Here is a 72089-nt window from a genome sequence, read left to right as displayed (position 1 = left end):
GTCGCAAAAATGAGAATCTTTGCGGTGGATGTGTGGGCACACTAGAGAGATAGGATCGGGAATGAGGACATCAAGGACAAGGGGGGTGGCATCGGTGGAGGACAAGATGCGGGAAGCGAGGTTGAGATGGTTTGAGTATGTGAAGAGGAGAGGCATAGATGCCCGGTGGCGGAGGTGTGAGAGGTTGGCTTTGGACGGTTTTAGGAGAGGTAGGAAGGCCAAAGAAATATTGGGGAGAGGTGATTAGGCAGATTTGGCGGCGTTTCGGATTACCGAGGACATGACCTTAGATAGAAAGGTTGTGGAGGGCTCGATTAGGGTAGAAGGCTAGTGGTAGTCTCGCTTTTCGTCGCACTAGTAGGCGTAGCTTTGCCTTTCCACTTTTATTGCCCTATGTTTTCTGCTTTTATGTGTTGGGTCTTGTCTCTCCATGCTGTTTTATCATGACTTCTTTGCCCTTGTTTTTTTCTCATTTTCGCATTGCTTTGATTTGCTTGTCGGTATCTGACTTTTCTCCCCTTGTTTTCTTGTTTTCTTTTGAGCCGAGGGTCTTTCGGAAACACGCCTCCTACCAAGGTAAGGTCTGAAGGTAGACATTTAACCCCTCCCGGACCCCACACCGTGGGACTCAACCGGGTATGTTGTTGTTGTAGTCCTATTGCGCACTAAATTAGTGCGCAACAGAGTTTATCTTTTTTTTTCTTTCTATAATCTTAAAGTTCTCAAATTCACGTTTTTTGCATACTTTGACCAAAGATTAGTCGTGTTCAAAACTCCGAAATATCAATATTTTATATAGAACTTGATATCTTCTTTTGCAGACAATAATGTCGGCTCATTACATCAAGTATATCTAAACGTTTGGATCGTCGTTTTAGGGGTTGTAAAGTGCCCAGAAGTAAGTCTTATTTGTTTGAATCTTTTTATCTTTAGGTTTAAATGTTTTATTTTCTAAGGTGTTGATTTAAGTGTTTTATTATTTAGTCAACACATTACTTTATTTTGAATGTACAAAAATAAATATTATATTAAAAAATAATTCATCCAATACAAGAGGTTCAAAACAATTCACTGCAATAACCAAATAAGATATCATTATTTACAATAACAAAATATTTAAAAACAATACATCAAGTACAGACGCTCTTCCACTATGAGAGAGTACTTGCACCATCGGCCTCGTAGGCTACACAAACGCTTATCATGGCCAAACTCCGTACGTAGAGCAACTGAGAGTCCGTCCTATCATTGACATCCATTTGATTGTGAATCCGAGTTCTTGCGTTAACTCGGATTTTACGGATATACTCCTTGTTAGCAACCATTGAAAATGGTTCGTTTGGCCAATAAGCTTGATCACCAAGTGGGTAAAAGTGGCCGGCATACGCTTTAAGGTAACTTTTGACGCTATATTCTGATGCCACATAACTTGATACCGTTTTTCCCATTGACTCGAAACACTTGACGACATGAGAACACAACATGTGGTATGTTTGCCACTTACCACAACTACATGTTCTCGTGCCCTCATAAAGGGTATGTAAGTTTCCTCCCCGACCTTCGTAATAACACTCCGTCCCGACTTCATACACACGTTCGACCAAAGGTTATACTTAGTTATCTTGTGCACTCACAGCTTTTTCTCGTGTTGCTCCATCATCATTTTCGGTTTTGGCATCCATCTTCCTCCTCTTGCTAATATGGCTTTGGCATGCTTTGTTCTTGTCACAAACCGCTCCACAACTTGCATGAAAGTCATTCTCACCATTGCAGATATGAGCGGTCCCCCGCGATTTTAAGCACCATTGAATGACTTGGTGATTTGTTTATTAATAGCATCCCATCTTGCTCGCCTTCATCAGCATGTAGTGTCCGTTTATCAATTTCGATTTTCTTCCAAGTATATGCTTCCGGAGCTCCTTTGCCTTGATCGTCTCCATCATTGCAAGTCATTTTTTTTGTTGATGCTCCACCGTAGCCGCTAGAGGTGGTAATTTGAGCCCATATTTAGAAAATTAGCCCATTTTACCCCCATGTAAGTGAGTTGGGTCACTCATATTTCAGGTGGGTAAATATGAGCTTCAAGTCTCTCTTTAACCCATAAAAATATGGGCAAATATGGGTAAAATATGGGTATCCATATAAGAACACACTAGACCCAATAACAACTCATTTTGAAAATGAGAAATTTCTTCTCCTCACCCCAACCCTTACCCCACCACCACTCCGCCATGCCCCCCACCCCCACACACTTTTTTTATTTTATTTCATATACTTTATTTTTTTTTATAAAAAGCTTATAAAAAATGAATTTTTTTTTCTTACCTCTCACTCCGATCCCTACCCCCACCCCACCCCCACCATACCCCCCCAAAAAAAAAAAATTCAATTTCATATATTTCACCTCTAAAATTTTATAAAAAATGGAAAAAAAAATTCTTACTCCCACCCCACCCTCCACGACCCCCACCCACCCCTCTCGCCCCCCCCCCCCCCCCCCCCCCCAAAAAAATCAATTTTAAATATTTTACTTTTATAAAAGTTTTATAAAAAATGAAAAAAAAACCCCACCCCCCCCTCCCCACCCCCCCCCCCCCCCCCCAAAATATATATATATATATATATATATATATATATATATATATATATATATATAAAAAAATTTATAAAAAGGAAAAAAATTCCCCCCACCCCAACCCCTCCACGACCCCCCCCCCAAAAAAATCAATTTCTATATTTTACTTTTATAAAAAAATTATAAAAAAGAAATTTATATGAAAAAATTAATTTAACTTGGCAAAAGAAAAAAAATTATAAACATACACTTGAAATAATATTACACTTGTATAATATGGATTAACCATAACCAACTTAGACTATTTATCACCCAACCCATATTTACCCACATAAAATATGTGGTTTGAAACCCAACCCATTTTTGTTCAAACCATTTTCAACCAAACCAAATCCAACTAAACCCACCCATTTGCCACCCCTAGTAGCCGCCCACATCAATTTGTTGAGTATGTTGTTTCCAAACTTCGTTTGAAAATGTTATATCCCGTATTTTTGTACATTGGAATATTTTGAATTGAATTGAGATAAGTTCGAGGACAAGATTATTTCGGGATACAAGATAGAGACTTTTAATCTCCGATTTTCATTTATGCACAACTTGCTTATAAATTTTATTTGGTATGAAAATATTAGTGGAGATTAGGGATTAATTAACCATGATTAGATTATTAAGTGGGGATTAAGATTAAATATTCACTAATTAGGCATTAGTGGGCCGTGTGGACCCCACCCATGGCATGGCCAAATTTGATTGCTCGAGCCTTGAGTGGGGCACGTGTCCCTATCTAAATTTGCATATATAATGCAATTTGATGACTAAGGAGTTCATTTTATCATCTTCAACAACTTAGAAATATAGAGATAGAGAGAAAAGAGCTCTCGGCCATGGCTGACCATGGTGAGCTCCAAAGCTTGTGATCCAAAAATAATTTTCTCAAGGTAATTCAACCCTTTGGAAGGTCCATAACAACGTGAAATGATCCTTGAAGGCAGCAAGAGTGTTTAGTAATTGAAGTTGCCAAATTCAGCAAATTAAGGAGCTAAGTTGCTAAGGTAAGATTTGATCATTTTCTACACGTTTTAGTAGGGATTTGGACTTGTTGTAACTTGGTAAATGTGAATTGAATCCATGAAATTATGTGTGTTGATGTTGAAGCATTGTGGAAGCCGTAGGGGGCTGTTTGGTGTGGAAATAGTAAACTGATTGTAATTAATATTTTGGTTGTTGTTGTCATGGATTATGTGATGAGAATGAAGGAATTAAATGATTAAAGTTGAAGTTGTAATTGTTTGTGGGCTGTTGTAGAACTTAATGTGATGATAATGTAGTTTGCTTACATGTAAATGGATGATGTTGTTGTCGTGTGGTTGCTGGTGTAGTTCATGAATTTGGATAAAAGGGATGTATTAAGTAATGTATAATAAACGTAGATGGTTTGTTTGGCATGTTCGTAGACGTTCGCAAGATTATCGGGCATGTTTTTATGTTGTGATTAGGGGCTGTTTTGAGCATCTTGTTATTCTTGTTGAATTGGAAGATTAAGCCGAGTTAAGAGTATATATTGTGTTGTTGTATTAGTTGGGCTGTTATAAGGTCATTTCAATAAAGATGTTATGACTAAGGACCGTTAAGAATAGCTTGAATGTGTTGTAGTCGAATGTGGATTATTATCGAATGTTGTAAATGTGGGCTGTTTGGAATGTTGTGTGGGCTATTCGGAGTGTTCTCTAGTCTTGTCTTGAATAGCCTCGATACAGTACTTGAACGTGTGGTTATTGATGTTGGCTTAGTTGCTATGTAGTTGGTTTGAATATAAGGGAAACGTCGTCTAATTTTCTAGAAAGGAGTCACTAACGTTAGAATACGTTTTGAACCTTCCCGTAGCTTAACCATAATTCTTGACGTCTTAATATAGGTTGAGACGCTTCGGGAAGCGTATACGTGTTGTGTTGCGAATAAACGCTAAAGGTATGTACAGCTATCCTTTCTTTCTTTTGGCATGTCTTAGACGTAAGTGATGTACGATATGAGCTTTGGGGTAATTCCATTCCTACGTTCTGAATGCGATTCATGATTCTTATTCACTTCTTGATGTTAGAACTCTTAAAGTAATTGAGCTACTGCCTCTCGAGTCTTCTATATGTTGGATAGTAGTCGGATATGTAAGCTCCCATTCCTAAAGACGATATGATGACTAATGTCCCTGATTCTATAAGCTGTTTCGTATTACCTTGATACATGTCTATGATTCTTGAGGCTCTATTTGATATAGTTCATAATGATATTTAAAGAGTACTTAACATGACTATCGCTTTGATACTCGAACGTCAGCTAGTCTACTTATCTATCGAGTCTCAGATGATGATTTAGTTGCATATGGTTACTCACTACTCTGCTCGTACATACTGTTATTACATCTTTCACTGAGTCCCGGGCCGGGTATGTATTCGTGCACAGTTTCACTGCATTGCTCACCGAGTCCTCACTAAGGGCGAGGTACGGTATATATATATGATGATATGATGATATGATGATATGATGATGTGATGATGTGATGATGATACCGAGCCTTATGATGGGCCGGGTATGATATACATGTATATGAGAGATTCACCGAGTCCATAATGGGCCGGATATGGTATATGATATAGGCATGCATGATTTTATTTCATAAGACACAGGTACAGTGATTCTTTGATTATCATACTTGTCTCCTGGATTCTCTACTTCAGTTATGATCCTTATTATTGTATTTCATGCTTTATATACTTAGTACATATCTCGTACTGACCCCCTTTCTTCGGGGGGTCGTTTCATGCCCGCGAGGCGGACACTCGCTTTGGTGATCCGCCGACTTAGATTTCTATTCGGCTATCTTGGAGTGCTCCATTGTTCCGGAGCCTAGACTTTTGGTACTGATCCTTTTGATGTACATATATATGTTTATCCGGGGAGTACGGCGGGGCCACGTCCGTCATATATTCTTGTTGATACTCTTAAGGGTACTTGTAGACATATGTGTGGGTTGTATATAGATGTTGTCCAGCTGTGTTAGCATGACTTATGTTTTGGGACGTTCCCATTCGTAGTGGCAGCCTTGTCGGCTTGCGTATATATAGTTGGGGCGTTCCCACACGTTATGACAGCCTTGTCGGCTTGTGTTCCATGTTATCTGTTGATGGTTGTAACTCCTCAGGAGACAGGTTGTATTGATATATATACATATATGTGACAGTTCTGAGATGACGTTCTGTTTATAAGTTCCATATTATGTTTAGTTGTGGATTGATTATAGCTAACAGGTGTGTATACGAGTGTCCAGCTCGGGCACTAGTCACGGCCTACGGGGTTGGGTCGTGATAGAAAATTTGCCTTAATGGGCCTTAAACAATAGCGATGGTAAGCGAAGGAGGCTGTCACCCCTCCAAAGTAGACATACTGTGCATTATGCCTCGATGTCGATCAGATAGCATGCACATGCCCATACGATCCTTAATAATATAACTGACGCCTCAAATGTGTCAAAAACATCCCCCATGTCTCGTTGCTCTCGTTAGCGGCAATTGCGAAAGCAAGAGGGAATATCGTCCCATTGACATCCATTCCTACTGTAATCAATAGCTTGATGTCGTATACACCATATACATGTGTGCCATCTATGGATATGACTGGCCGGCAGTGAGCAAAACCATCAATACATGGTTTGAATGTCCAAAACACAAAGTTGAAAATATTTCCGGGCAGAAGCCTCCACTCTACAATAGTACCAACATTGAATTTTTGTAGAGCTGCCATATACCTCGACAACATCTAGAAAGAGCCCTCCCAATTTTCATAAATCATCTCAAACGCATGCCTACGCCCAAGATATCCCTCTCTCTTTCTTATCGTTTTATGATATATTGTCTTGACGTTTCTAATGCAATCTTTGATGGGGATCCTGTACAAAGCAATGATAATTTAATTGATGTAAGAATTATAATGAACTAGGTCTAATTGGTTACCTTGGGGTTTCGGCAACGTCTTTAAGTAGCACTTGAGCAATCTTGTTTATATCTAAATTAACATGATCTCGATTCTCTCCCATATCACAAGTGTGACGTTGGTGGAATTTTGTGATAACCCACATACCATCGGGCTTAACAATTCCCGATCCGTTGTGACTTAATAATTAGTCTCCATACTTTTCTAGTTGAATCATCAACCCTCCCTCATTCCACTTGTAACTATAAATTTTGGTAACCCTTTGCAATGATTTTTTGATTCGAAGATCATGCCTTTTTCAAGGTAGCAATCATCTTTTATAATATTGTCTTTCCATTTTTTGATGACTTTGATCATCTTCTAGTTGAATCATCAACCCTAAGATATGGAATATTGTCTCCCTTGGGCTTTCGGGATTTGGGTTTTCGACATTTTGCATCATTTCTATTAAATTTGCTTACTATAAATTTTGACCTTTTTGTCATCATCATCATCAATTACCTTTTTTCACTTGATGATGTCTCACAATAATTTGATCATCCCTTTTTTTTCTACGTAACATATTTTAAATACTAACATCAAATATAAATGGATTATTTAATATCAAGGTGATCAACCTACCGATATTGATCTATATTGTCATGGTTTGGGGAAAGATCACTCCATTTTTTGACCATTGGCAAGTTCTTTTTGGGATAAGGCATCATTCTCGCTAGTAGCGTTTTTGCTAGACAAAATGTTTGGTCCTATCACCCCCCAAACTATTTAAAGCCGATATTTTACCCCCAGATATGTGGAATAGTGTGTTTCACTCTCTTTGAGAAGTGAGAAACATAAAAAAGCTGAAAAACTTAATTTTTTCTTAAAAATTTGTATTTTCTTAAAATATGAATATAAATATAGTTTTTCACATTTTAAAAAATAATTAATTTTTTCAAAATTTTATAAAAAATCAGTTTTTTTTTCAAATTTTGACAAGAAAAAAACACTTTTTCCGGATTTTTTTTGAAAAATAAAAGTGTCCTAAGAAAATGAAATCATGAAAATCAAGATCTTTTAAGACATTTTAAAAAAAATAATCAAGCTTTCCATATTATTAACAAATCCATTTTTCCATATTTTAAAGAAAAATCGTTTTTTAATTCACTATTTTCAGTGTCTTTTTTTTTTTAAACGGGTTTTAAAAATGAATTTTTTAAAAGAAAAATCCCGACTTTTCAGTTTTTTATTTATTTTTAAAACTAAATTTTTTAAAAGAAAATTCAGTTTTTTAATTCGCGTTTTCGGTTTTTTTTTTTTTTTTTTAAAACGAAAAATAAATTTTTAAAAGAAAAATCATTTTTTAAATTCTCGTTTTCAGTTTTTTTTTTTTTTTTAAAAATTTTTAAAAATAAATTTTTAAATAAATCAAATGGATTATTTTTTAAAAACGGGTTTTAAAAATAAATTTTGTAAAAAAAAAAATCAATTTTTTATTTTTTTATTCTTAAAAATTGACATGTAATTGAATATTAAAAAAATAAAAATAAATGCACATGTGGCAAGGAGAGAGTGTATGTCACTCTCCCATATGAGAAGTGGGCATCGAGTTTAAGGGTAAAATATTACGATTTTAAATAGTTTAAGGGGGTGATAGGACCAAACATTACCATTACTAGGTGAGGGGGGTAATGATGCCTTATCCCAATAATTTTCACTATAAGTTTGATTAAATTGTTGGTTTAGAGAAAGATTAACTCTACCGAACTGAGAGTTTTGCCCAATATTATTCATATCAAGTGTATAACCCCTACAAAGATACCAAAAATGGATATTTACCAAAAACTAAAATAAACACGTGCTACTACACAAAATAATAATTTTAAAATGGATATTTACCAATTTTCAGTGTAAGTTTGATTAAATTGCTGGCTTAGAGTTTCCAGCGGCACTTGACCACGTAAGATGTCTCCATAAGAACTAAATTCCCCATAAGTGTTATCATGAGTGGGCTGGACTTGAGGGACTTCTTGAGGTATCTTCTCAATGTACATTTCAAGAACATAAATGGCGACTAAATCCCTATATTCTTCAGGCGCCCTCAAATACTCCCTCAAAGAGTCATCATCATTGATATTTCGCACACCATAAAGCACTAAACCTTGTAAAACGGTGTGTGGATATCTACCTATTACAGATAATCCATACTGAGTGGGATTAGTTTTTTTGTTTTTGTGTAAGTAACTGACTAATGTTTCGAAGTTCAAGGTTGTTGGAAACTTTACATGGGCTTGTGGTTTGATACTATAATGAACGGTATTATTGTCATCAAGTATATCTCTATCCCAGAATACCGAAACCTTAACAGTTGAAGATGGAGAAGACATTTTTCTCTGAAGTTTGATTTTTTTCAAGAACTTAAAAGACTTAAACTTATGAAATGGATCAGTTATTATCTCATCCAACATTCATATTAAATGGGCAAAATTTAGCGCAAAAGTGAACATTTAAAAAAGTGGGATTAACCCCTATTGTGCATGAAAACACTGCGCAATATTTTTATGCATGAAAATGTTGCGCAATAGGATAATATTCCTGAAATAATGCAGCATTGTGTTGTCAAATCAAGCATAGTATGTTATAAAAAGCGGACAAATAATGGAACATTGTGTTGTCAAATCAAGCATAGTGTGTCATCTATGGCTTATTTATTGCGCGTTTAGATGTTGCGCAATATAAGTTAGTGTCATAAAAAGCTATCAAATAATGCAGCATTGTGTTGTCAAATCAAGCATAGTGTTTTATAAAAAGCGGACAAAAATAATGGAGCATTGTGTTGTCAAATCAAGCATAGTGTGTCATCTATGGCTCGTGTAGTGCGCATTTAAATGTTGCGCAATATAAGTTAGTGTCATAAAAAACGGTCAAATAATGTAGCATGGTGTTGTCCAATCAAGCATGTCCTTCTAAAAACTCATATTTTGCGCATTTAAATGTTGCACAATATAAGTTGATGTTGTCAAATCAAGGAGTAGTATATAACATGATTGACGAGCAACTAGCATTCATATTAAAACCAGTTATTATGTCATTCTATACCCAATTTGCTTATATTGGTTCTATTATATATTTTACCCCAGCAGATATATTCGAAGCAATGGGTAGGACATGGGAACTAAATGATGATTTTAAATACTCAAATACCTCGAACAACAGATTCAATCGATAATACAATACTACAATGAGAGAGGAGTGGGATTGACGTGTCAGGGAGGCTACAGCACTGGAACAAAACATGAGGTCATTAGGGCTTAAACGCCCAAAAAAACGTGCTATGTCAATGCCTCGTGACACTCCACAAGAGTTGAATTTTGCTCTGAACCGTTTTCGCGAAGAGAACAATCGGATGAAAAATACATTGCCTAAGGGTAGAATATGGTCAACATGGTTACGTAAGATTCAGATCCAAGTGGGATCCGGACTGTGAGACATCCGATGAAGATTAATATTTTTTTAGAATAAATTAAGTAGGTAGGGTCATTAATGACCACCCCCCGAGGGTACTTGGGGGTTCGCAACTATATAAGTAGCCTTTCATTTGTTATTAGACTACAACATATTCAATGTCGAGTAGTAGAAATGTAGATTGGTCTTTATTCCTTCCAAATGATTCAAATAGCAGTGGTGATAATAGTTCAAATCATAGCAGCTATTCCAGTGAAACAAGATTTCTTGATAACAATGATTTCAAACTAGACGATTTGAAACCCCACCTTCTTATTGAGCATAATGATGATTTTTGCAGCGTGAAATATTCAGATTCACGAGAATTATTTTGCGGGTTATGCCGAGATTGGGCATATCGGCATGCTGAATTAGAACGTCTTGTTAGTGACTTGAAAAATCTCAACGCTTAAATACCAACAAGGTATTCAATGACCATGCCTCGAGTAGGTCCAAAAACTTGTGAGCTTGCGGTACAAAGGATTAGAAAAGAAAACAACAGAATGCTAGCAAGACATTGTAGATTTTACATGCTAAAGTTGGCCGAAGAACAAGCATCATCAACAAGTAGAGAATTAACATCTACAGAAAAAAGATATGGCTTAAGAAACCCAAAATATTGTTCTGAGGATGGTATTGAGGACTTCTAGTCTGATGATGATTAGGGGTTATTTTGGTTCACTCTCTTAGATCTTGGGTTATTTAAGTTTCAGACTAATGCGGTTAATTAGTATTTTTAGTTTATGATGAAGTCATCAATTTGAATATTTTTAGTAGGTTTTTAATTTTCTTTGATTCTTATTGTCTATTATTAATTTATATAATCTTCTTAGGGGTCGTTTGGTACGAAAGATAAACATAAATAGTCCTGAGATAGGAATTCAAAGAATTTCTTATCCCTTGTTTGGTTAGTAATCATGGGATAAGTTATCCTAGGAGTAAAAATAGTGCTGGGATAACTTATACCTGTCACAGGATGGAATAGGTTATCCCAAGATAAGTTATCTCGGGATAAGGAAGAAACCTCTTCTTTTTTGAAATTATCCAGTGTCTAATACTTTTAGTCCAACATACCAAACAGTCAATAAAAAATAACTCCAGAATAACTAATCCCGGCATAACTTATCCCAACATAATTAATCTCAGCATAACTTATCCCAGCGTAATTTGTTTTTGAATCAAATGACCCCTTAGAGTTAATAATACATAAAAATTTCAACGATTCACAATTTAAAAAAAAAAAACACAAATAAATTGGTACATAAATGGTGCAGATTACATAATAAATGAAAACGTACAACTAGTAAAAACAAAGTACATAAAAATAACTAAATAGAAAAAACAAAATACATAGAAATATTAAACTTAATAAACAAAATACATAGAAATAATAAACAACAGTAACATAGCAGAAATAATCTTCCAAAATTTCATTTTCTTTCAAAACATTTTTCTCGTGTTGAGTGTCTCTAAGATTAGCCTTTGAAAAAACTTTATTTTAGCAAGACCTCCAAAGGTTAATTTTTTCTTGAGCTTCCATAAGCTTAAACTGCAAGTCAAACTTCAAATTTCACGATATCTCTAGTGATACGTGAAGTCGGGGTATCTCTATCAACAAGAGAATTTTTAATCTTCGCCGCCGCCATTTTATTCACGGGAAAATGTTTGCAACCGCCCATATCCTATGAACATTACAAGAAAATCAGTTTTTAAAGTAAAATATGTACATAATATAAAAAAATTTTAAACCCTAAAATCATTGTAAAGACACTTACTTCGGGCACTTTACAACCCCAAAAACGACACGCCAAATTATCTAGGGTCCTTGATGTTCTTAGCTTACAATAATGACCACATTCACAAACATCGGGTTTCATAGCAAAGTTTGATGTTTCAGAGCTTTGAGACATGATTTTTGTTTTTTTTTTTTTTTTTTGGGGGGGGGGGGCGCTAAAATATGTTGAAAGAGTAAAAATGGAGGAGGTGAAGAAGAGTAACTTGGAAAAATGAAGCTGGAAAGGTTTTTATTAAACACCTATTTCACAGTAATTTAGTGCGCAATAGGACTAAACTATAAAACTGTAGTTTAGTCTTATTGCGCACTAATTTAGTGAGCAAAGGGTAGATTGGTTACTTTTTTTTTTTTCAAGTTATTTCGGTACCTGAACTCACTTTTTGGGTCATTTATGTTGCGGACTCCAAGTAGTAGAAGCACTACATGAACTATCTGCCCGCATCAACCAGAAATCATATTGATCATTTCCAACGTAACTTCATATGGGGACTACATTTGATAAGAAAAAAGTTCACCTAATAAATTGAAACTTTGTGTCCCAACCAAAAAACAAAGGAGACTAGGTATTAGTAAAGCTCGGGGGGGGAAAACATTTCCCTACTTACGAGCTTAATCTGGAGATGCATAATAACAAGTCCATCCCCTGGGTCCAAATCCTCCAAAAATATACTCTATAAAAGAAATACCAATTCAAACTCTCTCATTAGCAAAAATTCAGACTCTTATATTTGAAAAAGCATCACCAAAGCCAACCCCACTTTTATATAGGGAACAATCTGATCCTTGGATAGAGGAAAGACAATTAATCTTTGGGAAGACAGATGGATCAGTTGTCCTCAACAAATTCCTTCCGGAATCAATCCATGGACTCCTCAACTATAACGAGCAATCTTTTGAAGTCAACACGATAATCAATGACAACACTTAGAACACTAAAAGCCTCTCTTTTGAACTCACCCCTGACATCCTTAAGAACATTCATAACACTTAAATTCCTTTCACTGATAGACCTCAGGACACTCCATTCTAGAAATACTCGCCAGATGGGCCTTTCCATACTAGAGATGCATATACCATCTACCAAAACCTAATAACGAAAAATATACATCCACTAGATTTTGCACATAGCTGGATTTGAAAAAACCGATGCCCAATAAACTAAAACACTTTTTCTGACTACTAGTACAAGACAAGCTGCCTACGGCATCCCTGTTACACCATTGAAATATCATCCCATTAGATCTCTTTAGATACTGTTGATGAAGTCCATCCCATTTGGTTGTAATTCCCATGTGCCAATTTTAATTGGTTGTAATTTTTACTTAGAGCCAAAGATAAAAGTTGTGGACATAAATTTTAGTTAACCTTTTTCTTTTCTTATTTTTGTGCTTGGAGGCCAAGTTTGGTCTCCTATAAATGGGGAGTCATTCTTCCATTTGTAAACACACCAAGCAAAGAGAGAAAGAAGAGTGAGGCATTCACATATGGAGAAATAGTTTGTGAGAAAAAATAGAGAGTGTGAGCGATATTGTAGTGAAGTGAAAAACCTTAAAAGAGGGTTATTTCTTTTGAGTGTGTAGTGGTCTTATGATGATATTAGTTGCTCCTCTCAGCCCATGGTTTTTTCCCTTTTGGGTTTCCACGTAAAAATCTTGGTGTCATTATCGCTCTTTTTTATTCTTGTTGATTACCGTATCTCGGTGCTACATTATTATTCCGCTGTTAATACCATGAATATTATTTTTGTGGCGGGTTTATTCAAAACAACTGGTATCAGAGTACAAGTTCTGCTCATTCATAGAAATATTCTTGCGGTCGGTCGTACTATACTCAGTGAAAAAACATGTCTGGAATAAAGTATGAGGTAGCAAAATTCAATGGTGATAGCGATTTCTTAACATGACAGAGAAGGATGAGAGATCTGCTCATCCAACAAGGTTTGCACAAGGCACTAGGTGGCAAATCCAAAAAGCCTGAATCCATAAAACTTGAGGATTGGGAGGAAATGAATGAAAAGGCAGCTAGTTCAGTCAGGTTACACTTAACAGATGATGTGGTCAATAACATCATGGATGAAGAAAGTGCATGTGGTATCTGGACAAGGTTGGAAAACCTATACATGTCCAAGACGTTGACCAACAAATGATACCTAAAGAAGCAATTATACGGCCTGCATATCGATGATGGAACAAATTTTTTATCACATTTAAATGTACTTAATGGATTAATCACGCAGCTGGCCAACCTCGGTGTAAAGATCGAGGAGCAAGATAAAGCCATTGTTCTCTTGAACTCGTTGCCATCTTCTTACGATAATTTGGAAACAACCATCTTGCATAGTAAGGACTCAATTGAGCTGAAGGACGTCACATCAGCTCTTCTACTCAATGAGAAGATGAGAAAGAAACCTAAAAATTATAGACATGCTCAGAGGTAGGAGTTATCAAAGGGGTTCGAGCAACTATTATAGCTCTGGTGCTCGTGGGAAGTCTAAGATCCAATCCAAGTCAAAAGCTAGAAATTGCTACAATTGCGATCAATCAGGTCACTACAAAAGAGATTGTCCAAATCTAAAAAGGGGCAAAGGTGAAAGTAGTGGCCAGAAGAATGATGACAACATAACTGCCACGGTGCAAAACAATGATAATGTTGTTCTCTTCATTAACGAGGAAGAGGAATGTATGCACTTGGCAGGTTCAGAGTTGGAATGGGTGGTTGACATAGCAGTATCTTAATATGCCATACTGGTAAGAGATCTTTTTTGCAAATATGTAGTAGGTGATTTCGGCACTTTAAAAATGGGTAACATAAGTTACCCAAAGATTGCAGGGATTGGATACATTTTTATCAAGACAAATGTCAGATGCACATTAGCTCCGAAGGACGTGCGCCGTGTACCTGATTTGAGGTTGAACTTGATCTCGAGAATTGCTTTGGATCGAGATGGATACGAGAACTATTTTGCAAATAAAAAATGGAGACTCACCAAGGGATCATTGGTGATTGCAAACGGAGTTGCTCGTGGCACGTTGTACAGGACAAATGCAGAAATATGCCGAGGTGAATTGAACGCAGCTTAAGATGAGATTTCTGCAGATTTATGGCATAGAAGAATGGGTCATATGAGCGAGAAAGGATTGCATATTATTTCCAAGAAATCACTCATCTCTTTTGCCAAAGGTATAAAGATAAAACCTTGTGACTACTGTTTATTTGGAAAGCAGCATAGAGTCTCATTTCAGACATCGTCTGAAAGAAAATTGAATACACTTGATTTGGTATATTATGATGTTTGTGGTCTAATGGAGATAGAATCAATGGGTGGAAACAAATATTTTGTTACCTTTATTGATAATGCTTTACGAAAATTGTGGGTTTATATCTTGAAAACCAAAGATCAGGTGTTTCAAGTTTTTCAGAAGTTTCATGCTCTGGCGGAAAGGGAGACATGTCGAAAGCTAAAGCGTCTCCGCAGTGACAATGGAGGTGAGTACACTATAAGGGAATTTTGAAGGGTACTTTTCAATCCATGGGATCAGACATGAAAAGATAGTTCCTGAAACCCCACAACACAATGGTGTAGCCAAGAGGATGAATCGTACCATTATTGGGAAGGTGAGAAGCATGCTCAGAATGGCTAAACTACCTAAATCATTCTAGCGTGAAGCAGTTTAGACAGCTTGTTACGTAATCAATCATAGTCCATCAGTTCCATTGGAGGTTGGCATCCCAGAGAGAGTTTGGACCAACAAGGAGGCGTCATACTCGTATCTGAAGGTGTTCAGTTGTAGAGCTTTTGCACATGTACCGAAGGAGCAGAAAACAAAGCTGGATGCTAAATCTATTCCTTGTATATTCATCGGATATGGAGATGAAGAGTTCAGGTACAGACTGTGGGATCTTGTAAAGAAGAAGGTAATCGAAGCGAGACGTAGTCTTAGGAAAGCGAAATTAGAGCTGGCGATGATGCGTCGAGAAGGCCAAGAATGGTATAGTCCCTAACCTTGTACCATTCCTTCTAACCATCGCAGAAGTGTAGAAAGTACGACAGACGAGGTTGCCAAGCAGAGGGAGCAACCTGACGAGATTTCTGAGTAGGGAGAGCAACTTAGTGATCATGCCAAGAAAGTTGAGCACCCTACTCAGGAAGAAGAAAAACTATCTCAACCTCTGAGGAGATTAGCAAGGCAAAGCGTACGTAGAGTCATCCTAGTACCCTTCCTCAGAATATGTCCTAATTAGTGATAAGGGGGTGCCAGAAAGAATGAAGGAGGTGCTGTCCCATCCAAAAAAGAGCCAGTGGATGAAAGCCATACAAGAAGAGATGGATTCTCTATAGAAAAATGGCACGTACAAGCTGGTTGAACTTCTAAAGAGTAGAAGACCGGTCAAATGCAAATGGGTCTTCAAACTCAAGAAAGATGGAAATGGCAAGCTGGTTAGATATAAAGCTCAATTGGTGGTAAAAGTTTTCGAACAGAAGAAAGGTATTGATTTTGACGAAATTTTCTCACCTGCTGTCAAAATGACTTCTATTCGAACCATTATGAGCTTAGCAGCTAGCCTGGATCTTGAAGTGGAGCAGTTGGACATGAAAACTGCATTTCTTCACGTAGGTTTGGAAGAGGAGATTTATATCGAGTAGCCAGAAGGATTTGAAGTATCAGGAAAGAAACATATGGTGTGCAAATTAAATAAGAGTCTTTATGGGTTGAAGCAGGCACCAAGGCAGTGGTACGAGAAGTTTGATTCATTCATGAAAATTCAAACTTACACAAAGACCTATTCTGATCCGTGTGTATACTTCAAAAGATTTTCTGACAATAACTTTATTATTTTGTTGTTGTATGTGGATGACATGTTAATTGTAGGACAAGACAAGGAGTTGATTGTCAAGTTGAAGGGAGATTTTTCCAAGTCATTTGACATGAAGGACTTGGTCCCAACACAACAAATTATGGGCATGAAGATAGTTCGAGAATAAGCAAACATAAAGTTGTGTCTATCTCAGGAGAAGTACATTGATCGTGTACTAGAACACTTCAACATGAAGAGTGCTAAATCCATTAGCACGCCTCTTCCTGCTCATCTAAAGTTGAGCAAGCAGATGTGTCCTACAACAAAAGGAGGAGAAAGAAGAGGCCAAAGTTCCTTATTCTTCAGCAGTCGAAAGCTTGATGCATGCAATGGTATGCACTAGATCTGATATTGCTCATGCAATGGGTGTTTTTAATAGGTTCCTGGATAATCCTGGAAAAGAACACTGGGAAGCAATTAAGTGGATACTCAAGTACCTGAGAGGTACTACTGGAGACTATTTGTGTTTCGGAGGATCTGATCCAGTTTTGAAGGGTTACACAGATGCTGATATGGCAGGTGATCTTGATAATTGTAAATCTACTACTGGATACCTGTTCACATTTTCAGGGGGAGCTATATGATGGCAGTCGAAGTTGTAGAAGTGTGTCGCACTCTCTATAACTGAAGCAGAGTACATTCCTGCTACAGAAGCTGGCAAGGAGATGATATGGCTGAAATGGTTCCTTCAAGAGATTGGATTGCATCAGGAGGAGTATGTCATCTATTGTGACAGTCAAAGTGCAATAGACTTGAGCAAGAACTCCATGTACCATGCAAGGATGACGTACATCGATGTAAGATATCACTGGATTCGGGAAAAGACAGAGGACAGATCTATATAGGTCAAGAAGATCCCTACAAGTGAGAAACCTTCAGATATGTTCACGAATGTGGTACCAAGGGACAAGTTCGAGCTACGAAAGGAACTTGTTGGCATGCACTCAAACTGGAAGCCCGGCGTTGCCTCCTTCAAGTGAATGGAACTGGAGGGGAAGATTGATGAAGTCCATCCCATTTGGTTGTAATTCCCAAGTGCCAATTTTAATTGGTTGGAATTCTTATTTGGAGCCAAAGGTAAAATTTGTGGACACAAATTTTGGTTAACATTTTTTTTTTTTTTTTTTTTGTGCTTGGAGGCCAAGTTTGGTTTCCTATAAATGAAGATCCATTCTTCCATTTGTAAACACACCAAACAAAGAGAGAAAGAAGAGTGAGGCATTCACATATAGATAAATAGTTTGTGAGAAAAAATAGAGAGTGTAAGCGATATTATAGTGAGGTGAAAAATCTTAAAAGAGGGTTATTTCTTTTGAGTGTGTAGCGGTCTTTGGAGTATTTTACTCAGACCTGCAAAGTGTAAAATACTTGTTATAGTGATATCAATTGCTCCTCTCAGCCTGTGGTTTTTTTTTTTTGGGTTTCCACATAAAAATCTTTGTGTCATTATGGCTCTTTTATATTCTTGTTGATTACCGTATCTCCGTGCTATATTATTATTTCACTGTTAATACCGTGAATATTATTTCCTGTGGCGGGAACAACTGTAATGTCCCAGAGAATGCTTATCATAGTTTCCTCCGTTGTCCAGAGAACCCACTGTTCGTCAATTCCTCAACATGGACACCCCCTCTAAAGATACCTTCGTCAATTGGATAGAAACCAAGTGCAAATCCAAAGACTATGTCAATATTCAGAACCATGACATGCATGTATCCACCCACATGCCCTATGCACTTTAGCATATCTTGCTTAACAGGAACAACAACCTGTTGAACAATAAAACAACCCTACCAATATCAAGGCTATCCTCTTTCATGCCCTAGAATACATCCATATTTCTTGCAATCATCTAAAACGACCTCAGTAGAACAACATTCAACTCATTCAGTTGGAAACACCCCCCCACATCCCATACACACACAAATTTCTTCAAATTAAACACTGATGGTGCTTATAAAGATTATGAGCACAATGGTGGAGCGGGAGGAGTTATCCGTGATGCCTCAGGACACTGACTACAAGGCTTTGCCAAAAGAATTATAAAACATTCAACACTTCATGCAGAAATAAGCGATTCTCATTGGACTGGAATTAACATTTACTAAAAATCTGTTTTCATTTATTGTGGAACTAGACTCCTAGGTATTAGTAACTCATATATTTCACAAATAGAAATGCTATATGTGCTTACACAAACTTAAATTATTGGGTTGCTGCTTTCTGCTAGCAGCCATGTAAAATCCTCTAGTACAACACAAGACTCGTGAAGCAAATAAGGTTGCAGACAAGCTTGCATGTTATGGGTGCTCCCTAAATGTCAAGTGATAGAAGGGGGAGAAACACTATTTTGGAATGTTCCTCCCCATTTTATCATTTCCCTACTAAACAATGGTTCTTTGGAGATAACACCTTCAAGCTAAGGTCTATCACAGCTTTGTATGACTTTAATTTCCTATCATTACTTTTATGCTATAAAATTCAGTCGTTTCAGCCAAAAAAAAAAAAAAAAAAAAAAAAAAAAAAAAGAAAGAAAAGAAAAAGAAGAAGAAGAAGAAGCACTACATGAAAAGAAAAGAGTGTATATTATACTTGCATAGATCAGATAGATCCCAAAATCAGGATGACGCATGCCACGTTCATATTTCCAATTTCACTCTCTGTTTAACTAGGTGAAAGTAATTCCAGGTCCAACAAAATAACGAGTCCTAATAAAATAATGAAAATATGTATTGTGAGTGCATCATGCACTTCAGAAAGATAAGAATAATAAATTTCCGGTAAAGTTTAAGTGTGTATTTAAACATTTTTGTCCAAATAAAGGTTAAAAGGGGAAGTGGATCATCACTTGGTCCAATAGTGAATATAGAGATCTTCCCCGTCAAACTTATAATTCGTCCAACAGGATATAACCGGCTTTATCATCAAAGAGAACTTGATCATTTTTTATTTTGAAAGAAAGTTTTTTTGGAATCTTTTATATTGTAAATAAAACGAACTGAAACTTTTTTTAGCATTCGGATATTCTGTGTACAATCTCCTCATTTCATGATCCGACGAAATATCTTTCAGTTTATATTGAATTGATACATGTATCAATATAGTGAATTTTATTCAGGTGGGAATTCAATTAGAGGAAAAAAGCAATTTGATATGGTCTTGAAACAATTTATTGTATTTTCTCCTAGACTTCCTAGGTAAATTATTTTACTAATTATTTAACAATAAGCAACTAGACAGTATGTATCTACTGCACATACTAATGTTTATGTTCATACATATAGATATTTTATCCACATAGTGAACATTTTCGAAATTATTTAGAAAATGCCCTTTTAACTCAATGATACTAGAGTAACGCCCTGGTAAGCCTAACGTAAGTCATCGGTTATCTAGTATTTATATTTAAGGAAATCATTGTATTTTTATTTGTAATAAAAAAAGTACAGTAACTAATTGGATAATATATGTTATCCTATATTTGGGGTTCATATCAAGAGTCATGGGATGTATGTAAGGACAAAAAACAAATGACACAAATGACATTAACCTGATCATTAAGAAACATAAAAGAAAATACTTAAATCCATGTTTTATGCGTTAATAATTTCAAATAGAACTCTGATGAACTCAGGAAACATTATAATGACTTCGCTAATTAAATTAAAACAAGAATAAGGATACAACAAAGTTGTGACAATGACAATGCACATGGATGAGGCATTTGCCCAAACGAAAAAGCAGGAATATGTTTAACTTTATTTATTCCCAGCAAGCTGTTTTGGAACTCCTTAGATTTTCTCTATCATCACGTTATACGGGTATTAAACTATTAATTATTCCAGTATTAGGATAATTACTAATCTAACACCAGCATCATTGACAAACCCATACAATATTAATTTTCCGCCGTAAGATTTCTTAATGATTGCGTCATTTTACTTAAACACTGTACTTGCACGTTGTATATGATACGTGGTACTATGACCAGCCATTGGAGCTTCAACACTTGGAGTTCTTCTGTAATTTTGCTTCTTAATAATTGTTTTGCACTATTGGCTAAGAAGCAGACAAAGGTGTTAATTTGCATTTAAAAATGTAAATTCAATAATGGACAAAACTTCTGGATTTGTGTGTTAATTCATCTCCATGCAATGTATGTAAGTAGCAGTTATCAACCTAATAATCAAATGGCATACACACGCATCATACGCATTATCTTCACTCACTTGCCTAGGTTTCCTGGAAAATGTTGACCCTTTGATGAGTACTACCTCCGTTTTAATTTATGTGACACCATTTAATTTGATATAAATTTAAGAAGGAAATGATTTTTTTTTTTTTTAAAATTTATGGTCCAAAGCATGTCTATATATTTATGTAATTAAAATTATTTTATAAAGTTAAATTATTTTCAAAGTGTGTCACATAAATTGAAACTGAGGGAGTAACAATTTATGGTGATCCAAGAACACCAGCGCAGTTTCATTATTAAAATAGAGAATTTTAAGTTCCTGTACCTTAATTCAGTTAATTGTGCAAGTTTGACAACAGTTGAGCAAGTACGCAGCCTAGATTTTAGGACGTTACTTTTCTATTATCTATAACAACTCAACTTGCCTCTAAGATGTCATTGAACATTGTTGGAAATTTTCTTTTGGGTATATTTTGTCTTTTACATTACTTAAATAGACAAATAGTTAACTTAAGAATAGCAAGGGCTCAATTGAACAATATTAATACTTTCCGTCCCTTTTTACTTTTTTCTTATACTAAATAAATATTTCTTTCTTTTTTACTTGCCCATTTTAACAAATCAAAAGAGATTCATTATCTTCCTTCGATATTATCCTTATTATTAAGTAACTACATAAAATAATAGTTGTTAAAATTAGATTTTCGAATCATAATTAATAAGGGTCATCTAGTAAAACAAACTCCTAATAAGATGAGTGTCAAATCAACAATGACAAATAAAAAGGAACAGATGGAGTTATTGAAAGATTATTAGAGCTTGAAATCGTAAAATTTGTGTGTTTGTGACTCAAGATTAGCCTCTTAACAATTAAACTGTTTTATTAACTCTGTCTCTTGGATAATTTATATTTCCAATCGATTGGAAACCAATTTTTCAAGCATTGAAGTTGAGCCAAGTTCCATTTTGTTTTCTTCAAAATCTAGAAGTTCCGAACAAAGCAAAATTAGGAAATTATCAAATCACTCAAAATGATTTTAGACACATGCATGAACATGTACAAAAATACTATAATCTGGAAGAAAAGGATAGAGTAACTAGTCTCAATGGAGTCACACATGCCTAAGTACCTAACCTGGATGCTAATCGAGAAGATTTTGTGAAGGAGACCACTTTCAAGTCTTAATTGAGAATAAGGCCACTGATTTTCTGCTTCAATTATTTTTCGGAATTTGGGTTTAGAAAAAGAGGCATGGGGTGCATTTCATAATTTTAAAAAGTTTGAGTGTTTAAACTTATACAGTTAAGTCCCCTACATTTGTATTAAAATATACAAATACCCCTCTCTCTTTCTCCTAAAATATGCACAAGTCCCCTTCTCACTCTTCACTCTCTTCTCAATCTCTCCAGTCGATTTTTCTTCGCTCTAGATCCCAGAAATTCTCCAATCGTCGTCCTTAGGTATGTTAATTAATTTTGCATCAGTGGCGAAGCATTTTAAGATCCATATTGCCTATTTAAAAATTTGTTTTGATTAATTTTTTTTCGATGCTGATAAAAACGTAGTGTTCATAAAGTTCTTTTTTTTTTTTCAAAACCTTTGAAGTTTTGCCTGTTTTTCCGTTGAAATGTGTGTTATTTATACTTATTTTGCTCGTTTCGATCTTTCTTTTGTGTTTTTGCTTTTTGTAGATTATGGTCTATTAATAGACTTTTGGTCGATTATTCTTATTCCCTATCGGGAAAACAGGCAAAATAAAGTCCCCATCTGAGGATGGTTCAAATACCACCGCCACGTCCCGGTTCAGGATGGTTCAGATACATATGGTTCAGATACATAGTTATACAATTGAGAGTTGAGAGTGATGACTCTTATATCGTGGTTCAACAACGTCTGTATTGTTTATATATAGATCGTATAAATGCCTAGGTGTAGAGGAAGAGGAGGAAAAACACTTCCCCATTCTGGTGATATGGTTCAAACTCGTTCTAATGTGAATCATAAGGATTAAAAAGAAGAGGTGAAGAAGTTAGCCGAGATGAAAAAAGAAAAAGAAGTGCAGAAGCTGAGAGTGAGTCCTACTCAGACCCCATTGATGAGTGTAGTGTTGATGGTGATGAAGGAGAGTTGATAGTAGAGTTGAGAGCGATGGTTATGTATCTGAGAATGTAAAAGTTTGATCAAGAGAGATAACGGAGGAGTTTGATCAAGAAAAGAGACAATGGAGGAGTTTGAACTTTGGATCGGTTTTATATAGGGAAGGATGTATTGTTAAGGTTGTAAATTTAAGAATTTTTTATTTTATTACCGTTGTAAAGAAATTTGTGGTCTGTCAGTCGAAATAAAGCCAGGTGTGTTGGGTCAATTATAAGCCAAACCGGAAATAAACCACCTTAGTTTATAATAACTCACTGCTTAGGACAAGTTTAGACCATTTTGGTCGATGATAAACTAGAGAAATAAGGCCGACTGTTGGAATGAAAAGCATGCTAAATTTGCACTAGTCTAATGGGAATTTTTTTTTTTTTTTTAAAAAAAAAAACCCCCAAATTGCGAGTCCTAAACCCCTGAGAGCTTCCCTCTCATGGAGATTTGAAACCCCACCGGAGTTAGGATTTTTTCCGCTGCTATAGCCACTCCGGTCAATGGGCTTCTTCCCATTGACGGCCCCGCTTCTCCAACCCAACCCGCCCCTCAATTATGCAAAAATATTACAACCAGTGATGATTAATGCAAATATGCATACTGCCTCCAGTTCAAACAGTGGTGAACTGCCCATTGTTCCACCAATTCCATTAAAGCCTGTTGTATATACATAGGGAACCATCTGTTCAATATAGTATGGAAGAAATTGATCAAATGATCACTCAAGAAGATTTACAATATGCAGTTATTGGTAAATTTACGTATGGATTACCCGACCTGCAGTTTTTACGTACATCACTTGCTAGGCAATGTGAACTCAAAGCAGAAGCAACGATTGGTTTACTATGTAATAGACACATTTTGATTAGGTGTAAGTTATTTGAAGATTATGTGACTCTCATGTCCAAGCCTGCGTTTTGGATTAAGGAGTCACAATCGTATTACCCAATGCGAACACTCAAATGGGATCCTTGGTTTGATCCGGAGAAATAAACGAGCACTGCAATTGCTTAGATTTCATTCCCAACTCTTGCACCAAATTATTTTGGTCAGTCTTAACTGTTTTCAATGGAATCGGCAGTAGGAAAACCACTAAATTTGGATTTGTCTACAAAAAATAAGACACGACCAAGTTGTGCTCGTGTCAAAGTGAAGGTTGATTTGATGGAGGACCATCTTAAGCGTGTGGTTATTCAAGCTGTTAATAGTTCTACTGGAGAAATAAAAACCAAGTGGGTTAAGATTCAATATGATTTGTTGCCCAAGTATTGTAAGAAGTGTTGCTTGCAAGGACATGAGGAAGATACTTGTTGAAAACTTCATGCAGAATTACTAATTGAGAAAGAAACAGTCAAGAAAGCTAATGAAGAGAAGGAAGGTACAAGCAAACGTTAATAGAGGTAAACAAGTTGTGCATGATAACACTGCTAAAGAAAATGACATGGGCAACGGCAAGGGACAAAATTCTAACAATAGGCATGAATCTGGTAAGGTTAATAACAATGCACAAAGGACTACTCAATGGGGAAATTTCAACAAAGGAAAAAGATGTGTTATTAAAGTATTACAGTGAAAAAAAAGTTGTTGGTGATATACAAGATTTATACAAGAGGCAAAAGGGCAAAAAACAGATGCAGGTTAATGGAAATTCTTTGCCAACAGGTAAAAAAAGTGGTGACAGGAATGCAGGAAATCAGCTTGCTACAGTTTCAAATACTATACAAGTTGCCAATAGATTTGATGAATTGGGAGGAACTGACCAGGAGTAGGATGAGGTTGTTGAGGTAGTCAAATCTAGGAAAATAGTTACAGCAGCAGATGCAGTTAAAACTGCAGCTAATGATACAGAAAATAGGGCTATTAATGAATCAGGGAAACAATTGGTGACTTTACCAGGTTCTTTGTTGGCTAATGGCTCGGAAATACAAGTTTTTGTTGAGGGCACTGAGAAGCAACTTAAAGGGGATAAGAAGGTGGTAGAAGCAGTAGCACCTTTGGTGCAACTTTCTGAGAGTGGAAACTTTGGAAATCAGCCAAGTATAGCACCTATTGCTAAAAAAAGTGTAGCATCTATTGTACTTGTTGATATTTCTGAGAAACCTCTTAATGTAAATGTTGTTGTCTTTGCTCCTGGAAAAAAAAAATCAATCTCCTAGTAAAACAAAGCAATGGGTTGAGAGAACTTGGACAAAACCTATGGATGAGATGGTCACCGAGAATAAGGTGTGTGAAGATGTTCCTTCAACCACTTTTGTTAATGATAATGGCAATAGTGGTAGTAGGAAGTTATGGAGTGACCAAGTGGAAGAAAATATAGAAGAAGGTGATATTTTTGGAGAGAAAACAGTACAGGAGCAATCATTTGAGTCAATCACTTCATCCCAAGAGATTAATGCTATGTTTGAAAAGGAAGCAAATGATGTAGTAAATAGCATTCAGGATCAGCAGATTGTTAATGGGCAGGAACATACTAAGACTTCTGGTGGTGGTGATTTGCAGCTGCAGATTGATGCTAAGGTGCCCGAGGGTTCCAAGGTACTAGTTTCAGATAGCATGCAGGAGGATAGTCAAGAAGTGGCTAATTCTGCATCAGTTGCAGATGTTCAGAAGCGATTGGTGCAACATGGATCCAGCAAAATGCAGAACCAAATTGCAAGTTCTCAAGCAAATCATGGAAAGTTACAAATTACAGTAGTATGTGGTGAGGAACAAAAGATTGATTTAGATGAAGAATCTACTGCTCAGAATTTCATAAATGCAGCTAGAGATGTGATTTGTCTCCAAAACAGATTGAAAAAGTTATTGGAAGTGAAAGAAAAAATACAAGGAAAATACAACATCTTAAGCTCCTGGGGTGCATACAAGGAGAACTGCATCTAAATCCCAAATGTAGTAATGATGAATGCACTAATTTGGAATATTATATCAGTAAACAGAAAAAAACCTTTCAAAAGGCTTTTGACAATTCATACAAAACACAGATTCTTTCTTATAGGCTTGATGGAACCATTTCAACAATCTCATAAGATGGAAAGCTGCAGGAGGAGGAGATTGGGGCTAGAGACTGCTATTTGCAATGTTTTTGGCAAAATATGAACTTTTGTGGATGAGGAATATGAAGTTTCTGTGTTGATTGATATTGTATAGCAGCTTGCTTTGAAGTTGTTCAACTGGGATCTGGACATGGAGATGATAGTCACCTTAGTCTATACTAAGTGTGATAGAATTGAAAGAATTGAATTGTGGGACTCCTTGTATAATCTTGCTTCTGACATGTCTGTTCTATGGCTAGTAGGTGGTGACTTTAACGTCATTACTGATGAAGATGAGAAGTATAGTGGCTTACCAGTATCCTTGAATGAAGTTGAAGATTTTAGGCATTGCATTCAAACATGTAATCTCACTAATTTGGGATACAAGGGAAGTGTTTTTACATAGTAGAATGGGAGAGGGGAAGATGACTGTGTATTCAAAAGGTTGGATAGGTGCTTGGGTAATTTTGAGTTTCAGCAGTTGTTTCCAGGTTTGGAAATCACTCATTTGATCAAAATTGGCTCAGATCACTCTCCTTTGTTGTTAGAATGCAAGCAACAAGTCCAACAGTTTAAGAAATCTTTCAAATTCTTAAACTTTTGGACCAAACATGTTACTTTTCTTGATGTTGTAAAGGAGAACTGGGAAACATATGTGGTCGCTAATTCCTTTATGACATTCAATGTGAAATTGAAGAAAGTTCTATCAGTTTGGAGTAAAGCTACTTATGGTTATATATTTCAGTAGATAACCAATTTGGAAGAAGTTATCAAGGCTAATGAAGCACTTTTTGAAGCTGATCCTTCCTTTGCTAATAGGGAAAAGCTAATGAAAGTGCAGGCAGAACTTACTAGAGTCTTGCATTTGGAGGAAGAATTTTGGAAACAGAAAGCAGGCATGAGCTGGTTTCAAGATAGTGATAAGAATTCAAAATTCTTCCATGCACATGTAAATGGCAGAAGAAAGATGCTGCAGTTGAAGAGAATTCAAAACAGTGCTGGCCAGTGGATTGATAATGAGCAAGATATGGCAGATGAGGCAATTAGGTTTTTTCAGGCTCAATTTCATGAAACTGTGGTTCCCACACAGTTTGATATCTTGAAGCATGTTTCTTCCATGATTAGTAATGAGCAGAATCAAGAACTTGTTGAAGTTCCTACTAAGGAAGAGGTGAAACAAGCTGTTTTTGGTCTAAATAGTGCAAGTGCAAGTGGCCCTGATGGTTTTATAGGCCTATTTTTCCAAACATGCTGGGATATTGTTGGTGATGATTTTTTCAACATGGTTTGGGACTTCTTCAGAGGTTTTGAATTGCCAAGGTACATTACTCATACTAATCTTGTGTTGTTGCCAAAGTAAAAAGATGTTCAGACTTTTAGTGACATGAGGCCTATTAGTTTGAGTAATTTTGTGAACAAGGTGTTTTCCAGAGTAGTGCATGAGAGGATGGAGCATTTGTTGCCTGTTTGATTTCACAAAATTAAGCAGGATTTGTAAGGGGTAGAAGCGTTGTAGAGAACATCTTATTGACTCAAGAAATAATCACTGATATCAGACCCCGAACAAATAAAGGCAAAAAGAATGCCAATGCTATTGTTCCGAATGTTACGATGAAATTGGACATGACAAAGGACTATGATAGGTTGCCATGGATCTTTCTTACAAATGTTCTGAGGAAAATGGGATTCTGTGAGCAATTTATCAGCCTGATTTGTGAAATTATTGGTAATAACTGGTATTCTGTACTTATTAAGGGTTAGCCACATGGATTCTTTCACTCTACTAGAGGTATCAAGCAGGGTGATCCATTGTCACCTAATTTGTTTATTCTTGCTGCAGAGGTGCTATCTAGGGGCTTAAATGCATTGCATAAAAATTTGTGGTTTACTGGATTTGGCTTGCTAAAGTAGAGTCCAAAAATTAATCACTTAGCTTATGCAGATGATACCATCATATTTTTTTCAGCTTGTGAGATATCTCTGGGTTTGATCATGAATGTTTTGACCGAATATGAACAAGCTTCTGGTCAATTGATAAACAAGGCTAAAATTCAGTCTATTTGCATAATAGGGTGAATGAGGAGGAGTTTCAGAAGTTAGAAAGAGTTACTGGTATTGCAAGGAAGGAATTTCCTTTGATGTATCTGGGTTGCCTTATTTATTATGCAAGAAGTAAGATGTCATTTTACTCAGAGATCATTACTAAGGTGAGAAATAGACTTCAGGGATGGAAAGGGAAGTTGTTGTCATTTGGTGGAAGGGCCATTTTGTTAAAACATGTGTTACAGGCTATGCTAATGCACTTGATATCTGCTGTTGATCCACCTTCCTTTGTGATAAAAAAGTTGCATAAAATATTTGCTCAGTTTTATTGGAGCAATACAATTGGTGAATGGAATAGACATTGGACAGGATGGGATACTGTTTGTTTGCCTTATGATGAAGGTGGTTTGGGTTTTAGATTGCTCAGTGACATGTCTATGGCATTATTTGCTAAGTTATGGCGAAATTTTAGAACCAAGCCATCTTTGTGGAGTTCTTTCATGAGCAACAAGTATTTGAAGAAGAATAATCCTATTTTGGTGCCATGGAAAGAAGGTTCACATATATGGAGGAAAATGCTTCAAGCAAGAGATTTGATTGATTATCAGATATAGTGGCAGCTTAGAAATGGGTCTTCTCTATTCTAGTTTGATAACTAGACTGGTTTAGGTCCTCTCTATTTCCTTACACCTGCTGATTTTTACTGCAATGAGGAAATTAATAATGTTTCTAATATAGTGACAGAACGTAGATGACATGAGCTTGCTATCAGAAATAATTTGCCTAAAGATCTTGCTGATTATGTATTAAGTGATGTTCAACCACCTGCCAGAGGGGATGAATTAGATAAGCCTTGGTGGATGCTTGAAACTAAGGGTGATTTCTTGTCAAGTCTGCATGGGGGTATATTAGAAGCAAAGGAGAAAAAAGGGATGTTCACAAGAAGATATGGGTGAAGGGGTTGCCATTTAAAATATCATTCTTAATGTAGAGGGTGTGGCATTAAAGTGCCATTGGATGATGTGATAAGGAGTTGGGGTTATCATATTCCATCTATGTGTTCTTGTTGTGCATCACCTAAGGAGGAAACCGTACCTCACATTTTTTAAGATGTGAAAGCTTTGCAGGACTTGGTCTTATTTCGTGTGGGCATATTAATATTGCAGGAATGCATTTGCATCAAGTTATAGTTAAATGGTGGTTAGCTGATGTGTTGCCTAGAATGAAACCTATATTATATGTTATTCCCTCTATTATTGTTTGGGAATTGTGGAAGATGAGGAATGGGCATAAGCTTAGGAATACAGTTTCTATCAGCAGGGTCATATATCAAGCTTCAAGTAACATTCAGCAACTGTTAAGATCGAGGAAAGCAGGTATAAAATTTGTTCCTCATAGATTGCCTGATATACTGAAAATTTTGGAACAATTTGTTCCTAAGTTACAAGTGACAAAGGCCTGGTGGTATTTGCCTCCTGAAGGGTGGTGGAAATGTAACACAGATGGTGCTACTAGGGGCAATCTTGGTCGGAGTTCTTTTGCATCCTGTGTAAGGGACCAGGCTGGTGATTTGGTGTTTGCTATAGCTCAAGAAATGGAGGATGCAACAAATACAAAATCTGAAGCATTGGCTTTACTTGAAGCTGCCAAGTACTGCTTATCACAACATGTTTATTCATTCATTCTTGAGACTGATTCCTTATTAATGAAGAACAACTTGGATAGGGAGTGGAAGCCACCTTGGAATATAGCATTTGCTGTTGAAGAATTATTGGAGATTATAGACAATGCTAATATACAAGTTTTGCACATCATGAGAGAAGACAACCAGCTAGCTGACTATTTAGCTAATGTTGCACTTGATTATGGAAAGGTTATTGTGCATTCCTTTGCAGAACTTGACTCAAAGGGTAGGACGATTCTCAATAGTGAAAAATTGCAGTGTCCCTATTTGAGAATAAGAGCTCAAAAAAGATATTGATAGATGTTGGTGATAAGAGATGGAGGAGATTGCATCATCATGCTCAAGTTCACTGGGAGGAGAGTATGGTGATGTCTTGTTTCACTCCTGATGGGAGCAATAATTTTATCTGTACATTGTCATTGTCTCAATGTGTGGTATTAGTACTAGGTACTCATTTTACTGAGATCATGACAATGTATGGAAGGTGGGGGACTCTTGTCAAGTTTAAAGGTAGCAGGGGTAATTTTGGCCTTTTGCAGGTTATTCTGATAACTACTGGTACAAAAAACTATGCCACATTTTTAGTTACTAGTGTGTTTACTGAAGTTAATAATAATATAGAGTAGAGGTGGCGGTTTAAGGCTCTCATTGTTATTATTCAGATGTATGCTAGCTTCAAGGCTGATTTTTTCATGATGAGGGGCAAAATGGGAAATATGGTTTTTTTGGTGGGAGAAAGTCTGCTGGGATGATGAATAATGATGGATATAATCATTTAAAAATGTATTGTGTGGAGAACCTGATGGTTTGGACTATTTCAATTTTTGGCTCTCTTCATGCATGTAACAATCAGGAAAGTGTGCGAGTGACCCTATTATTAATATTGCTAATATTTCAGTCTGTGGTTATAGCACACAAATCTGTTGAGTGGTGGTGGTGGGGCTATCCTTGTTAGTGTTCAAAAGTGTGCATGCTTCAAGGCTAATTTTTTCATGATCAGGGGCAAAATAGGAAATATGATTTTTTGGTGGGAAAAGTTTGGTGGGAAGATGCATGTTGATGGTAACAATCATTTGCAACTATTTTGGATGGAAAAACTGGTGGTTATGACTTTTGCTAATTTTGGCTTTCCTCATACATGTCACATTTAGGACAGTATGCTTGTGCCTCTTTTTGAGCAGCTTGGAATTGAAATTGTTGGGTGGAAATGGATTATCATCATACTCAAATCCTTTTGGAGGAGAGTATGGTGATATTGTTTACTACTAATCTTGTTTACTGTTTTGCAGGTTACATTTTTTGGAGTGGAACCTGGTTCAAATGGACTAACAAGGCCACTGGGAACACTATGTTAATTGCTAGTGTTTGTGTCATTGATCCTGTTTTTAGAAATGAAGTGATGCAGATGAGGCTCAAGGAAGATTTACTCTTTTATCTCACAGATCCTAGGTGCATTGGAAATGATATGAGATCATGTATTTGGATGCATCACAGATATTACAGGACTGCTACAAATATCAAATCTGCAGAGGTCACAAAATTTAATTTCTTGGCACTGATGTTGTGTAGGCAAGGCAAGCCTATGGGAAGGATTGGTACAGTGCGTTTCCATGAATGTAGGCTTTCAGGTCATTTGGTTGATGGTGAACATACAAGGAATGACCTGATATATGTTGGTTTGCCTCATTGATCTAATTACCAGGGGAAATGATATGAGATTGGAGTCTTACTGTGTTGATACTAATGTGCAATACTTAGTGTCATGGTGGTTGGATTCAGAGGTGACCAAGACACCTTATTGTCTTGCTATCAGTATGTGGTATTGGCACTTGTGGCCCATTCATCTGATAGCTTGACAATATGTAGGTGGTGGGTAGTATGGGTAGATTCTGAAGGCATCAGGGGTATATATGGAGTGACTTGGTTGGTTGATGGTGGATGGATGAAGTTCATAACAAGGTCTACGGTTTAGAGATGGGAAATGACATCAATACACTTTGGGGTATGGTGTTACTACTCTATACTAGTCTGGTTCATTTGCATCTATTCCATTGATTCCATGGAAAATGATATGGGGTGGGGCCTGGTGATAGGGAATGCTATATGGAGACATAAGGATATCAGATGGCCATGTAGTACTAGCAAAATGGGAATTTACTGTGTTAATGATCCTAAACAATTGGGAAATGATTTGATGCAAAAATTGGGCAGTTTATTTACACAATTATCTCATTGATCTAAGTCTCACAAGAAATGATATGAGACTTGTGAAGGTGGCAACAGGTGTACTATGGAGAATAATATGCAGCAGTTTTGGGTTTGGAAATTGCAGATGTTCAAAATTTGCAAAATAGATGATGCTCTACTGGTGTTTTCTGACTGCTGGTGGGCAGAGGTGGAATTTGCTTGGTTGGTGTATTAATGATCCCACTTATCTGGGAGAGGATTTAGTACAACTGGAATTGATGGCTGAAGGAAACACTAGGGATCATATGGCAAGTTGGACCACAGATTGTTGCCTTGAACTGGTGTAATGTGGTGTCATTAGGTGCAGTTCTGAAGGTATCATGGGTATAAGGGGTAAAAATGGATATATGGTGCAGTTCTACATGAATATGGTTTCTAGTGGTTACGAAGTGTATGGTGAGTGGATCAATGATGCAGTTCACATTGGAAATGATTTGGTATACATCTTGTTGATGAGGACTGCTAGAGCTATAAGGAAAAACAAGTTCACTAATAGTTATGGAGGTTACAAGAGGGATAGCTGTTTTTGTTTGGTTCCAACAATTTGGAGGTTATATTTGGTGTATTGGTTGGCATAAAAGTTCCGAAATTTGGTTGTGATTGCTGATGTGGTGGAGAGGACTTGCAGGTGCATCAACACACCAAATAGTTATGGGACAAGATGATAATTTCTGGTGTTGTGAAGTGGAGAAAGACATTGCTTCATGATTGCCATCGTGCTCAAATCCTGTTGGAAGGAAGTATGATGGTAATAGTTTTAACTAACATTGTGTGTTTTTTTATAGGTTTCACAAACAACAGGAATTCAGGAAATTGGAAAACTGTTTGCATCACTGATCCTTACCTTTTTGGAAATGATTTGATGCATGCTTGGCTCAAAGAAATAAAAAGCTGCTGAATACCTATTCAGTTGTTTTTTTGGATATGCAGACTATATTAGTATCACTGATTCTAATTATTTAGGACATGATGTGATACTAATAGAATATATTTGTGATTGTTGTTGTCATCTCATTGATCCAAATCCTGGATATGATATGGGACATAATCTTTTATATTGGCTGGTTTTCAAGGAAAATAGATCACTTGCATGATGTTCAACTAAACAAAAATGCAGGAATGGCTTCCAGACTTTTACATGGTAAGACACACATGTTTCATCTGCTGTCTCTTCCATAATGGGTGGTATTAGCACTTCGTGCTCATTCCACGAGGAAGGGACAACATATGGAAAATGTTGTCGACAAACCAGGTGTAGAACTGCAGCACAGATAGAGATTCATGACTGGAAATAGCTTAATGCAGTGGTGCGGAACTGTTCCATATCAGGAAATACTATAGTGTTATGGTTCATTCTTTGGTTGTGTTTCATCAGACCTTACAAGGATTCACATTTTTTGGAGATACAGCTCTTTCAACAGACACAGGATCAACATGTAGCAAATTGATGGCATGCGTGCAAAGTACCAAGCAACTAGTATTCTACAATATCTCTCATGTATATTGCAGCATACCACATGGTTTTTGCATTGCATAGTTGATGATACACATAAATGCGAACACATGTCTTTGCACAGCTTAGAGATCGATATCTCTTAGGTATACTTTCGATATACATTAATTGTTGGCCATTTTGTGCATCAAGGGAATAGACTTGGGACAATATTTGGTTCACAAGAGGTGCAGTAGGATACAGATTTGCATACAGGATGCTACCACAACTTATCTTTTCAAGTTTTAGTTTTTTACCACATTCATAGTTTAGCAATTTGTAGTACCAACTTAGGACATCATATTAGTCTTAAGTTGGTCATTAGATTAACTTTTGCACCTTTATTTGGCTACATTTGTAAAGACTCTTTATTTTGGTTTGCTTTGAGAAAAATTTATAAAACCAGCCCTGGGCTCACAGGCCTAGTGGACTTTATTTAAAAAAAAAAAAAAAACCAAATTGCACAAATCTAAGGGACCGTGGATAGGTATACTATAAACCGACCATCGTCAACAGCTAACAGTTATCATTTAGGCTCGCCTTCACGCAAGGTCAATAATTATCCACATGTTATATATAGACCAAGGACAATATTTGTCTAAAAATCATTAAATAAATAAAATAAAATAAATAAAAGGACATGCCACTATTTAAATATTATAATAACACTTTAATACATTATATGAGAGTCCCCATCCATTGGACACATGATCAAAAGAGTTTTAGGACAAGTAATGATACTTAAAAGGCCAATATTTGTTTAAAAAAAGCCATAAAAAAATAAAAAAAATAAAAAAGGATATTAAACATTGTAATAACACTTTAATACATCATAGGAGAGTCCCCATCCATTGAACACATGATCAAAATAGTTTTCGGATAAGTAATGATACTTAAAAGGCCAACGTTTGTCTAAAAAGCCATAAATAAATAAAATAAAATAAATAAAAAGACGTGATACTATTTAAATATTATAATAACACTTTAATATATCATATGAGAGTCCCCATCCATTAGACACAAGATCCAAAGAGTTTAGGCACAAGTAATGGTTATCCTTAAAACAAGGTTATGCTTTGAGAACAATAAGTTGTTATCAGACTAATTGGACTGTAGTGTTATGATTACCATTACTTGTCCCAAAACTCTTTTGATCATGTGTTCAATGGATGAAAACTCTCATATGATGTATTAAAGTGTTATTATAATGTTTAAATAGTATCAAGTCTTTTTATTTATTTATGGTTTTTTAGACAAATAGTGGCCTTTTTTTTTAAAAAAAAAAACAATATCCACTAGGCTTTTTGGGCCTAGGGCTAATTTTATAAATTTTTCTAGAGCTAAGTCACATAGTATTTACAAATGTAGCCAAAATGGCTAATAAATAATGCAAGAAATACTGAAACAAACTTAAACTAATGATGCCTAATATGCTAATGAATGAATTATAAGAAATGAATTATGAAAACTCTGAATCCAAAAGCTGCTCCATGAAAAAAATCATCAAATAGCAGTACTTGAGCATGTTTGTGAAGTGTATATCAGCTGCATCCTCATGTATATCATCATGTATATCAGCATCTGATAGCATGTAAAACCACCTTCTTGTATTGCAGAATTGACCATGTAGCCTGATAATGAACTTAGTATATATTCCAATGGTAAACATAGCAGATATACCACAATATACACAAGGTATACTACAGTATATTGTGGTGCTTTGTATGCCATTAGAATTAGTATTTAAGTTGATAATATATCCCCAGTCTGAACCCTTGGTGACATTCAACCTTCCTATTCCAAAATCTGCAAGCTTATTCTTTGATAGATTCAGCCATTGATCAAAATATGATCCATATACCAACATAATCCCAGTAGGTTGAGTACCAAATACTAATACCACTACATGAGAAAACATCAATATCTGAGACCATATATGACCAACTGCTGAGTTGCTTCTGAATGTGATAAGTAACTGCATATGTTAATCCTGCAATGTTGTATACTTCATGATGCCCTGCAGTGCTGAGGCCATATGCTTCCACCCTTGAAACCATGTAGTGTTGGACCTGATCTGCAACTCCAGTTCTATGAAAATAAGCATCCGGTATCCCGCAATGCTGACTACGCAACTGTGATGTATCCATGCCTGTGTCCTTCCTTGACATATCCGCATCCCTATTGTGTGCCATTCCATCAATTCCAAGTTGCAAACTGTGTGTATTCTCATCATGCATATTGAAGATTGAGTGTCCCATGTTACTCAATAAATCAAATATACATATGGTATAGCACACAAAATTGCAAATTATACAATATAGATATCCTCCAAATCCATGTTGCAATCTGTGTCCATACCACTCATGTCTGAATTTTAAGTGTCCCTTATCATGTCCTATGCGAATAGGATCTAAAGGCCAAATCATGTGATCAACTTTGGTTCTAAGTTGGTATTGATCAAGCTCAAAGTCCCAACTCATACTCAGAAATTCAGAAATTTTAATGGCTAGACACACTTCACAATAAATAAAGCTATCTTTGCGGTGTGTTCCTTCAATTCCAAAGTTCAAACTGTACTAAATCCCATCATATGTTCTGAAAAATATGATGGAATGGTACTTGTGTATCCAAACCATATCATTTCCTATGTGAATAGGATCAATGGTGTAAAGCACTTGAATTGCTTTACCAATTCTATAGTTTTGAAAATCTGTAGACTCTTTGTGTTGCACTTTTGAACCTGATTCCATGTCATTTCCTGTGCACATAGGTCCATGAACTAATTGATTGAGTATTCCTTGTATCTAACTACTACATCATATCCATGCTGTGTATAATACAGACCATAATAAAACCTGCAAAAATACACAGAGTTAGTGAGAAAACCAACCACCATACTCTCCTCATATAGGACTTGAGTATGATGGTTTAAAGGATGCTCCATCTCCTTCTTCATCTGTATCTCCTATGAGTTTTGATTCTTAAATAGGGACATTGTAGTTTGTCACTATTAAGAATCTTTCTCCCTGTTGAATCCAGTTCTGCAAAGGAATCCACTATTAAGAATCTTTCTCCCTGATGAATCCACTATTAAGAATCTTTCTCCCTGTTGAATCCAGTTCTGCAAAGGAATCCACCTGAATTGCATCATGATTAAGAGCATAATTGGCTAAATGGTCAGCCAACTTGTTACCCTTTCTCAAAATATGCAGAACTTGTACTTGAGCATTGTCCATGATGTCCCAAAAGCTCTTCTACAATAAACACAATATTCCAGGGTGGCTTCCATTCCCTCTACAAGATCATCTTCATGAGCATTGAATCAGTTTCAAGTGTGAATGAGTACACATGCTTAGACATGCAAAACCTTGCAGCTTCAAGTAATGCCTTGGCCTCAGATTCTGTGTTTGTACTTTAATGCATTTCCTTGGCACAAGCATTCACCAAGTCTCCATTATGATTTCTAACACAAAAGGCATATGAACTCCTACCAGGATTACCTCTAGTAGCACCATTTGTGTTACACTTCCAAACACCTTCCACAGGAAATTCCCATAACACCTTAGTTACTTTCAATCTTGGCACAAAGGACTCTAAAATCTGCAGAATTTCAGGCCATCTATGAGGTAGATATTGAATGCCTGGTTTTCTCAATCTTACCAGTTGTTGAATCAATGTAAAGCCTGATAGATCCTTCCTGCATCTGTCACCTTATTATTATGCTTATCACCATTTCTCTTCTTCCACAATTCCTATATAATAATTGAAGGCACAGCATTATAGATTGCTTGCATTTTAGGCTTCACATCAGCACCCCACCATTTCAATATCACCTGTTGTAAGTGTATACCTATAATATCAAAACCTGCAGCTGAGCTAAAAATATGACCAAGTCCTTTGTGCAGTTTGACACCTCATGAAGATATGAGCAATTGTTTCATCTTTTGGTTCTGCAGTGCAGCACAAACATTTGGAAGGTAGATTGTACCCCCAACTCCTGATTAATTCATCCAAAGGCACCTTAAAATGCCATACTCTCCACATAGTAAAAGCAATCTTGTATAGTAGCTCCTTTGCCCACATCTTCTTATACACTTTTTTTTTTTCCAGATTTACTTCTTATATACTCCCATGCTGTCTTGACATTGAATTGTCCATCTATTGACAACCTTCAAAATGGAACATCAAGATCATTTCCACCAATTCGAGGTTGTATGTCACTCAAAATCTATTCAGCTAGTTCCTCAGGCAAAGATATTTCTAATCAAAGTCTCATTCCACATGCGATCAGTAACTACATCAGCAACATTGTTAATGCCTTCATCACAATAGAAATCTGGTTCTGTGAGTAAATACAATGGACCAAGGCTCCGTCCAATTTTCTAACCGTGTGATGATCCCATCTTCAATTGCCACCATATCTCATGATCAATCAAACCTCTGGCCTGTAACATCTTCCTCCAAATATGTGACCCCTTTTTCTAAGGAACTAGAATGGGATTCTTCTTCTTCAAATATTTGTTACTCATGAATGCACTCCACAGAGTTGACTTAGTTCTAAAATTCCACCAAAGTTTGGCAAATAAAGCCAATGATGTGTCTCTCAAACATCTGAAACCCAAACCACCCTCATCAAGAGGCAAACAAACTGTATGCCAACCTGCCCAATGCCTTTGCCATTCTCCTATTTTGTTACTCCAAAAGAACTGTGCAAAAATCTTATGGAGTTTCTTAATCACAAAATCAGGTGGATCAATAGCTGACAAGAGATGCATTGTCATGGCCTGTAATACATGTTTGAGCAACACAGCTTTGCCACCAAATGATAACATCTTGCCCTTCCAACTCTGCTGCCTGTTTCTCACCTTGGTAATCAATTCTGAGTAGAAAGCCATACAAGCTCTAGCATAATAGATTGGGCACCCAAGGTACATTAAAGGAAAATTCTTCCTTTTAATACTAGTAACCTCCTCAACCTTCAAAAAAATAGCTTCATTAACCCTGTCATGCAAATATATGGAACTCTTTGTTTTATTAATCAACTGGCCAGATGCAGCTTCATAATTCCTCAGAACATGTATGATCAATCTTAAAGAAATCTCACATGAAGATGAGAATATGATGATATCATCAGCATAAGCTAGATGATTTACTCTTGGACTCCACTTAGGTAAACCATAACTACAGAACCATGGATTATCATGCAATGAATTAAGAGCTCTAGATAATGCTTCAAATAAAGAATAATGAATAAAGTAGGGGACAAGGGGTCACCCTGCTTGACCCCCCTAGTTGAGTAGAAAAAACCATGTGCCTGACCATTTATGAGCACAGAGTACCAGTTGTTCCTGATCAATTCATAAATCAAGCTAATGAATCTTTCACCAAATCCAAACTTCCTAAGGACCTTAGTGAGAAAAGTCCATGATAGTCTGTCATATGCCTTAGTTATATCCAGCTTCATTACAACATTGGGCACAATTTGATTTCCACTTTTCTTGCCTTTATTTGTTCTGAGCCTAATATCAGTGATGATCTCCTTAGTTAACAAAATGTTTTCCATAATAATCCTACCCCTAACAAATCCAGCCTGATTCTGAGATATGAGCTCAGGAATTAAAGGGGCCAGTCTTTCATGAACCACCTTAGAAAACACCTTGTTGACAAAATTACTTATAGGCCTCATATCTCCAAAGTTCTGCACAATATCCTTCTTAGGCAACAGTACAAGGTTTGTATGAGTGATGTACCTGGGAAGTTCTGAGCCATGAAAGTAAGCATCCACCATGTTAAACAAGTCATCACCAACAATGTCCCAGCAGGTCTGAAAGAAAGAGCCTGTGAAACCATCAGGACCTGCTGCACTGGTACTGTTAAAGCCAAATACTGCACACTTAACCTCCTCTTTGGTTGGCCCATCCACTAATGCTGCATTTTGCTCCTGAGATACAAGTCTTAGAATGTGTTCTAAGATATCAATCTGAGTTGGTGGAGTAGTTTCATGAAATTGAGCCTGATAAAGTATAATGGCTTCCTCAGCAATTTTTGCATCTGTTTCAAGCCATTGGCTATTGGCATCTTGGATTCTTCTAAGATGTAATCTCTTCCTCTTACCGTTGACATGAGCATGGAAGAACTTGGAATTTTTATCACCATCCTGGAATCATGCCATACCGGCCTTTTGCTTCCAAAATTCTTCCTTAATACTCAACAATCTAGTCATTTCTGCATTTATTCTATTCAGCTGCTCTCTATTTGCATATGAAGGATCTGCTTCAAAGATAGCCTCATGAGTCTTAACCACCTCCTCCATGTTGGTTATCTGCTGAAAAAATATCACACCATATATTGCTCTACTCCATGCAGTTAGGGCTTTTTTCAAATTCTTCAACTTAGAGTTGAAAGCATAGAAAGAGTTAGCCTCCACTTCTGTACACCAGTTAGCCTGCACAACCTCTATAAAAGTCTCATGTTTGGTCCAAAAGTTAAGGAATTTGAAAGGCTTCCTAAACTGCTGAACCTGCAACTCTAATTCAATTAATAGTGGAGAGTGATCGGAACCATTTTTAATCAGATGAGTAATGTGAAGGCTTGAGAATAACTGCTGAAACTCAAAATTGGCAAGGCACCTATCAAGTCTCTTGAAGATACAATCATCTGCACCCCTGCCATTCCACCATGTAAAAACACTCCCCTTATAACCCAAATCTGTGAGATTACATGTAGAAATACAATGCCTGAAATCTTCCACCTCATTCAAATATGCAGGAAGATCCCCATACTTCTCAGATCCATCTGTTATTACATTAAAGTCTCCAACAACAAGCCATGGATCAGTGTCCCTAGCCAAATAATACATGGCATCCCACAATTCAATCATGTCAGTGTTGTCACACTTTGCATACACTAAAGTCACAATCATAGTCATATCTACATCCCAATTGACAAGCCTCAAAGTAAGATGCTGTCCACTATCCATCAGAACTGTAACTTCCCATTCTTGATCAACAAATGCCCAAATTTTATTATTGACATTATGTAATGCTGTTTCCAAACCAAGTCTCCTCTTATAACTTTCTAACTTATAAGGCTACTACATAGGCTCCATCAACCCAACAATAAAGAAGTTATGTTTACTATGCATTGTTAAAAGCCTCTTAAAAGCTTTTTTTGTATTTACTGATCTCACATTCCAAATAAGAGCATTCATAATCAATTATTTGATTTAGAGACAGTTCTCTTTGTCTGCACCCCTGATACATGAGGCACAACATTTTGATCTTTACCTTGTTTCTTCCTTCCCCTTCCCATTACCTTGGCAATTTAAGTAGGGGACAAATCACTATCTCTAGATGCATTCTGAAAATTCTGAGCTGTTGATTCTTCATCAAGATCAACTTTGCCATTGACCTTATCTGGAGTATCAACCTGTAAACTTCCCTTAGCATGTGGATCAACTACTTAATTACTTTGCTTCTTGGAAGAAATCTGCTGCTGTGCCTGAGTGTTGGCCAATGTTATATTGTCTTTATTCTTCCCAATATGTGAAATCACTTTTGTATTTGTACCTTTAACACCTTCAGTACTCCCACCACCATTCTTACCACTACTATGTGATTGAGACACCACAGGTACCTTGGCACTTGCAGATGGGGTACGTGCCATGTTCCCAGCATCTGTAGTAAGCACATCAACTTTCTCATGTTGCTTCTTAGCACTCTGATGATCTATAACCTCCAAAGCTGACTGTTGTAATTGAGATTCTGCATCATGCTTCCCACACTCACCTGTCTCTCCTCTCCATGTCCTTGCACATTCACACTCTCACTAGCCTGCTCTAAAGCATTCTCATTAGGATATGTAGAATCAACTGAGTGATACTGCACATTATTCTTAACAGATATCTCACCCTCTTCACCTTTATCACTCCATAATACCCTGTCCATACTTTTACTACCCCCGTCTGTACCTACAACATTAATAGGAGACTTTGAAGGACACTCTTGGCATGACTGAATAGTAGGCACCACCAAATGCTCTTTAAAATTCTTCTCCACCCAAGTTTTAGTACCTCCAGGTGACATCCTGTACTTATTTGGAGTAAAAACCTTAACATTCACATTAGATTGCTTTAATAGGTCTTCGTAAAACTACAATTTGAGGCTCTTGTTGATCAATCACCTTAACCAACTCCTTATTCACATTCCCAACAATCAAAGCATTCCCCCATTTTCTGCATGCATATAAGAAATACTCAAATTATTTGGCACATCATTGCCATGAACATGCATTGCATGAGATTCAGGAACAGTCTTTAGAGTTGATGGAACAGTGCCATGCACCCCATGGCCATTCTCATTATTCACACCATGCAAACCCTCAAAGATGCACACCATGCACCTCAAAAACTCCATCCATACCATGCACCTTCTCAGCTGCAGGATCTGTAGCATTTATAGATTCTGCATGCATCCCTAATTCTTGACCAACCACTCCATTCACTTCAACAACATCTCTTGTACCTCATGCTCCAAAGCTGCATATTTATTTGCTGTATTAGCAGAACTGAGGTTTCCTTTTTCAGTGTTCTTAGCATTGTGTTGTCGAGTGTTTTCTCCATTGCCATTCCTATTTCCTCTTCCCTTATGAGTTTGCCATTGCTTACCAACAACTACTCCACTTGGCAACACTTTAACATCTCCTCTCCAAAAATTCGGATTACCATGAGCATTGGCATTGTGATTCACCTTGTTTGCAACTGCAACTTACTTTCCCTTGTCTTTCTCCACATTATCTCCACCTTGAACTTCTTTAATCTTGTCAGTTGGCTCCATATGAGTATTCACCACTTTGTTAACTCCTTCATTTTATGGATACATTCAGGATGCACTCTCCAATAAGTATCCATGTGATGACCTTGCGTGCAACACTCACTACAATATTTGGGCATATAGTCAAATTGAATTTTCACCCAACGTGACTTAACAGTTCCATCATCATTCTGAACATCAATCTTTACTCTTTTAGGGTGTTCTTCCAATAAATCCACCTCTATCTTAACTCTAGCAAAACTAGGCCTTGTCTTGTTCTTTGTAGGTAAATCAACTGTTAATGGCCTAACTACAGCAGTAGCCAAAGAGAACAGCATTTCTTCAACAAAGAAATTTGGTGCAAGAGTAGGAAAAGAAATCCATGCCATAGCTATGCTTGTTTCTTCTTCTGGCCATGGATCCCATTTCAATGTTCTCATGGGATAGGACAAATTCTAATCCTTAATCCAAAAAGAAGGTTTAGATAACAATGTTACATAGTCTTCCAATAGATTACATCTAATGAGAACGTGCCGATTGCATAAGAAACCAATCAAGGGGTCTTGTTTTAACTCACATTGCTTGGGAATGGCCATGCGAAGTGCATGAAGATCATTCCAACCATTAGTAAACTTACCTACAATTGCATATTGCAAGTTTTCACGTAAAATTATCTCTTTAATTTCATTCTTATTGAATTGCAACGTAGGTTCACCTTGTTGATAAATTAATGGGCGATATGGTATCTTTTGAAGAGGCTGTTCTGACGTAGATGCTTGTTGCATGGTTTGTTGTAATATCTTTGTGTAATATAGGGTTGGAATAGGTGTTGTAGAGGTTTGGGGTGGCTGGACAACCTCAGAAGGAGGCATCCGTCTGGCTCGAGCAACCATGAAAGGTGACGTGAAGCTCTCTCTCTCTAAGTAGCCGTCGCCAGGAGAGAGAAGCTCTCTAGGGTTCATTGTCCCTTTCCAATATTAGCCTTTTAAGTATCATTACTTGTCCTAGTTTTTTTATTTTTATTTTTATTTTTTATAATGTGTTAAATGGATAGGGACTTTTTTTTTTGATAATGTGTTAAATGGATGGGGACTTTTTTTTTTTTTATAATGTGTTAAATGGATGGGGACTTTCATATGATATATTAAAGTGTTATTATAATGTTTAAATAGTGATATCCTCTTTTTATTTTTTTATTTTATTAATTTATGGTTTTTTTAGATAAATATTGGCCTTTTAAGTATCATTACTTGTCCTAAAACTCTTTTGATCACGTGTTCAATGAATGGGACTCTCATATGATGTATTAAAGTATTATTATAATGTTTAAATAGTGGCATGTCCTTTTATTTATTTTATTTTATTTATTTATGGCCTTTTTAAATAAATATTAGCATTTTAAGTATCATTACTTGTCCTAAAACTCTTTTGATTATGTGTTCAATGGATGGGGACTCTCATATGATTTATTAAAGTGTTATTATAATGTTTAAATAGTGGTATGTCCTTCTTTATTTTATTTTATTTATTTATGGCTATTTTTAGATAAATATTGGCCTTTTAAGTACCATTACTTATCTAAAAGTTTTTTAATCATGTGTTTAATGGATGAGAACTCTCATATGATGTATTAAAGTGTTATTATAATGTTTAAATAGTGGTATGTCCCTTTTTTATTTATTTATGGCTATTTAGACAAATATTGACCTTTTAAGTACTATTACTTGTCCTAAAACTCTTTTGATCATGTGTTCAATGGATGTGGACTCTCATATGGTGTATTAAAGTGTTATTATAATGTTTAAATAGTGGCATGTCCTTTTATTTATTTTATTTACTTATGACTTTTTAGACAAATATTGTCCTTGGTGTATACATAATATGTGAAAAATTATTAACCATGCGTGAAGTCGAGCCTAAATGATAACCGTTAGCTATTGACGACGGTCGGTTTATGGTATACTTATCCACGATCCCTTAGATTTGTGCAATTTGGGGTTTGTGGTTTTATTTTTTTATTTTTTTGTCCCTACACTCTTCGTCATCATTATGAAGATCATCCTATCACCTTGCTCATAGAAATCCAATTCCAACATTTTGAGGTCTCCGCTCATTCACCCATGTAATCACCACCTACTATAATATATTCTCCAATCGACGCTATAATAAATCTATAATAGACTACGACTATGGTGTATGACTGCAATCGACACCATATTAAGTCGCTAGGGACTGATTTTCCGATAAAAAGCCGAAACTTTCGCCGGAAAAAGGGGATCTGAAAAGTGGATAAATCGGGAGCTTTTGGAGGGTTTTTTTTTTTTTGGGTAATTAAAATGTTGGGGGTTGGGGGCCAAAGCATAGTTTTTAAAACTTTGGGGCTACAATTTGACACAAAACTGTCTGACATGCTGACGTCATAAATGGTGGCTGTTCCACCAATTTTTTGAAACTTGTAACTTTTGGCCAAATGAGTTTTCAAAGTGGCCTTTTGGCCAACAGCCCCATGCTAGTCAATATAATTCAAAGAGAATCAAAGCAACTGTTAGGAAGAGCAGATTCTACTCTTCACTGTTTTAGGAAGTTTTACTTGTTATTTTCTTCCTAACGACTAACCTCTTTGCCTGCCCACTTAATTACTGGAGGGACTAAAAGGATAAAAGGCACATAATTGAAGGGCATGTTGTTGTCATTAATTAGTGGGCGGCAAAAGGATTAAGGAATTTTAAGAAAGCTATATTGTCCGGTTTTGCATATGGGGGCATTAGGAGTTTGATACAAAAGTCATGTGTATGTTGATTAGGGGTGGGCACAGTTTGGGCCAACCCAAAATTCAAATCGACATCCGAACTTTTTAAATATTTGATTTGGATATTTGGATTATGGATTGAACTTCGGATTTTATTTTTTAAAATTTATGGATTTCGGATTGGATATGAATTTAGTACTATGGATTTTTTGATATCTGAAAATCGGAAATTTTTATACCTTATATCTAGCCCTACCTATATCATATGTGCCCAGTACTAATAAGTCTAGTTTCTAAAGGTCCAATAGATTAGTACCTAAGGCCCTACCCATTAAAATATTAAGTCCAATATACAATTCTCTACTAAATCAAATATAATATAGGATTTTCTTACTTCTCAAGTCTTAAAAGTCTCACGTTAGTGTCACCCACGGCAGAGTTCTTTGTTATTTTTTCAGATGAATACTTAGATTTTATTTTGTTCATTTCCACTTTTCCAGAATGCTTTTATTTGGTATGGATTTACTATGTTGGACATGAATTGGATTTGTTAATCCTAATTTGAACTGGAAGGCTTTTTTTACTGAGTAATTAAGATTTAGATTTATCTCTGTGGAACTAACACATAAATTTCGTTCCTAATAAGTCTGCCTTAAGTCTCAAGAGTCAAATCTGAAAATCCGAAATATCCAAACCGAATAATCCGAAATCGAACTTAAAATATCCGATCCAATCTGAACTTATTTGAATTCGATTTGGATTGTAATTTCTTCAATCCGAAAACCGAATATCCAAACCGAAAATTTCATATCCAATCCGATGGCCCAAACGCCCACCCCTAATGTTGATCCAAAAACACCAGAGCTGTTTCATTATTAAAATACGCCTGTCCCATAATTCAGTTACTTGTTCAAGTTTTGACAATAGTTGAGCTACCACGCAGCCTAGATTTTAGGGCATTACTTTTATAGCATCTTAACTCAACTTGCCTCACAAGGTGTCATTTGGACAATTTTGGAGTTGTTCTTCTTGGAGTCGTCTTTGTTTTTCTTTTTCCTTAAATAGTTGACCCGAAAATAGCAATAGATCAATTGAACAACAATTCGGACAAACATGGCTAAAGTTAGACAAAAATGACTGAACTTTAGATTTGAATGAATTTCACGTGCATGAACTTCGGCAAACATGGCTAAAGTCAGACAAAAATGACTGAACTTCAGCCACATATAATTGATATTCAAGTAATAATGGTTGAACTTTGTGTCTGAAGTTAGACTTTGTCAAGACTCATTTCAAACACATATATCTGAGTGGATACACGTGCAAAAGAATTTTAAAAAACGGACACAAATTAAATGGCAACATCAAAGTTAAGTATATGGAAAAAGCACTTTGCCCGATTTAGGATCCGTTTGGTCATAAAAAAATTCATTTTTTTAAGGAAAATATTTTCACTTTATTTGGAAACTAACGGTTGGTCATGGAAATTCCAAATATAACTTGAAGTTATATTTAGAATTTGAAAAACACCTAAAAATCTGTTTTTATTTTTTTCACTTTCAGTACATTCAAACAACCAAATATTCTTTGCAAATATTATAACCAAACACAACTCTATCTTCAACATCAACTTCAAAATTCCAAATAAAGTGAAAGATATTTGGTTTTCATGGCCAAACACCTACTTAAACTAGTAACATCATGGATTTATGACTCAAACTTGACCTCTTGGCTATGACTTATGAGACTGCTTTATCAACTCCCGTCTCTTGGGTAATTTTCGATCAGAAACCATTTAAGTTGAGCCAAATTCCACTTTTTTTTTCTAAATCTAAAAGGTCCGAGCAAAGAAAAGGAAAGTAAAGAAATCAGAATGGTTTTAGACACATGCATGAACGACATGTACAAAATAATGTAGAATAAAAGGATAGAGTATAGTAACTAGCTAGTAACTATGGAGTCACACATGGCTAAGTGCCTAACCTACTTCCTAACTCATAATTTTAGTTCTATTTAACGGAACAGTCATTTCAAACAGAATCGTAAAATTGAAGTGTTTTTTTTTTTTTCCTTTTCTTTTTGAGCCCATCGAAGCAACTGATAGGAAAAGCAGACACTACTTCTCACTGTTTTAGGAACTTTTACTCTTTGTTTTTGCTTCCAACCGAGTAACGACTAACTGCTTTACCTGTCCACTTAATTAGTGGAGAGACTACCTAAAGTGATAAAAATATAATTAGTGCATAGTTAAAGGGCATGGTGTTGACATTAGTGGTCGGCAAAAAGATTAGTGAGTGCTAAGAAAGCTATATTGTCCGTTTTTGCACATGGGGGCAATAGAAGAGTGGTACAAAGTCATGTGTATACAAAGCATTAATCAAAGAATTTAATTTATATATACAGATAATATAAATAATTTTTTCATTAGCCGTATATTTTAAGGTGATGCAGTAAATAAATTGTATTATTTTTCAGGGTATAATCTCACTTTTATGGGTTAAAAGAAAATCTCACTTTTATATGTAAATAAAAAGGTTACCTATAATTATGAATTGATAAAATAAATTTCTTTTTATAAGGTTCGTATATAAAAATTAAACTCTATCATTTAAAAGAAAGGAAATACTATTATAAGAGTTGAATTATCTTTGGAGGCTGTGCTAAAATTTTGAGTGTATAGATTCTGAAAAGCAATTGTTGATGAAGTTATAGGTCCGTCCCTAGTGACCTCTAAGTACGACACTTGTCACTTGGCCCGTATAAAATGGCACATGCACTTTTTGTACTCATCTAACGTTCTAAGTTTCAAATTATAGGTAGTTGCACCGTCCCGCTTTTGTATGTTTGATCTCATGCTATTTGGAGTTTATAGCTGTGAATGTGAAAAGTCTACGTGCACCTGGATGTGGGTCCGACCGAGGTAGAGGTGGGCATAGTTCGGGTCAATCCAAAATCCAAATCGAAATTCGAACTTTTAGAATTTTTTGTTTCGATTTCTGGATTATGGATTGGATTGCAGATTTTATTTTTAAAATTTATGAATTTCGGATTGGATATGAATTTAGTACTATCGATATTTCAGAAATTTTTATACCTTATATTCTACTCTACCCATATTATATGTGCCCAATAGGCCAATGATACTAATAAATCCAATTTCGAAAGATCTAATAGATTAATCCCCTATGAGCTACGACCCTACCCATTATAGTAATAATAAGTCCTAATGCAGAATTTTCTACTAAATCAAATACAATATAGGGTTTTTCTTACATTTGGATACGGTCTTATAATTATTTTATCTTGCATTGCTTAGAATGCTTTTTGCATGGCAAGTGCTACTGTGCCAGGTGATCGAACTAGCTCAAGTTATCTAAGAAATTCTTTTCTTTCCCGTGTTCTTACAATTACAGAGCAATTAAGAGCTAGATTTTCCTCTGTGGAACTCACACTTTAAAATATCCTTATGCTGAAGTAGAGGAAGATGTACTTTTGAATTTATGCTGAAAGTATCTTAACTCCATTGGTTTTTAGTTCTAATTTGGTTTCATATTATGCTAAGATATGTAACTTGATAACTGGCACATGAATTTCATTACAAGTAGGTGTCTTACAGGCTCAAAAGTCAAATCTGAAATATCCAAACCGATTAATCCGAAACCGAACACAAAAGATCCAATCCAATCCGAGCTTATTTGGATTGGATTTGATTGTAATTTCTTCAATCCGAAAACCGAAAATCCAAACCGAAATTTTTATCTTCAATCCGATAGCCTGAACGCCCATCCCTTGTTCGAGAAGCTACCTTTTTTTTTTTCCCTTCCTGTTTTGTGACGTACTATCTACAATAGGGTCTTCTAAAGACTAAAGTGAATTGTAGAGGAGGTATTAAAATGCAACATTTATGTGTAGGTGTTTTACGGTAGAACCACATATTCTCCGTATGGACTCAAGACGAAGTTTATATATATATATCCGATTCAAAAAGAGCTTTTTTTGCTGATTTTCCTCTCTCTGTATAAAGTCAATCCCAGTGTTGGGCAGAGTCCATTGTCAAAGGATCGTTTCGCTGGAATGCTTGCTTGAATATAGCTACTCCATTAAAAGGATACATATATAATATATATATATATATATGTGTGTGTGTGTGTGTGTATATATATATATATATATATATAAATTAGTAGGTTTACATGAAATCACATATTAATTTGTGGATGCGCGCATGCTCGATATCAATGTTAGAAGTTCTGCAAGATCTTATTCGAAGTGTGTGTTACCAAGGTCACAATGTAAGTGATACCGTTGCTACCTTTTTTAAGGCACCCAATGATACCGTTGCTACCTTTTTTTAGGGCACCCTCTTTGGAACCCGACAAATTCTCCTACCCGGTTCTAATACGTTCACTGAGATATCGCGCGGTTAAACTTCCCGAAAGCGTATGTTGACGGTGTTGGATCATCTACTTCAATTGTAGCATTCTGGTAGGCATGGTTAGAGAGGAAAGAGACCGGGTAAATCGTTCACTACCAAAGACGGCTGCACTTCTAGGCTCGAACTTGAAGTTTCTATTAAAGATGAAGGAATACTTACAGTTTCACCATAATGTTTGCAGTTTGTTGATAACTTTAATCTTCTGTAGATGATAATAAGAAAAGATACTTATCTTAATTATAATTAGCGTAGTCGAAATTTCGTTCAAGCTTTTGGTTTTTGCCTTCAATTGATAGATGTAAGTATGGACATGTTAGCAAGAAATGAACTAAATGACATATGAAGTCAATTTAATTATGATTTATGTGGGAATGCAACATCATTGTAGTACTAGTGTTTTATATCTTGACCAGATAGGGCATTTTATTGCTTGTGCGGTAGGGAAACTTAATGTTCTGTCCAATTTTACTCAACTCCTTAATTGGTCCCTCTATAATTTATAGTAGGTATACGACGGCAAAGAAGTAAAGGAAAAAGCCTTTTAGTGTTGTCATGAACGATTGAATCTGTATGCAAAGGGGGTCTTCTTTGTCTAAGTAAAAACAACCAACTAATTGTGCGAAGACCAAGGGATATGATGGGCAGAGGCCGATATAGGATTTGAAACTTGTGGGTTTCCAGCTAGCAATGTCTGTTATTACTGGGTTCTTAGCTCAAGTTTCTTATATATTTGAAGGGTTTCACATTGTAAATACGAGTTCGGATAAAAGTTGTGAGTTACATGACTCCACATAACGGGTGTGAATCCGCCTCATTTACTGATGATGAGATGAATGAGATTCTTTTATTCTGAATAAGATTTTTTGCGTTAAATTCACGAAAATAGAGAAATTTTTAGTAGAAAGTGCTTCTCCCTTAATGAAACCTTATATAGTGAAATTTAAATTAATTAAATTAGTAAGTTTTGAATGTCAAATGATTAAACAAAACAATATATATCGAGGGAGATTGAAAATAAGAGTTTGACATGGCCTTGCGGGGACATCAATTATGGGTCAAAGAAAGATATAACTTTATGTGCCCTATTAGAACAGCTTTTGTGTTAGAGGACCACCTAACATGAAGGTGAAAAGTCGAGGGAACTAAAGAGAAACTCCACAAAATTAATGTAGGATCAATTAAGTCAAAAGATAACCTTTTAGCATAATCATCGGAAATCTACAGGAAAAATCATTTTGTGCCTGTGTGGTTTTGAGATCTATTAGAAGCTCTACTTGATTAATTATGGTTATGGTTTATACTGAAGAATCTTGTGGCAGAGGAATAGTTTTTCACTATAAGCAAGAAGTTTTGACACGAAATCCGCTGATGTGATACGGATGTGGTAATATATTGATATGCATGAACAGTAAAAGCATGTGCTGAGGCTGCTAAATTATAGACAAAACTAGGTTTTGGTATATTTAGTATTCATGCAATGGTTTGTGACACTACATCTCCTAGAGCAGGAGGATGAAAGTGAAGGGTGAATCCAGAGAATGGTCATCAGTCAAAGGATACACACACATAAAATTGGGTATACAGATGACACACTAAGGAATGTGATAGGATATTACAATTCCTCTGCCTTTAATCAGGTATCTCGCGTTCGAATTTTGGGAATGAAGAACTTCTATGTAGAAAGCGTTTTACTCCATATTAGATTTGCTCTATGCGAATTTAAATTAGTCGGACTAATGAACTTCGCATATGGGATTGTTAAACAAGAAAAAAGAGTATGGAGATGCCATTGATTTTGGTAGAGACCTTGAATCATTTACATACACATTACTCAAGGGAATATCTGCTTGTTATCTTGTCTAGTAACTAGTTAGTAAGTATTTCCAATAATCAGCTGTCTTAATCCTTAATAAGTTTAGTGTATTGTCAAACTTATAACTTGGTGAATCTCAGACTCAAAAGTCTACCTAGGAGATGATTAGATCATCTCACTTTCTCTTCTTGCACCTTACGTCAGATGTGATAATTTCAAACTCGACAAATGTTATACAACGATACATCCATCGTAACTACTCCTTTCGTTCCAATTTATGTGATATAGTTTAACTAGACACGGAGTTTAAGAAAGAAAGGAAGACTTTTGAAACTTGTGGTCTAAAATAAGCCATAAATATTTGTGTGATCGTAAATCATTTGATTAAGGGTAAAAGGAAAGTTTCAACTTAAATTATTTCTAAATGAAGAAATATATCATTCTTTTTGGAACAGATTAAAAAGGAAAGTGTGGAGAGTATTATATTTGGAATATGTTAAAAATCAATATAACCATTTACACCAGGCAATCTACTTTACACAAAATTGGAAGCATAGGCTATTCATCCTTCAACTTGTTTCACTGCAACCTTTGTCTATTTCCCTGGACAAAACTGTTAAAATCCGCACCAGCAGACATCAAACTCTGATTTTCCAAACAAGAACCAGTGGCAGAATTAGCAAAATTTAACATAGGTGTCGACAACATTTGTGAAGATCCACATGACATGTCAAAATATGGTTGAGAATGAAATGATCTTGAAGAAATGTAGCTCAAATTTGCACCAATATTCTGATTTGCTATAATGGAAACTTGTGGAATATTAAATGACTTAAGCTGAGGGGGATTGTGCCATTGAGGAAGTTGTCCTGAAACTAGAAGTGTCTGCAAAAGTGGCCCTGCTTCAACAACAGCCTTCAATAGTTTCCCTTGTTGTGGCAAAGTTTTCCCTTTTACAAAACTGTCAATAACCAAAGTGGCATTATCAACTTTTGGGGCCATTTGAGGGACACAATTGTCCGATAATCGGACGTTACAATCATTAGCCAAAGGCTGGTTCATGTAGGCTACCGCATTTGAATCAGCCATGTTGTTGTTGGAAAATTCAGGAGATGAAACTGTATCGAAAAACGAGTCGATTGGAGATGAATTATGTAGGCTGTTGGACTCAGTTATACTTGAATTTGCTTTTGTGACCTTCACAAGAGGACTATCAAGTTTGTTGAGTAGTTTCTGAAGTTGATCTTTTGCTTCATCTCTTTCTTGACAAACCATCTTCAATAGTTGGATCAATTGTTTTGCATATTCTTTGTTCTTTTTCATTTCTTCATTTTTTTCAACCTTCAATTGTTCTAGTTCAAGACTTGTGTACAAAAGCTTCTGTCTCATTTCATCCATGGTCTGCAACATTTGATCAAAAAACCAAGTCAGATAATTTGAGTTATATTTCTACTCATAAAAAATTAGTAATTGAAACACTTTGGATGGAATGATAAATATCACAGTTGTTAATTTGTTTTATAATTATTCCAGGAATAGAAATTCAAAGTTAGGAGAGATATGGACAACTTAAACAGGACATGGAAGGTCATGAAAATATCCGTGTCAAATCCAACAGTTTAACCTTACTAGATAAATAAATTTAGTAGAAAGCATATGATTTGACTTGAAATTTACTTATTGGTTCTTTAAAAATGAAATTCTACTACTCTATGAAGTCTTCAACAGACATGTTTGGAATTAGGAGAAGGGACAATGAACAAATACACTCCTCAACTTTGCGATTTAAATCAGATATACCTTTCTTTGAAAAAATGGTACGTATATACTAAACACAAACTACAATAAGTCTAAAGACACAAAATCATTGACTGTTAAAAACGGAAAAAAAAAAAAACTAAAGAAAATGCAACACTTTATTTACTGTAAATATAAGATTGAAAAGTGTTCATACAAAGAATTTCTGATGTACAAAAAGAAAATAAAGAAGTATTCACCTCTTGGTAACTCCATAAAGAAGCCATTTCTTCCATTATCTCTCTAACTCAAAGTTAAGTTAAAAAAGAAATATGAGAAATAAAGAAATGAAATCTTGAGAAGAATTTTAGAGGGGAATGAAGGGGGAGTATTTAGGAGTGGTGGGGTTGTAAGACTTATATAGAAGGAAGGTACCCAAAAAAAGACAAAATAAGCTCCACAACAGAGCAACCAATCCCATCATAGACAAACAAGTTAATTATGAAAAGACCTTCCCAAAAAAAGAAAATTGGAAAAAAAAATTGCTAAAAAAAAATTGTGAAAATAATTTTTCAGAATTTGAAAATAATAATAAAAAAAATCATGGACAAATGCCAGTAAGAATTCTCCTTACCTCTACTGTCAATTCTCGCTCCAATTCGCTTTCCTTCCTTTATCATACGTGTAATTCATATGGTAATGATTAAATTCAGTTAGGTTTTTTCCTTAAAATATTTTTAATTTGAGATAGAGAGAAACGGTTCTTTTCCTTTCGTTTCTTTTCCTTTCTAGGTGATTATATATATATAGAAGCAAACTGTTCTTTACATTTAGTTAAGCTGGTCCAAAAGAACAATACAGTGGACAGTATCAAGAAGTCATAATTTGAGTTATTACCTGTTTACTACCCATTAATTTATGGGAAAAAATAATTTTGTTTGCATTTTATACATGGATAAGAATTAATTTTGCACTTGTGCCATTCATTCAAGCATATTAATGTCTTGAGTTTTTCTCACGTGTAAATTTTGGAAATTAGGCAGCTTCGCCGTAATCATGGTGACAATGATTTAGCTCTTTCCTATAATCTCATTATCCCAAGATTTAGTACATTTTTGCCTTTTCTTCTCGAGTTTGAATTTCTTGAAATTTTTTATATGGCCAAGGAAAATAACTTATTTTTAGCACACCTTTTGGATCTACCAATTAGAATGCACTGATTTTATATACTCAATAATCGGTTCAAAAACTTGACATTTTAGAATATTAAAATGGAATTAATTATCTTCTTTCTATGAAAAGACACAATTAGAAAGTGAGTATTTTTGAAGAGAGGTTAAAATACTAAAAGATTAAAGATAGAAATAAATAAATTAGTCAAAAAAAAATTCTTGTTAATATATCTTAAAGGATGTGTAAAAGATATTTATGATAACTAAAAAAGATCTAAGGGAGTAGTAAATGTACATTGGCAAATGACTAGGATTTGCAAAATTTAGGAAAAGAATGAGTCTTCTTTCTAAGTACTCTCCGGTTCATAATAAATGTCCACTTGTATAATCAAAAGGAATTAATTATTTTCTTTTAAATTTTTCCCATTTAAATAAGTGTATTTTTATGTAATAAAAAAAGTATTGTGATTAAGTAGTATTTAATGAAGGATAGTTCAGTAAAAATATTTATTTTTGTTTAGGGTGACCCTTTTACTTTTGAACCATAGGGAGTACTTTGTTGCAATTTCTTTTTTCTCCATACTTCAATGCATTTGTTATGAAAGACTCGCTATAATCTTCCTAGGGGGCGGTGCTTGTGTGAACTGCCCAAGAAAACTGAAATAAACCGAATTGTGGTTGACTTTTATACAAATGTAGTATTTTCTACCTTAATTATAATGCTAATATTTTATTTTCACAAAGTTTACCCATATCCCATACAACTGGCACACGGTTTTATGCGGTGAGCACTATCGTTAATTAATTTAATTATATTGAGAGAAATATAGGAAAATTAATTAATCCAGACTATGCGTAACGAGAATCTATTCAGATATAAAATAATTAAGTCAATAAATATGTGCTTTCTCTAAACGTTAAGCTTTCCAATAAAATGATCACATAATTCAATAAATGAAAATACTTGAATTACATAGTGAATATTATAATACTGATAAATTGAACTCTTATGTATAGCTGGTGTAATGCTGAAATTACAATGAGGTATAAATCAAAGAGTATGTATAACTAATATTACACAGAAATGACGACACTACTAATTATGCAGATATATATCTCTTAATCGTTGTATCAGCAATAGAACTAGATAGCAGTACTGAAAGCTAATGTAATTTAGAACATGAATGTAATGTGGTTAAATTTTTATCTTGAAAAACAAAAATAAATTAAGGGAGATAAGTGACACTACTAGAAATGTGTCTCTTTCCTACTGATATTCAGTGAGAAATTTATGCTATAAAACATGATTTTTCTACCTCATTTCCATGGGACTACCTCAGTGTGAAATTGCATGGTGGTAAACAGCTCCCATTGAAACGCTGGGAATAGCGAATGGACATTTTTCAATCGAAATTCAATGGGTAAATAGTGATTATTTTAGTAGTGTGAATATATTGTTTTTAGTTACTACTATCATTTTTTATCTTACAACCAAACGAGTTGAGTTCAAAGAACTTATCCTTGGATTGAACTTGTCAGTATATACACTAGTTCAAATCTCATACGTCCAATTAAATATTTTCCTAGTTTTGGTTAATTATGTTAAATAAACAGAAGAGAAAGACAAAAGCCCCTGTTTATTGTAATCTCAGATAGAATATGATGAAATGAACTCATGATGAAACATATACTTAAGCACTTCAATTAAAATAATAAACAAGAATACGGGTAAAGTCAGGTTCTGACAAATACGATGAACATGGATGAGGTATTCCCCAAACAAAAGTTGGAATATTTTTTTCTTTATCCTCGACAAGCTGTTTCTGTACTCCTTTAGATTTTCTTTCTCAACTCTTTACATCTTCTGTCTTCCGGTTATACTGTCATATTGCTATCTTTTAAGTTCATATTACGTGTCTTTTTAAAACTTTGATTGGCGATCGAGGAACTATCGTAGAAGGAGGCAACGGACGTGTAATGGAAATTAAAATAGGAGGATTATTATGTGTTACTATAATTAGGGGAAAGGGTTAAATTTGTCCCTAAATTGTGTGAAATTAAATAGATTTGACCTTCGTTAAATTTGAGTCAAATATGCCTTCGTCGTTATCAAAATGGGCAAAATTTTCCCTCATTTTCAAATGACGGAAGCTTAGCATTTGATGATGCACACATTTGTATTAAGAATTAATTTTTTTAACAGAGGGTAATTTTAACCCTTCGGATAATTCAGGGGAAAATTTAACTCCTCCCTAATTTTGAGTTTTTTTCTTCTTTCTATTCCTCCTTTTTTTCTCCCTGCCAATCACCCTATCTTCCTCCTTCTCCTTCCTCCTTTGACCAATATGTGGCTATACACCTGCAATAAAATAGTATTCAAGTTGTTTAGTGCGTTCACTTATGGTGGTGGAGGTGATGGTGGGGTGGCCAGGAAAGAGAATGAAATAAAAAGGGAAGAGAAGATCGCGGTGGAGGTGACAGTGATCGATAATGGTGATGGAAGAGAAAAAGGAAGGAGGAAGAAAGGACGATTGGTGGTAGTCGCAGAAGTAGCGGCGGAGAAGAAAGAGAAGGAAGGAACCAAAAAGAATTTAAGAAAAAAATTAGGGAGAAAGGTCAAATTTGCTAGACTATGCGAAAGGTTCAAATTGCCCTTCGTTTTAAAAATTAATTCATAATTGCGGGACACATGACATTACCGATTGCTAAGCTTCCGCCATTTGAAAATAAGGAAAAATTTAACTGTTCTAGTATCGGCAATGACATATTTGACCTCTTACATTAACGGAGGGCAAATTTATTCCATTTCGCATAGTTCAAAAGTAAATTAAACACTTTAACCTTATACTTATTATAAAAAATGTCAAATTTGTCTGAACCATGCTAATAATAGTAGTACATTGGGTTATTTCTTGTCATGTGTGAGCCCAAATGGATGAGGAGTGCCAAATTCTTCTCAATAATATCCAACACCGGCACTTATTAATAAACCCATATTATATTAATTGTACGCCGTTCGATTTTTCCTATGATTACGTCGTTTTACGTCCTCCGTTTTGCAGTTTCCTCATAATCCAATCTTTAAATAGTTTCAATACTGTAGTTGCATGGAAATGTTATGAACCTTGGCGCTATGACAAGCCGTTGGAGGCTTAGATCACTAAAACACTTAAATATTTCTGTTTGTTTAATTATTTTTCTTAGGGTTTTATACTACTAGTTAACTTGTCCGTGCGTCGCGCGATCAGGCATAAAAAAATATCAATAAATTTATTAAGTGATCATTTTATGAATTAGTTCGTATAAAAATAGATGAAACATGACAAATACTTCAACTAATTTCCACTCATAAAAATTATGTCTAAATACTAAACAAATCAAATCTCCTTTTAAGTAAAATTTGTAGAGTATTATAAAATAATAATTCCTGATTGAAAAAACTTCTAAATTATAGTAAATCACAACAAAAAATAGATACTTTTGGTCTAATTATTCCTCACTCATCAATTTTTCCTCCAAAATAACATAAATAAAAACAACAGTTAAAAGGAAGAACAAATTCCTCTTATTGTTTAAAAAATTATATAGGAAAAGGAACCTATATGCTTCTAATTATAAAAGTAAAAAGTATATAAATCAATACTTCAATCACAAAGAAAGTAAAAAAAAAATTTGGTACATTGGAAAAGATTTAAAAAGTTTACGGTCGTTCAAAAGTGATACCGCCTAAATCTGCCAGGAGAAGAAACTCCATATCTTTGAGCGCATTATTCTCTAGATTATTAAATTTTCATCATGTTTATGGCTTTAGTTTATCATAAAGTCGGCACATTGATTCGCCTCTCTCTCTATATGTGTTTGATAGAGGCCTTTGTTGAAATTCACCAAGGAAATCTTTGCGAGTGCTGAAATTATATAGAAGAAATCTTATTTTACTAGAACACCTCTTCAAAGAACATATGCATCTCATGAGAATAGATGATAGCTTTTCACATTTAAATTTTTGAATCACCCTAAAATAACTAAAAACATTCTTTTCATTTTTCATCATCTTCTTCCTACGATATGTTACAAAATTGTTCGCTGTTTAATCTAGCACTAAATCCCATTGTCTCTCTGTATCTACATTACTACACAATAAACTCGAGCTTAACAAAATAAGCGATAAATAATAGTAGAGACGTTTTGCCTACCGACCCAAATCCGAAAGCAGTGCTATTAGCATGCATTAAGGCCCAGATAAGGCAAAAATTCCAAGACCATTTCAAAAATATTTAAAGATAAAATATATGGCGGTGCGAAAGCACGAAGTAAAAGCCAATTTGAGTCCTCATTTATACACATTACACAAAGAACATAGCAAAAATACAAGAATATAGTAAACTTCCAATCACATTAAACGTGAAACAATGAAAAATCACGGACAAAGAAAATTATATGGCAACAATGAAAACTATGATTGTAATACAAAATGTACATTAGGCCTTGTAATTTGGCATATGGAACTGACCAATTTAATCCCAACATTGCAAGAGGAAGAAGACGAATCAGCAGCTTCTTCAGCTGGTATTACTTCACCCTGACATTTGCCATGATGATTTTCTTGACTGTCACTAGTGAATTAAATATCACCTGGTCTGTGGCATTAGTCATCCCCACAATTATGAAATTTATGTGATATTTAAGGGAAAAGAAGAAGATGGGCAAGTGGAAAGCTTTGTAACTTATCTGAAATTATTACATTTAATTAGTGATTCAATCAATAGGATAACAAATGATTAGATTTAAGAGACTTTAAGAACGGTCTTTTGGGTTTCTTAACATAGCTAGCACGTAAATGGAAGATATCGGAAGAAATTAAAAGTAAAAAATGTTATGAATATTATTAATTACTAATTAAAAGTAGAAGTTATGAAAATCAATGAATGTGAATTATGGAGATGATCTTTTAAAGTGAAATAATTAAAAAAATGAGAGAAAAAACCAAAAAAAAAAAAGAGAAAAAAGATAAATAGCATTCTTGGCCAAAGAGAGGTGCCACATCACTTTTCTATTGCCTAGCTTTATATTATATATAGATATAGATATAGATTGGCTAAGAAGCAGACAAAGTAGGTTGTGTTTAATCGTTTTCATTAAAGGACAAAGATGCTTGGTTTTAATACTGATTCATTTCCATGCAATGTATCTAGCAGGTCCTCTACCTGGAAAATTAAAATGGCATACACACTTATCAAATTATTATTTAATATTGCTTCAATTATTATTCACTCATTGCCTAGGTTTCCTAGAAAAGTTTTGCATTATGAAAAGAATCTATGTGATCCAAAAGCTCCAAAGCAAATACATTATTTAAAGACAAACTTGGTGCTGCATAGCAACCTAGCGCAGTAAATAACATAAAACAGTTCAATTTTTGGTTTTTGACATCCGATAACTCATATGCACTCTTTGACTTGAAAAGATTGTATCTGATAACCAAAAAAATTCTCTATAAAAATAGCTTCAAATAGTTATTTTTCTCTTTTCTAAACTCTTTCTCCAATTTCTCTCTCCAATTTTTTTTAATCTTTCTCCCTAAATTTCTCTCTCTCAAGGACATAAAAATACCATTAAAGACCATTTGAGCTTGGTTCGAACTTTCTGATCCGCCTATTTGTGATTTGTTTCAATGGGTGATATAGAATTTTGGTGGAAACATCTTAAGAATCTTGAATATAAATTTTCGAGGAGTTTGGAGATGATTTAAGGCATTAGAACTAAATTTCATATTGAAAACTTGAGGTCGACGACTACTCAGTCTGTGTATCACCGTTGTATCCTGTGTATATCGTCATGTATATCAGTGTTTACCCCCTATATATCATCTATATTTGTGTGTGTCCATGAAATCCATTTGATCACAGATATACGCGATATACAATATGATATACACATGTCATAGTGGCTTCCATGAAAATCTCTATGTGATACACTGATAAACACAAGATGCAGCGTGATATACGCATTTTGCAGTGACGTTTCTAGGTCTGATTCCGAGTTAGTCTAAATTTCTTCTAATCTTCCTCAAATTTTGCATGTAGCATCGTCCAAGTATTTCCAATCAATTCCAACTGCACCCACTTACACTCCTTCACTCCAACAAGAAAAGAAGAATAGAGAAGAAAAAAAAGTTGAAATCTACTTTTCTCTTTTGTTTTTGCTTATCTTCTCTGATTTGATATGAAAATGGCTATGTTACTTTTTGGAAGAAGATCAATCTTTCGAGCAAGAAATCATAATGAGAATCTTTAATTTAGATTCTCTTATTATCTCCTCTTCTTTGGGGATTTAGCAATATAATTCCAATTTTTGGGCTTCAATTGCTAAACTTAATTTTAGACTAAACCAAATATCCCCATTTAAACCCATGGTCTCAGTTCTTGGGCCTCAATACATAGCAAATACATGATTTGAAACAACGTTTTAGTTCTTGGGCTACGAAAGGTCCAAGGGAAAGGAACACAATGACATGTATTGAGTAGCTCTAGACATGTAAATTTTTTACAGGACTGTCTGTTTTGACACTGTCAAATAACATATATTCCTCTTCTTTTTTTTTTGTTTTTTGTTTTTTTTGGTATAGTAATCACTTCGGATATGTGGTGTTTGAAGTTAGATTTGATAAAATCAAATGTCTAAAGTTACATATGAGTGAAGTTTATGCATTTACTCCTGAAGTTTAGGCAAAATGGTTGGACTTGAGGTATTTTTGCCTGCATTTCTACTATTTATAACTAAGGTTTGCTTATTTTTACTTGAACTTTGGACATAAATGGCTGAAGACAGAAAAAAATGACTGAACTTTCAAACATATGTCCGAAGACAGGAAAAAATGACTGAACTTTCAAACACATATACAACTTCTAGTAATGATTCCCGGTGTTGTATTGATGTATAAAAGTTATTATATACAAAGTATATCCTAATTAAATGTTCAGGCAAAAACAACTAAACTTCAACTATATGAAACTTTAGACATTGTGTCTGAACTTATTAGATTTTGTCAAGCTTAACTTTAGACATTGTATATGTAAAGTTGTCCGAATTAAGCACATGTTCAAAATTTTGAAAAGCAAATACAAATTAAATTAATAGCAGCGTCAAAAACGGATATATGTGCACTTCGGCCTCTAGACACGTGCATGTATGTTCATGCACAGAAGTACCATAATACGGAGGAACAGTTGTAGTAGTAGCAATGAAGCCGAAAGAATGGCTAAGTGCCTAACCTATATACTTGTTAGGGGTGTTCATGGTCCGGTTTGGCTCGGTTTTTGGTTAAAACCAAACCAAACCAATTAAATCGGGCTTTTTTGATATTCAAACCAAACCAAACCAAACCGTTATAGTATAAATTTAATCGGTTTCGGTTTTGTCGGTTTTATCGGGTTGATTCGGATTTTACGGTTTTTAAGGAAGTATTTTATAATGCAAAGAAATTGATACAAGTGAGGTGCAAAAAATGAAAATGAGATACAACAACTATGGTAAAAACAGTATCACATTCACATCAATACTAAAACATTCATTCACTATCATTTTCTTTAAGGACTTCTTTTTTTGTTTAAAAACTTCAAGTTACGTACAAAGGTTTTGTCGAAAATGCAAGCAAATACTACACAAATTTGTCTCATCATCTCATTGTCAAAAAAAAAAAAAAAAAAAAGCTTTTTCCCCAAAGAAAGTGGGGGAAACAGAATAAGAACACCACCCGGGCTAGACTTTTCTTTCTAATTATTTGAATTAGTATTGGACTTGAAATGAACCAAAATTATAAAGAAGATAGATAAATTTTATTAATATGCAAGATATATATATATACACACACACAAAAAAAAAATATATATATAATATTTTAAATATGTATGCATCTATCGGTTTGGTTCGGTTTGATTCGATTTTTTTATTGTGTAACACCAAACCAAACCAAATGTTAATCGGTTTTTCAAAATTTAAAACCAAATCAAACCAAACCGAGCCGGTTTTCGGTTCATTAAATCGGTTTGACTCGGTTTACCGGTTCGGATCGGTTTTTTGGTCTCATTTGAACACCCCTAATACTTATATTCGATGAAAGGTGGTCTATACAGTCAAGCTACTGAAATTAGTTTATTTTGAAAAATATTTTTATTAAAATTTATTATAAAAAAATAGTATAGTAATTTTTATTTGGCTAAATTATTTGAGCAACACTTTGTTAGTAATTTGTGTTTAGCCAATACTTTTAATTATTTTTAAGTGTCATAATACAAAAGAAAAATTACGAACAATGTTAATTTGCTAAATATAAATTTTTTCTATGTATAATCTTGTTCTAAAAATATCAAAAACACTTATTTCTTCATCAAAAGCCGGGTCAAATACTTTCATTTTAAAAATAAGTGATTTTTTAAATAAAACTGAGTTGGGATATTGACACCTATGTACAACCCTAAGATTTTATTGGCACATATATATATATATATATTTTTTTTTTGTCAAAGAATAGGTTTAACATTGAAACCCAAAAAAAATTGGCATTTTATAGCCATCTCTCTAATTATAACCGACGATTTAATAGGAAACTAAATACTCTTCCTTATTCATGGAATTCTCCTCCCAATTTCATGCTAGAAATACATATCCCCTTCCAAAAATTAACATAGCCATTGACATCGCAGATCAAAGAAGACTAGAACCAAAAATCAAGAAGAAGAAAAAAAAACAGATTTCAATTTTCTTCTGTTGGATTGAGCGGGTGTGAGTAGATGTTGTTGGAATTGATTAAAACACCTGAACGAGGTTGTCCACAAAATCTGAGGAGGATAATACCTACCTTTAACGTAGGCTTCATTTTATCCCAATCGAAAATATAAGGAATAATATATATATATATATATATATATATATATAAAAGGACTTGTTTCAAGTAAAAAAAATTAGACCTATAAAATGCAGTTATATGTGTATATCACATTGGCTATTGTGTATTCAGTGTACGCCACTGCCACATGTGTATATCATGTATATAACTGTAACGACCCTTCCGGTCGTTATGGGAAATGTAGGATCACCCCACCAAATAGAACCTTCCCAAGGGTAGAACGAGCTAATAGAAACTCGGTCGTATAAGTCTAGGAGCTGAAAACTTGACTTGTTTGTGAATTTTGTTTAGTTGTGTTGAGCCATCGGGAGGTGACGTAGGAAATTAGAATTTCGTTTGGAATTCCGAGGCCACGGAAGGATTCGTATGATGTTTTTATGTCTATGTGCATGTCTTGTTTGTGTTTGTGAGGCCTTGGATGAAATGTTGGGTGATAGAGTGGAAAACTGCGCAAAAATTGAGCTTACTGCCCAAATGGTACCGCTGCGGCGGGGTGGGTACCGCTACGGCGACACCGCTATGGTAGTGAGACCCTCGCCGCAAGCGGTCAATCCGTGTTCGGGATGTTTGCGGCGGCGGGCAATGGGCTGCTATGGCGATGACGCTATCGCGGGATATGGCCCGCCATAGCATAGGTCGGACTTCATTTGGTCCGCTATAGCGGCCAAGAGCTATAGCGGGCACTTGGCCGCTATAGCGAGACCGCTGCAGCGGTGAATTTACCGCCGCAGCGGTTGACGGAAAGCAGTAACCGTGTTTTAAACACTTAATTCTGAATTCTTTATTCACAAAACTCCAACACAGTTCCCCACAGGCACCTAGGGCGAAATTCCAAGCTAAGACAAGAATATTCTTGAGAGGTAAGTCTCATCCATCCCTTTCAATCATTCCGTATCATCTTCATGATTATCATCCCTTTTATGGGTCTTTAATGGTGAAATTAGTAGTAGTAACCCTAGAACTTAATAAACCTTCTATACATGATGGGTTTTGATTGTTATCACTTATTTATCATCTAATGGCTAGGGTTAACTCCTCTTAATCATAAATTGAACCTTTAGAGCCATGAACTAAGTGAATTGAGACTTAGGGTTTCATAAAAATGGGAGCTTGTCCATGGAAACTGCTTGTAATTGGAGTGTTGATTAAACATTGTTATAGTTTGATGGTTAGTGATTACTAAGGCCCTTGTTAGGTTGTTTTACACCTAGAAATCATTATAGTTTGATGGTTAGTGATTACTAAGGCCCTTGATAGGTTGTTTTATACCTAGAAATCATTCACCCATTGGAATGGGGCTAAAGGGAATGGTGTCTTGTATTGATTTTGTGACTAGAGTATTTGTGACTCATTGAGCATTCTAATTTCTAGACTTTGAACGTTTCGAGGCTTTACAGAAGGGAAAATCTGTAGCGGAGTGATTCACGTTGTTCCAGCTTTACGTTTGAGGTAGATTACGGTCTACTTAAGTTAGACTTTTTTGGTGAAGAAAAAAGTTTTATTAATCTCCATGCAGAACTTACAATATTTAACCCCTCGCCTATACATATAGCCTATATCTCTGCAAAATTGAAACTACAGGTTACATACTAGCTAAGTAAGTTTTCTATCCACATCTTCTCCCTAGCACATTGTTTCCTCGACAAAAAGACATCCCTTCGCATCCTGCACTCTTCTTTTATCTGCTTAACTAGACTGGTTGTTCGCGGAGTTTTGTGCTCCCATATTGTTGTATTACTTGCTTGCCATATACAATATATCAGTGCCCCTGCTATGGCTATGACCAGTTCCCGACAAACTTTCTCCTTGGTGCTTCTTGCTAGCCTCTTCCATATACCCACCACCTTAGTATTTGCTATCCCTTTACCCAGCCAAACTAATATTTCCCGAATGCATTGGCTCGAAAATGGACACTCAAAGAAAAGGTGCTCGATAGATTCTACCCCAACTCCACACATAACGCACTTGTCATCCGTACTAATTCCCAGTCTAAACAGTCGATCTTTAGTTTGGATTCGCCTATGCATTACCAACCAACATATAAAATTGTGTTTAGGTACATTACCTTTGTTCCATACCCACCTCCACCATGGCCAGTCCTCGCCTTCTCCCATTCTCCATTTGTAGCTGCTGTGTATAGTATATTTACCTGAAGTAGTCAGCCACCCATTCTGGATATAACCAGGTCCAACAAGATTCCTTATATTGCAAACTTTTTTCCAATACCAACAGCAATCTTGGGGGTATGAGTAGTCCCACCATTCAGCTTCATTCAAGTAAACTTGGTGGATCCATTTGACCAATAAGTTATCAGCTTTTTGTGCAATATTCCATACGTATTTACCAATCACAGCTTCATTCCATTTTATACAATCAGTGATCCCTAGCCCCCCCCCCCTCTTTTTGGATTTACATACTAAGTCCCGAGCTATAAGTGGGGGTTTAGCCGTATGCACCTTACCCTCCTACAGGAAGTTCCTACATATTGCTGTTATGCCCTTCATAACCAGCTTAGGTAAGATGAAAATGGATGACCGGTAGCTATGAACATGTGAGACAACATTAACCGTTGCGGTCCCTTCCAAATGATAAGTGTCTTGAACCCCAACATTTTACCCTAGCTGTAAGTTTGTCTATGAGGACTTCGCAATCCATTTTTGAAATCTTTTTTGCAGATATAGGAACTCCCAGGTATCTAAAGGGGAGTGTCCCTCTTGAGAAACCTGATAAGTCACAAATATCCGCGATGTAGTGGGCCGACATGTTAGCACAGAAAATACTTAATTTTTGAGGACTGGTATGTAGACCCGAGGCATCAGAGAAAGTTTTAAGCCCTCTTAGCATCCATAACACAGATTGAAAATCTCCTTTGCTGAACAAGAGGACATCATCCGCGAAGCATAAATGATTAAGCTGCAAAGTTCTACATTTAGGATGAAATTCAAATCCCACCTGATGGGCTACCACCTTCATTATCTTAGTGAAATACTCCATGCATATGACAAAAATGAGGGGAAAAAATAGGATCCCCTTGCCTCAACCCTCTTTTCCCCTTGATACACCCATACAACCCTCCATTGATAGCTATAGTATACTGTGGTGTAGTAATGCAAGTCATAGTCCATCTGATGAACTGATGAGGAAAATTCAGAGCATGCATCATTTCCTCCACGAAGTCCCACTCCACTATATCATACGCTTTCTTGAAATCTATCTTTATCAGACAGCTACTAGGAGAATTCTTGCTATTATACAATCGCACCAGATTTTGACATATAAGGACATTTTCGACAATAGTTCTCCCGGCAACAAATGCACTTTGGTTTGGGAATATGATGCTAGGTAGCACCTGCCTTAATCTGTTAGATAGCATTTTTGAAATGACCTTGTAGCTCGTGTTACAACAGGCTATTGGCTTGTAGTCCCCAACATTTTCAGCATGCTCAGATTTTGGCACTAGTGTAATTACTGTATTATTCCATGCTTTCAGCAGTTAGCCAGTTCGAAAGAATTCCTAAATCCCCGCATGGACATCCTCTTTCACAATTGACCAGCAGTCCTTATAGAACTGGCTACCATAACCATCAGGTCCTGGTGCCTTGTTCCTATCTATTACCCATAAAGATTGTTCCATCTCTTGTTCATTAAATTCCCCAATCAATGTCTCTCTTTGAGAGTCGGACAGAACAGCCCCTTGTTGCACAGTTTGGCTGCATACTGGTTCCCTATTGGGTGTTGGTGTCCCCAGTAGGTCAGTGTAAAATTTCACAAAAGCATTAGATATATCAGTCATGTATTATTGGCTGAGTCCCGAATGGTAAAGATCCTGTTAGTGTTCCTTCTTGCCTTTAGCATACTATGAAAGAACTTGGTATTATGATCACCATACTTTAACCAATGTATCTTGCATTTCTGCTGTAGATATTGTCCGCTTGCCAGTTTTCATTTATGATATTCCTCAGCCAGTCTCCTCTCGTTATCAATTAAGTTCAATTTTGTAGGATCCTTTTGCAATTCCGATTGGCAGACGTCAAGTTCCACTTGGGCCCTTTCTGTATTTGCTCCACATTGCTGAATCTTTCTCTATTAAGTGCCCTATGTGGCGCTTTTAATTTGTTCAGCTTCCCAACTAATTTGAACATACTAGTGCCTGCTTTATATCTCTCCAATCCCTTTGAACTGTTTCCTTAAAGTTGTCGGCCAAACTCCATATATTTTAGTATCTAAATCTCTGTCCCCCATGATGTTGTCTATTGTCCCAGTTTATAATCGCTAGACAATGGTCCATTATCCTTTCGTTGCCAAAATGTACTTGACGAGGCAGGTAAGCTGGTAATCTATTGTGAATTTACCAGGACCCTATCTATCTTAATATAAACTCTACTAGCATCCCGATGTTTGTTATTCCATGTGTAGAATGCCCCAGATGATTTGAGGTCTTGCAATGAACAGTTCCCCACACATTGTTTGAACTCCCTCACTTCTGCCAAAGAGACAAGACTTCCCACCCTTTCTTCTCTATTAAGTACACAGTTGAAGTCACCCATGATAGCCCATGCTCCACTCACAGTGCCATGAATCCCTTCAATTTATTGCCATAGTTCTCTCCTAAGCCCTTGATCATTGAACTCATACACTATAGTAACCCAAAATGTATGATTTGTACCTCTATGTCCCACTTCAGAATGTATTAGTTGAGATGATACTGACATTATGTTGACAGTATATATCATTGGTTTCCAAACTATCCAAATTTTCCCCCCAGGGTGGTGGGATAGATTTGTACTGAACGCCCATATATTACACAAGTTAAGAGCAGCCCTCTGGGCTTTTGGTCTTTTAACCTTAGTCTCCAGGAGCCCAAATAGACCAACATTGGCATTACGCATAAACAGATTCATATCCTTCTGCTTATCTAGTCTATTCAAGCCTCTGGTGTTCCAGAATCCGATCCTATCCATTAAGAGGGGGATTGGCTCTACCCCTCCCTTTATCTGGACTGATTCCACTCTGTCTCATCTGCTTATCTTGAGCTTCAGTCACAACAGCTTACCTTGGTTCCCTACTTGGACTTGAAGTTTGAGGCCTAGGTTCAGGTACTTGCACCACCCCTTGCTCCTTCTCAGCATGGTTTTCACCTAGAGGAGCAAACGAATTGCTAGTTCCTGTTGTCTCCTTTGGTTTATAATTTTACTTTGCATTATGAGGCATCCCCTTGTGTACCATCACCCCTGCTTCGTTAGTTTTCCCCTTCTTTTTTTCCTTTAGTGCTACTGGTTGCTTTGTATTATCCTTACCCTGCTGTTGATCCATGTTCATAGGCTCAGTGTTTTTTGGTGCCTTACTTTCAAGCATCTTCTTACAATTTTGCTGATCATGTCCATAAATTTTACAGTACTCACATAAGATGGCTTCCACTCATAATGAATCTCTTTCTCAAAAATACACCCCTTTTCATTCTCAAACATAACAAATTCTGGGTAATTTTGGTTCAAAGGGACCTCCACCATTACTCTAGCAAATACCAATCGCTCCTTCATAGTCGTAGCACTATCCGTTTTCAGTAGTTTCCCCACTAAACTTGCTATTTTAGTCAACGTCTTTGTACCCTAATATTTCAGGTCTAGCCCATACAATCGGATCCATATAGGTACCTTTTCCACCTGGACTTTGCTCATATCTCACATCGGTTGCCATACCTTTCACCATAGCGGTTTTTGTCAAAAGTTTGGGTTCCATCTTCTACTGTCTTATCTCTTCCTTCAATGTCATCAAATCGCACTAAAAAAACTCCTCTATTGACTTGTGCAATTTTATCAGTACCCAATGTACTCCAAATTTGCTTAAAATACCCCTCAATTACATTCAAGGGAGGGTTAGAGCCCAACACATTACACACCACCACTGAGTGCCAATACGCCACTTCTTCCTTAATATCATCTAGGGTTATTTTAACATTTGTCCCAGTGGATTCCTCTGCTATCAAATCGCACCCGACACTTACAGATGTGTTTCCCACAACATTACTCCATGATCTCACAGGTGACCTTAGAGTTGGAGTTTTACCTGATACACCCCCACTTCGCTCTTCCAATTGACCTTGAGTAGAGCCCTCTCCCCCACGCCGACGGTTACCCAGTGGTGGCCGTCGGAGTAGTTGTGACGCGGAGTACCAGCTTGTTTCAGATTTAGGGGTAAAACCCCTTGCAGCACATTCACACTTTTCATCTTCTTCGCGTCCTCTGATTGAGGAATTCCCGTTCTCTTTCCTTGCCCTCCCCCTCTAGACTTCAATTTCTTTGCCATCCAGCCTTAGCTGAGAGAAGCTCTCATCCTAGAGAGAGAAAAAGTGTCTCTTGAGTTAGACTTTGATTAGTTGATTGTACGTGTTGTGAATTCAATAGGAGAAAGCATGTCTAGTCTTCATGCATGATGTGTGTGTGGTTGAACTCCTATATGCAATTGATTGAGTGATTGTGTGGGCTTCGTGCCACTACTCGTGTCATTGAATCTACGGTTGATGTTGTTGTGATGAGAAGTTAATATGATCTTCTCGGTGAAATTGTGATACAAAATGATGATTTGAGCATTGATAATAAGAGGGCAAGAAATACTGTTATGTATAGATTATGAAAAGGCACAAATGTGATCTAGATTATGGGCTCGTGGTTCGAGGTTCGTTCTGAAAATGAGAGATACATTGACGCTGGCCGCGTCGAGGTTCTTTTTGAGCGGTTTATGCTCGGGTCCGATGAGTATCCAAAACGAGTGGTACATGGATCCCCTGCAGGTCATGACTACTGAGCAATGACATCAGTTAGCATGTGTGTATAGTGAGGTTATGGCTATTGTTGGTAGACTTGTTCAGTTGTTGTTTCCATTGAGTTGATTCTTGATATCTTTGGGTGACTTGATTCGTGATTATCCTTGGTTGACTTGTTGTTGGATTATTGATTTCATGTTGTTGGTTGGCTTATTTATTTTATAGAGTTTTATGATGTATGCATGATACTAATCTTAGTTGGCCTATGATATCTACCGGTACATAGTGTTTGTACTGATACCACCTTGCTGCATTCTTTTGAGTGCGGTGTGATCAGATCCAGAGGCTCGCTACCCGTCCTCATATCTAACGTTGAGGCCGTTGGCTTGTGTGATTTAAAGTGAGCTTCTATCCATGTCAGGCTGCCCGAAGATCTTCCTTTTTATGATGTCTATTTCCTACTCCAGACATTATGGTTATTGTTTAGACAGATTTCATTGACATGTTTTATATTAGAGTCCTTGTATAGTGACTTTTGGATTTTGGGGATTTGTAATAGTTAGGACTTCCACATTTACTTTCTTGTATTATGGCATGCCATATTTTGATTATCTTGTGTTTGAATGAGTAATAACTGATTGAGTTTGCTAATATAAAACACCAGTCAATTTGAATATGTTTTTCCGAGTGAATTTGAATTTCATATGAAACACCAGTCAATTTGAACTCAATTTTTCTCTCTTTTCAAAAATATTTTATTCAATTACTTTCCTCACGTCTCTCAAATTTTCTCCCTAATTGTTTGGATACAAGGTGGCCATCATGAAATTGAAGTTTCTTTCTGAACTTCAAGACTCACAATATGCTTATGTGGATATTTAAAGAGTAGGGAACAAAATTCAAGTGAATTACAAGCCCAAAAAAGAAAGAAGGCTCATGTCTTTGGTCTTAAATAAGGAGGTCCTAAGTTTAATGGTATTGTAGTATTTTGCTTAGTGCAATAACCCTTAGTATAAATAAGTTAATTAGTCTTTCTTTTTAGATAGATTATGTTGGATGACGAGTGTAGATTACTCTTTTAGTTGGGGATTTGTCCCAAACATATTCTTGAACCTCTCTTGAACTACTACAAGTATTAATTCATGTATGAGTTCATATCTCTTTCCTCTTTGGATTATATCTCGTATTTGATTTTTTTTTTTTTTTTTGGCAATAAAATGTGAATTATTACCATACCAAAAAAAGCAAATTACAACCTGAACGAGCACTCATAATCTCGCCAATCTAAAAATGACTAAGTCTATGAGCCTCAAGCACTAATTACATAATGAATCAACGATATAGCTAAACTTTCTGCCCTGCTTGGAGCTCCTATACATGTTTAATCTCTCTTTTACTACTTGTTGTATCTGTTGTAGTATGAACTCTCCCTGTACACTTTGTCCTCTGGAAATCTTTTTTATCCTAGCAGTCCAGATGTTGTATATAGTATCACCATAAATTGCTGCTATGATCTCCTTCTTAAAATTGCTCCATCTTCTGTTCCTTATTCTTTGTAGACTTTGCAGGACCTGTTGCTCCTGTATATGAATCCCAACTCAATTCTACACTTCAGCCCATACTGATTGTTTCTATGTACATTGATGAAATAAATGTACTGCATCTTCAGTCATACTGTCTTCACAAAGTTCATATTCTATGGAGTCACAATGTAGCCCTATACCATGCACTCTATCCTTAATTAACAATCTTTCTTGTGCAGCTAGCCACAATATGAACATGTGCTTTGGCAATGCTATTGGAGTCCATACAAGTGCAACTGTTTCCTCTTTTGGTCTATCTCCTATTAACTCCATATACCCTCTCACCACTGAGTATCTCCCCCGATTTATAAGGCAATAGTGATCATTTGAGTACTATGTAACCATTTGATGCTTTAGTTTGTGCAATCTCTTCTAATACCAACTACATCCAGAGGATGGAGTATGAGTCCAGAAAACCTCTCCATTGTTCAAATATATCCCATGGACCCATTTTACCCATAATATATCAGGTCTCTCCATTGACCACCAAATGAGTTTTCCCACGGAAGCCATGTTCCAGAGTCTACAACATTTAATATTTAGGCCACCTTGACTTTTTGGCACAACATAATTTCTCCCAAGCAAC

General features: G+C 35.8%; 1 protein-coding gene across 1 annotated transcript; it reads right to left on the bottom strand.

Moving 5' to 3' along the window:
• Positions 1–51780: 51780 nt before the first annotated feature.
• LOC132063003 (uncharacterized) lies at positions 51781–53700 on the bottom strand. Its single transcript, XM_059455457.1, has 2 exons — positions 53341–53700; positions 51781–52744 (listed from the first exon to the last, which is right to left on the bottom strand). The coding sequence occupies exons 1-2, from the start codon at positions 53374–53376 to the stop codon at positions 51923–51925; spliced, it is 858 nt and encodes a 285-aa protein (XP_059311440.1). The 5' UTR covers positions 53377–53700; the 3' UTR covers positions 51781–51922.
• Positions 53701–72089: the final 18389 nt, after the last annotated feature.

The sequence above is a fragment of the Lycium ferocissimum genome, chromosome 7 (assembly GCF_029784015.1).
Source record: "Lycium ferocissimum isolate CSIRO_LF1 chromosome 7, AGI_CSIRO_Lferr_CH_V1, whole genome shotgun sequence".
Classification (NCBI taxonomy): domain Eukaryota; kingdom Viridiplantae; phylum Streptophyta; class Magnoliopsida; order Solanales; family Solanaceae; genus Lycium; species Lycium ferocissimum.
The sequence above is the reverse complement of the archived record's forward strand: the minus strand, read 5'-3'. Positions and strand labels throughout refer to the sequence as shown.

Bases quoted from the DNA above. Each gene is read 5' to 3' on its own strand.
- LOC132063003 (XM_059455457.1), bottom strand. From the start codon at position 53,376: ATGGAAGAAATGGCTTCTTTATGGAGTTACCAAGAG. The intron at 52,745-53,340 runs GTGAATACTTCT...CAAATGTTGCAG, and splicing joins CTTTATGGAGTTACCAAGAG to ACCATGGATGAAATGAGACA.